The sequence below is a fragment of the Tachyglossus aculeatus genome, chromosome 2, assembly GCF_015852505.1.
Source record: "Tachyglossus aculeatus isolate mTacAcu1 chromosome 2, mTacAcu1.pri, whole genome shotgun sequence".
In the NCBI taxonomy this organism is placed as follows: domain Eukaryota; kingdom Metazoa; phylum Chordata; class Mammalia; order Monotremata; family Tachyglossidae; genus Tachyglossus; species Tachyglossus aculeatus.
The window spans coordinates 79,394,653-79,466,741 of record NC_052067.1 but is presented as its reverse complement, the minus strand read 5'-3'; the positions used below and the strand labels follow the sequence as shown (position 1 = coordinate 79,466,741).

The following is a 72,089-nucleotide window of genomic DNA, read 5'->3' as shown; positions in this document are numbered from 1 at the left end:
TCGCTCCTCTAATGCCATCCTACTCATGGTACCTTGAGCTCATCTATCTCACCCACCTACCTCTCGCCCACAGCCTGCCTCTGGCCTGGAACGCCCTCCCTCTTCCTATCCAACTAGACAATTAGTCTCCTATCTTCAAAGCCTTACTGAAAGCATGTCTCCTTCAAGAGGCCTTCCCTGACTAAGCCCTCATTTCCTTTTCTCCCACTCTCTTCTGCATCTCCCTGACTTGCTGTCTTCATTCACCTCCCCCCGTCAAGCCTTACAGCACTTATGTTCATATCCTAGGGTCAGGCCTGGAGTGCACTGAGAGTTGTGCAGGGGCTGAGGACCAGATGGGGTACCCAAACTCAATATGTCATCCATCCATACAGTCATTCATTCAATTGTATTTATTGAGCGCTTACTGTGTGCAGAGCACTGTACTAAGTGCTTGGGAAGTACAAGTTGGCAACATATAGAGATGGTCCCTACCCAACAATGGGCTCATAGTCTAGAAAGGGGAGACAGACAACAAAACAAAACATGTAGACAGGTGTCAAAATCATCAGAACAAATAGACGTAAAGATATATTCAATCATTCATTCAATCGTATTTATTGAGCGCTTACTGTGTGCAGAGCACTGTACTAAGCGCTTGGGAAGCACAAGTTGGTGACGTATGCTCCTCTCCCCCTCCTCCCCCTCCCCATCCCCCCGCCTTACCTCCTTCCCCTCCCCACAGCACCTGTATATATGTATATATGTTTGTGCGTATTTATTACTCTATTTTATTTGTACATATTTATTCTATTTATTTTATTTTGTTAATATGTTTTGTTTTGTTGTCTGTCCCCCCCTTCTAGACTGTGAGCCCACTGTTGGGTAGGGACCGTCTCTATACTTTGCCAACTTGTACTTCCCAAGCGCTTAGTACAGTGCTCTGCACACAGTAAGCGCTCAATAAATACGATTGAATGAATGAAGGAATGAATACGCACTATATGGTAACTATATGCACATCATTAACAAAATAAATAGAATCGTAAATATGTACAAGCAAAATAGAGTAATGAATCTGTACAAATATATATACAAGTGCTGTGGGGAGGAGGTACGGTGGTGGGGTGGGGAGGAGGAGAGGAAAAAGGGGGCTCAGTCTGGGAAGGCCTTTTGGAGGAGGTGAGCTCTCAGTAGGGCTTTGAAGGGAGGAAGAGAGCTAGCTTGGCGGATGTGCGGAGGGATATATGGATACATCACCACCTGAGCATGTCTGGAATATGTGAGTTGGGCACCTGCACATGAATAGGAGTGAAACTGAGATAATTTTCTTAATTTTTTTTCCCTGGGCTTCTCTATTTTTACCTCGACTCACCATATCCTCCCCAGGCTTTAGCGCCACCTGCCGGACCTGAAAGATACAGCCTCTCAAGAACCCTTCTCCTTTAACCGCAAGTAGGCCTTGTTTGACCTCGTTGCCTGTAAGTAATGCCAAGGGAGTGATTCACGAGCAATTGTGAGAAATTCCCAAATAACACAACAAGACTCACTGGGGCGGAGGGGTGGCTTTATCTATATTTGGATTAATGCTCGTGTTCCTTTTCCTAATATAAGGAAATAGCGTGGCCTAGTGGAGAGAGCACCGGCCTGGGATCTAGAGAACATGTCCGATGTGTGACTTTGGGCAATCAATTTAGTTCTCTGTATCTCGGTTTTCTCATCTTTAAAACCAATCAATCAATCACCGGTATTTATTGAGCTCTTACTATGTGCGGAGCTTTAATGGGCATTAATTTCCTCTTGTCCCTTCTACTGCTGGGGAAGCAGCGTGGCTCAGTGGAAAGAGCGCGGGCTTTGGAGTCAGAGGCCGTGGGTTCAAATCCCGGCTCTGCCACTTGTCAGCTGTGTGACTTTGGGCAAGTCACTTCACTTCTCTGGGCCTCAGTTCTCTCATCTGTAAAATGGGGATGAAGACTGTGAGCCCCTCGTGGGACAACCTGATTATCTTGTTTCTACCCCAGTGCTTAGAACAGTGCTTTGCACATAGTAAGCGCTTAACAAATACCAACATTATTATTATTACTTAGATTTTGAGTCCTTGGTGAGGCAGGGATCATTTCTGATCTAATTATCCTGTACCTACCCAATGTAAGGTCAGTTCTTTGCATGAGGTGAGTGATTATTCACCTAAGTTGGATTCTATCCAGGCAGATGCACCCTGTTGGAATAACATTCTCCAGTTTGCCAATAAGGCTTTATCCAAAACGTGTAGTGAAGAATGTGTGTTATGGGAGTAGTAATTATAAAGAAATAGTGATATCACTGTGGGCAGGGAACATATCTCCAACCCTTTTACATTGTACTCTCCCAAGAGCTTTGTACATTGCTCTGTACGCCATCTGTGCTCAATAAATACTACTGACTGGTTGATATTTTTCTTCCATTCCTTCTTTTAAAGGGATTGGTGTGCCTCTTTATCCAATGGAGCTGGTATAGGGGTGTATGGAAGAGAAAGAGAGAGGGAGAGAAGGGAGAGAGGGGAAGTGTTGCATGTATCTCATTAAGAACCCGCAGACTGGCTATTCTTCTACTACATTTGTGAAAATGAATGGACATTTCAAGTTGATAAGCTGTAAGAAGCATGAAAAGAATTATGCAAAACACCTAATATATTATCAAATGTGAGGCCAGCAAAATAAGCAAGAAGACATCTTAGACTTCAGCATTAGCCATTCAGGATCCAGAACATTCTCTTCAAATAAACATGCAGAATTTGGGGGGCTGGGGAAGAGAATGCTGGAGAAGAGGCTACACACATACACACACACCACTCAAAGCCCTAGAGCTGCTCTCCACACAGTCTTGCAAATCTGGGCAGTGCCATATTTTTCCTTTCAGAAAAGACTTCCCCAAGAGGCTTCTCCACCAAACCATCTAGTACAATATATTTTTTATGGTATTACTTACTATATGCCAGGCATTGTATTAAGCACTGAGGTAGATACAAGTGAATCAAGTTGTCCCACATGGGGCTCACAGTCTTAATCCCCAGTATACAGATTAGTTAATGGAGGCATAGTGAAGCAAAGTGACTTTCTCAAGGTCACAGAGAAGACAAGTGGCAAAGCCAGGGTTAGAACCCAGATCCCTGGTCTTCTCACTGCCTGGACATTTAAAGACTTTTAGACTGTGAGCCCACTGTTGGGTAGGGACTGTCTCCATATGTTGCCTACTTGTACTTCCCAAGTGCTTAGTACAGTGCTCTGCACACAGTAAGTGCTCAATAAATATGATTGATTGATTGACTGATTAAAGACCAGTAGCGTGAAAATCCTTGAGACACCCTAAGGGTACTTCATAGTCCAGACTTTAGTAGGAAAAGAAGAGATACCAATTTCCCTCTCCCTCCTTATCAGCCAAAGCCACCCATACCATACCAAAACTGTTTCTAGGTCTGATCCAGACTATATTATTAGATTATCATTACCATCATCATCATCATTATGATTGAGTGCAAACTCCTTGTGGGCAGGCAACATGCCTACCAACTCTGTTATATTGTACTCTTCCAAGCACATAGTACAGTGCTCTGCACCCAGTAGGTGCTCAAATAATATCATTGATTAATTGATTACTCTGTGCCAAGTACTGTTCTAAGTAATCAATCAGTGGTATTTATTTAGCACTTGCCTTGTGCACAGCACTGTACTAGCTCTTGAGCGAGTACAATACAAGAGAATTAGGAGACACATTCCCTGCTTATAACGAGGTAAACGCTGGGGTAGATAAAAGTAAATTAGGTTGGACACAGTCTGTGTCCTGCCTGGAGCTCACAGTCTAAGTAGGAGGGAGAACAGGTATTTAATCCCCATTTTACAGATGATGAACTGAGGCCCAGAGAAGTTAAGTGACTTGCCCAGGGTCACACAGCAAGGTATTGGAAGACCTGGGATTAGAAGCCAAATCCTCTGATTCCAAGGCCCCCGCTCCTTGGCATCAGAAGACATCACCACTATTAGTTCACTTTAGGTGTCTATGTCTGCGTTTTGGGTGGAGGAGGAGTGAGTGATAAGAGCAGGAGGGGCCTTGAGAGAGGGGAATGTTAAAAAAGGCCAAGGTAGGACTGTTGTGGAAACACAAATATTGTCCTGTGTTGTGCTTGTTTTTAGCCCTAACCTCTCTCCTCCGTAGTCTCACATTTCCTCCTGCCTTCAGGACATTTCTGCTTGAATGTCCCTCCGACAGAAACTTAACCTATCCATTACAGAACTCTTCATCTTTTCCCTGAAAACCTGTCTTCCCCCATCTCTCCTGTCACTGTAGACAACAGTACTATTATCCCTGCCTCACAAGCCCATAACCTTGGTATTATCTCAACTCATCTTTCTGATTCAACCCATATATTCAATCCAAATTCAAATATATTCAACCAAATCCTTTTGCCTCTACCTTCACAACATTGCTTAAAACCTGCCCTTTTCTGTCCATCCAAACTGCTACTACATTGATCCAAGCATTTATATCTTGCCTTGGCTACTACATTATTCTCCCTCACTGACCTCCTTCTTGTTTCTTCCCACTCCAATCCTTACTTCACTCTGGTGCTAGGATCATTTTCTAAATGACTCTTGAATCCATGTCTCTCCACTCCTCAAGACTGTAAGTTCATTGTGGGCGGGGAATGTGTCTGTTTATTGTTATATGGTACTCTCCCAAGTGCTTAATACAGTGCTCTGCATGCAGAAAGTGCTCAGTAAATACAACTAACTCAAGAATCTCCATTGGTTGCTCATCCACCTGGGGCATTAAACAGATGCTCCTTACCATCGGCTTAAAGCACTCAGCTCACTCTCTCCTTCCTAACCTTGAATGTGTCCAGCAACTCTGTTGCATTATACTCTTCCAAGCACTTGGTGCAATGTTCTGCACAAAGGACCTGGGTTCTAATCCCAGCTCCCCCACTTGTCTGTTGGGTGACCTTGGGCTAGTCACTTCACTTCTCTTTGCCTCAGTTACCTCAGCTGTAAAATGGGGATTAAGAGCGGGATCCCCATGTAGGACAAGAACTGTGTCCAACCTATCTTGTATAATAATAATAATGATGGTATTTGTTAAGCGCTTACTGTGTGCCAAGCACTGTTCTAAGTGCTGTGATATATACAATAATAATAATAATAATGATGATGGCATTTATTAAGCACTTACTATGTGCAAAGCACTGTTCTAAGCTCTGGGGAGAAGATTACAAGGTGATCAGGTTGTCCCGGGTGGGGCTCACAGTTTTATCCCCATTTTACAGATGAGGTAACTGAGGCACAGAGAAGGTAAGCTGACTGAGCCCCTTCCTTCCTCTCCCCCTCACCCCCCTCTCCATCCCCCCCATCCTACCTCCTTCCCTTCCCCACAGCACCAGTATATATGTATATATGTTTGTACATATTTATTACTCTATCTTGTACATATCTATTCTATTTATTTTACTGTGTTAGTATGTTTGGTTTTGTTCTCTGTCTCCCCCTTCTAGACTGTGAGCCCGTTGTTGGATAGGGACTGTCTCTATATGTTGCCAACTTGTACTTCCCAAGCGCTTAGTACAGTGCTCTGCACACAGTAAGGGCTCAATAAATATGATTGATTTATTGATTAAGTGACTTGCCCAAAGTCACACAGCTGACAGTTGGCAGAGCCGGGATTTGAACCCAAGACCTCTGACTCCAAAGCCCGTGCTCTTTCCACTGAGCCACACTGCTTCTCACACCATGCTGATCTATCCCAGTGATTAGTACAGTGCCTGGCACATAGTAAGTGCTTAACAAATACCATTTAAAAAACTACTACTGTTGAATGCTTATCCCAGTGTTTAGCACAGTGACTGCTGCTTGTTAAGCACATGAGTAAATGCCATTGCAAACTATCTGAAGGTCCAGCTTTCTATATGATTGTGAGAGCTGGGATCTACTCTCCTCTGCCTTCCCTGACTGAGCCCCTTCCTTCCTCTCCCCCTCGTCCCCCTCTCCATCCCCCCAATCTTACCTCCTTCTCTTCCCCACAGCACCTGTATATATGTATATATGTTTGTACATATTTATTACTCTATTTATTCAGTTCACTTGTACATATCTATTCTATTTATTTTATTTTGTTAGTATGTTTGGTTTTGTTCTCTGTCTCCCCCTTTTAGACTGTGAGCCCACTGTTGGGTAGGGACTGTCTCTATATGTTGCCAACTTGTACTTCCCAAGCGCTTATTACTGTGCTCTGCACACAGTAAGCGCTCAATAAATACGATTGATTGATTGATTGATTGATTGATTGATTCCCCAGTAGACAGTGGGGCCTGGAGAGGGCAATGTAGCCTTGTGGAAAGAGCATCTGATTAGGAGCAAGGAGACCTAGGTTTTAACCCTGACTCCATCACATGCCTATCGTGACACGTTGGACAAAGCACTTAACATCTCTGCGCCTCAGTTTCATCATCTGTAAAATGGGAAGATAAGGCCTGTTCTCCCTCCTACTTAGACTGTGAGCCTCATGTGTGACAGGGACTGTGTCTGACTCTATTGACTTGCATCTTCCCCACCACTTAGAACAGAACCCAACACATAGTAAGTGCTTAAGAAATACAATAATAATAACAAACACAATCATACTAATATTATGCACCAGACAACCACTCTCCCCACCTTCAAAGTCTTACTAAAATAATATCTCCTCCAAGAGTTCTTCCCTGACTAAGCCCTCATTTACCCTTCTTCCTCTTCCTTCCGCATCACCTATGCACTTGGATCTATACTTGATATTCACCCCACCCTCAGCTATACATGGTTTATAGAAGGAGCTTGGCCTAGTGAAGCAGCTTGGTTTAGTGGAAAGAGCACAGGCTTGTGAGTCAGAGGTCATGGGTTCTAATCCTGCCTCTGCCACTCGTCTGCTGTGTGACTTTGGGCAAGCCACTTAACTTCTCTGTGCCTCAGTTACCTCATCTGTAAAATGGGGATTAAGACTGTCAGCCCCACGTGGGACAACCTGATTACCTTGTATCTACCCCAGGGCTTAGAACAGTGCTTGGCACATGGTAAGCACTTAACAAATACCATCCTCATTATTATTATTATTACTAGTGGATAGAGCTTGGGCCTGATAGAAGGACCTGGGTTCTAATCCTGACTCCACCACTTGTCTGCTGCGTGATTTTAGGCAAGTCTCTTCACTTCTCTGGATCTCAGTTACTGCATCTGTAAAATGAAGATTAAGACTGTGAGCCCCACATGGGACAGGGACTGTGTCCAACCTGATTCTTGTATCTACCCCAGCACTTAGAACAGTGCTGGGCACATAGTAAGTGCTTAACAAATACCATTATCATTATTATTATTATTATTACTTTACACATCTGCAATCAATTTTAATGTCTGTCTCCCCCTCTAGACAGTAAGCTCGTTGTGGGCAGGAAACATGTCTACCAACCCTTGTACTCTCCCAAGCACTGAGTAAAGTGCTCTACACACAGTAAGGACTCAGTAAATACCATTTGATCCATAATGTCTAATGCTGCCAAAAAATAAAGTGGACACTGCCAAGGGCAAGGGCAGAAAGAGTATGGTGTAGTAACTAGAGCATGGGGCTAGGAGTCAGAAGGTCATGGGTTCTAATCCTGGCTCTGCCACTTGTCTCCTGTGTTACCTTGGACATGTCACTTCACTTCTCTGGGCCTCAGTTCCCTCTTCTGTAAAATGGTGAGCCCACGTGGAAAAGTAAGCGCCCAATAAATATAATTGAATGAATGAATGACAGGGACTGTGTCCAACCCAAGTTGCTTGTATCCACCCCAGCACTTAGTACAGTGCCTGGCACAAACTAGGCACTTAACAAATAATAATAATTATGGTATTTGTTAAGAGCTTTCTAGGTGCCAAGAGCTGTTCTAAGCACTGGGGTAAATACAAGGTAATCAGATTGTCCCACATGGGACTCAATATCTCAATCCCCACTTTACAGATGAGGTAACTGAGGCATAGAGAAGTTAAGTGACTTGTCCAAGGTCACACAGCAGACAGGTGGAGAAACGGGGATTAGAACCCACGACCTCTGACTCCCAAGCCCGTGCTCTTGCCAATTGGCCATAATTATTATTAAATTGCAACTTTAGAAAGTGCTGGTCAGATCTTTGACCAACTGCAAAACCTTTTTCTCCACAGAGTAGTTAGAAAGAATCTCATTTCAGGAAAAAAGCCGGGGAACTCCTTAATAGCTTAGCCTAGAAGGAGCAAGCGGAACGAGTGAGCCTCAGTGACACCTGGACCCCAGAAAAGGAGTTGGTAGTTTCGGTTCAAGTGTAAAAGTCCTTTCTGTAGTGGTGGCAGATGGATAAACCAAGCTGTGGCTTCAGTCAATCAACCAATCGCATTTATTGAGCACTTCCCCTATGCAGAACACTGCACTGAGCGCTTGGGAGAGTACAGTAATACAACAGGGAGTTGGTAGACACATTCCCTGCCCACAACTAATTCATTCATTCGTTCAGTCACATTTATTGAGCACTTACTGTGTGTAGAGCACTGTAGCAAGCACTTGGGAAAGCACAATATAGCAATAAACGGACACGTTGCCTGCTCGAAGAGCTGACAGCCTAAAGGATTCATTCATTCATTTAACCATATTTATTGCGTGTTTACTGTGTTCAAAGCACTGTACTAAGCACTTGGGAGAGTACAATATTACAACAGACATATTCCCTGCCCACAGCGAGCGAGAATGCAATTGGAAAATCAAAATTCCTCCCTCCCCTCTTTTTCCGTAGAATCTCTTCCCCTGCTGGGCCACCTTTCTAACAGGGTTTGGATTTAGACGTTTTGTTTTGGGTTGTTGTTTTTTTTTTCCCATTCGTTGCATCAGTGTCTTTATTAGAAACCACAGTCAGAGGGGAATACCTCAGAGTTCCCATTAGTCTTCTAGTACTGAGCCAGCAAGGAGGGTTCCTGGTAGTCACTTTAACAAGACGAAGCCTTATTAAAACCAAAAATCCAGTCGTGCATGGGAAAGGCTTTGGGGCACTCAAGCAGAACTCCTCGTTTGTGTCAGCCAGTTGCTCTGACTTCGGCCTCATTGACGTTTCATCTCCTTCCTCCCCCCGCCCGCCCGCCCAAAAGCATCATGTCACTACCAGTTTCACACTCTAAACCCTGAAAGAGGCTTTCTCCTTTTACTTAATATAGAAAGACTGAGATTCAGCCCAAAGTGTGATTTAAAATGTGAGCTGGAGCTAGTCTCGCACACCCTCAGCTGGACTTGTTTAATTTTGAATGATTTGCCCTTAATTCTCCCCTGCCCCATCCAACTCTCACTCCCGTCTCATTTAAGGCCAGTGTTCAGTCAAAAGATTTCCCCTTGCCTCTGACATGGGGCAAGATTGAATTTAGCCCAAACTGTTGAATTGTATTAGCCCTTTATCTAAGGTGGTGAGGGGAAATAAAGTGTAAACAGTAGTGTCTCCAAAATATACCATTTTTCCAAAATGCATGACAATCTCTTCTGGTTAGTTCTCCCAAATGTTTTCCTTGTAGCTCGCTGTGGGCAGGGAACATGTCTACCAAGTCTGGCGTACTCTCCCAAGCGCTTAGTACAGTGTTCGGCAAATGGTAAGGGCTTAACAAATACAATTGAATGCTAGCCTGCATGTCCAGTAAAAAATGATTTCCTATTCCGCAGCATGGCATAGTGGATTGAACACGGGCCTGGGAATCGGAAGGTCATGAGTTCTAATCCTGACTCCACCACTTGTCTGCTGTATGACCATGGGCAAGTCACTTAACTTCTCTGTTACTCAGGTTAAGAGAAGCAGCATGGCTCAGTGGAAAGAGCCTGGGCTTGGGAGCCAGAGGTCAAGTGTTCTAATCCCGGCTCCGCCACTTGTCAGCTGTGTGACTTTGGGCAAGTCACTTAACTTCTTTGGGCCTCAGTTACCTCATCTGTACAATGGGGATTAAGATTGTGAGCCCCACGTGGGACAACCTGGTCACCTTGTATCTCCCCCCCCCCCCAGCATTTAGAACAGTGCTTTGCACATAGTAAGCACTTAACAAATGCCATTATTATTATTATTATTATTATTATTATTATTATTATTACCTACTCTGAAAAATGGGGATCTAGACTGTGAGCCCCACGTGGGACAGGGACTGTGTCCGACCCAATTTGCTTGTATCCACCCCCAGCGCTTTGTACAGTGCCTGGCACATAGCGAGTGCTTAACAAATACCATTATCATTATTATCACTGGTCGTGGGTTCTAATCCCGGCTCTGCCACTTGTCAGCTGTGTGACTTTGGGCAAGTCACTTAACTTCTCTGTGCCTCAGTTCCCTCATCTGTAAAATGGGGATTGACTGTGAGCCCCACGTGGGACAACCTGATTACCTTGTATCTACCCCAGCACTTAGAACAGTGCTTGGCACATAGTAAGTGGTTAACAGTTACCATTATTATTATTATCGTTATTTAGACACGTGGTACCTTCCAGTGCCTACCAGCATGCCTCTCTGTGTTCAATTTAGGAATGCTGCCTCAAGAACTTAGTGAGATTGCTAACATGGCTGTCCATCCCACATTCAGTTAGATCGTCATGTATTTCACTGTTCATCTAACCAGAAAGGCACTGTCCATGTCAGTGGTGGTGGAACTCCTGGAGCCAGAATATCTGAGGGGTCAGAGAGTCAGGTGCACTCCAGAGAGGCCTCTTTTACTTCCTGACTTTGCCAGCTAGATGGCTTTCACATTGCAACCCCACCTCTTGACTACCCTTCTCCCCCTAACCTGCTGTCTCACAGATAAGCCTTTTATTAGTGGATGGAGTGTGGCCTTGGGAGTCAGAAGGTCATCAGTTCTAATCCTGGCTCTGCCACTTGTCTGGCTCCTTGTGGAAGTCACTTAACTTCTCTGGGCCGCAGTTACTTCATCTATAGAATGGATTGAGACCGTGAGCTCCACATGGGACAGGGATTGTGTTCAACTTGATTTGCGTATATCCACCCCAGCACTTAGTACAGTACCTGGCACATAGTAAGCACTTAAAAAATACCATCATTATTATTATTCATATTTTTAACCTGCCCCACCCTCCTCATGGCTATTTTTAAACCCTATGACCTCCCACTTCAACCCCATATTCCGTAGCCGGTTGTTCCCCCAATCAATCAAGTGTACTGAGTGCTTACAATGTGCAAAGCACTGTACTAAGCGCTTGGGAGAGTACAGTATAACCGAGTTGGTAGACATGCTTGTCGCCCGCAGCCAGTCCCTGTCTTATTCCCCTGAGTAACGCTCCCTTCCCATGGAGTCCCTGCAGCCTCACCCCCTAATCACCCCACAAATGCCCTGGGCCTGGTGGGGATGCCGCTGGATATAGGGCAGCAGCGAGATCCAGTGGAAAGAGCACAAGCCTGGGAGTCTGAGGACCTGGGTTCTGATCCCAGCTCCTTCACTTATCTGCTGAGTGACCTTGGGCAAGGCACTTAACTTCCCTGTGCCTCTGTTTCCTCATCTGTACATTAGGGATTCATTCATTCATTCAGTCATATTTATTGAGCGCTTACTGTGTGCAGAGCACTGTAAGAGTGTGAGCCCCATGTGAGACAGGAACTGTGTCCAACCCGATAATCTGATGTCTACCCCAGTGCTTAGTACAGTGCTTGACACATAGTAAGCATTTAACAAGTACCATCATTATTATTATTATTAAGACAGGTTAGCGGTTGTTCCTAAGGCTTAGGGGGCTCAGGGCCTCAAGAGATTTGTGCAGCAGGGAGGAGAAGAGAAAGGTCACCGAGGGACAAGGTTTAAAATCACCAGGCAGGTCACCCGGGGACAGACCACTTTGGGGCCGACTACTAGAGGGAGAGTTCACCCATCCCTCACCATTCCGAAACTGAACACAGCTAGACTGAGTAGAGACAGCCAGTGAGAGCAGGCCCTGAACATAGCCCATTCAATATGCCTTCAGGGTCTGAGAGACTCTTATTTTTTCAAATGTACAGAAAGTTGCAAACGTATAAATTGAGTTAAAAAGAAATCGAAAGAGTGGTTATTAATCTCACCCTCCCTCCGCTCTGGTCCAAAGACGAAGAAGTCTTGACTGAGTAAAAGTATTCAGTTCAATGAGCGACCTCAAAGACATTTCAAGAACAATTGGTAAAGTTGCTGGAAATACTTTCACCTTCACTGTCAGCTCATTAAAGGGGAACTGGGGAAGGTGTACCTCTGCCGGGAAGCATTTTTTTTTTCATATTTGTTAAGCAATCAATCAATAATATTTACTGAGCACTTATTGTGTGCAGATCACTGTACTAAGCACTTGGGAGAGCATAACAGAGTTGGTGTACACATTCCCTACCCACAGTGAGCTCACAGTCCAGAAGATGAGGCAGACAATAATATAAATAAATAAACTAGAGATATGTACACAAGTATTATGGGGCTGGAAGGGGGAGATGAATAAAGGTAGTAAGTCAGGGTGATGTAGAAGGGAGTGTGAAAAGAGGAAAGGAGGGCTTAGCCAGGCATGGCCTCTTCAGTAAGGCTTTGAAAGTGGGGATAGTAATTGTCTGTTGGATATGAAGAGGGAGGGTGTTTCAGGCCAAAGGCAGGATGTGGGCGAGAGGTCAGTGGTGAGATAGATATGATCAAGGTACAGGGAGAAGGTTGGCATTAGAGGAATGAAGTGTGCGGTCTGGGTTATAATAGGAGAGATGCGGTAGGAAGGGGCAAGATGATTGCTTTAAAGCTGATGGTAAGGAGTTTTGCTTTGATGCAGAGGTGGAGGATTTTGAGGAGTGGGGAAACATGGACTGAGCATTTTTGTAGAAAAATGATCCCGGCAACTGAGTAAAGTATGGCCTCGAATGGGGAAAGACAGGAGGCAGGGAGGTCAGCAAGGAGGCTGATACAGTCATTAAAGCAGGATAGAATACGTGCTCGGGGTACATTAACATGGAAACAGTTTGAATGGATAGGAAAGAGAGGAATTTAGCAATGTTCATTCATTCATTCAATTGTATTTATTGAGTGCTTACTGTATGCAGAGCACTGTACCTAGCGCTTGGGAAGTACAAGTTGGCAACATATAGAGACGGTCCCTACCCAACAGTGGGCTCACAGTCTAGAAGGGGGCTCACAGTTGTGAAAGTTGAACCAACAGGATTTAGTGAAAGATTGAATATATGAGTTGAATGAGATGGATAACGCCGGAGTTACCAGCTTGCAAGACAGGATGGATGGTAGTGCTATTGTCTACAGTGATGGGAAAATCAAGGTGAGGACAGGGTTTGGGTAGGAAGATAAGGAGGTCTGTTTTGTTCAAGTTAAGCTTGAGGTATCAGCAGGACATCCAAGTACAGAGATGTCTTGAAGCCAGGAGGAAATATGAGGCTGCAAAGAGGGAGAGAGATCAGAGCTGGGGATGCAGATTTGGGAATCATCTGCATAAAGGTCGTAGTTGAAGCCTTGGGAGTGAATGAGATCTCAAAGGACGTGGGTGTAGATGAAGAATAGAAGTTGGCCAAGAACTGAGCCTTGAGGGACACCCGCAATTAGTGGATGGAAGGCAGAGGAGGAGCCCTCAAAAGATACTGAGAATGAGTGGCCAGAGAGATAGGAGGAGAACCAGGAGAAGACGGTGTCAGTAAAGCCGAGGTTGGATAATATTTCCAGGGGAAGGGGGTGGTTGACAGTGTCAAAGGCAGCTGAGAGGTTGAGGAGTATTAGGATGGAGTAGAGGCTGTTGGACTCAGCAAGAAGGATATCATTTATGACCTTTGAGAGAGGGCTTTCTGTGGAGGGAAGGGGATGGAAGCCAGATTGAAGGGGGCCAAGGAGACAATTGAAGGAGAGGAACTTGAGACAGCTGGTGTAGACAACTGTGTCAAGCACTGCTCCAAGTGATGGAGTAGGTACAAGTTAATGAGATCGGAAACAATTCCTGTCCCACATAATAATAATGATAGCATTTATTAAGCGCTTACTATGTGCAAAACACTGTTCTAAGCAGTTGGGAGGGTACAAGGTGATCAGGTTGTCCCATGGGGGGCTCACAGTCTTAATCCCCACTTTACAGATGAGGTAACTGAGGCACAGAGAAGTAAAGTGACTTGCCCAAAGTCACACAGCTGACAATTGGCAGAGCCAGGATTTGAACCCATGACCTCTGACTCCAAAGCCCGGGCTCTTTCCACTGAGCCACGCTGCTTCTCACATGGGGCTCCCAGACTAAGTAGGAGGGAGAACAGGTACTGAATCCCCATTTTCCCCATTTAGGAAATTGCGCACAGAGAAGTGAAGTGACTTGCCCAAAGTCACACAGCAGACAAGTGGCAGAGCCGAGATTAGAACCCAGGTCCTTCTGTCTCCCAGGCCCATGGTCTACCCACTAGGCCACACTGCTTCTCCATCTTTTGATTTCCTAGTCTGACATCCCAAGAGTGGACCTCTGTACAACAGCATTTCTCAAGTACATTGAGGAGTAAGCAGGAGTGGATTTTTCACTGGATCTGAGTGAAAACTTCTCTCCACACCCACCCAAAGCAAAACATGTTAAAAGAGCTTGATCCAGGCAACAGAATTACAAAGGTTCACTTCTTGAACAACAACATCTTCATGATTTTCATTTTTGAGCCTGGACAATCTTGGGTTCACAGGTCATTGGTTAGGAAAGTTTTTGATCAATCAATCATATTTATTGAGTGCTTACTGTGTGCAGAGTGCTGTACTAAGCACTTGGGAAAGTGCAAGATAACTAGTGTAATTGCAGATGGCAGCCACACTGTAAGCTTGTTGTAGACAGTGGACTTGTCTATCAATTTTGTTATATTGTACTCTCCCAAGTTATTAGTACAGTGCCCTGCACACAATAAGCAAGCATTAAACACTGCCTTCACCCCACTTGTGACTGGCTGAATCCAAGATCAATTTCTCCTTGTTGACAAAAATAAAATTGTGGTACTTGTTAAGAGCTCACTATGTGCTTAGAACGGTTTTTTTTTGATGGCATTTATTAAGCCCTTACTATGTGTGAAGCACCGTTCTAAGCACTGGGGAGGTTGCAAGGTGATCAGGTTGTCCCACGGGGTGCTCACAGTCTTCATCCCCATTATACAGATGAGGCAACTGAGGCACAGAGAGGTGAAGTGACTTGCCCAAAGTCACACAGCTGACAATTGGCAGAGCCGGGATTTGAACCAGTTAATCAGGTAGGACAGAGTCCCTTTCCCACCTGGGGCTTATGTTCTTACCCCATTTTACATATGAGGTAACTGAGACCCAGAGAAGTTAAGTAACTTGCCCAAGGTCACAAAGTAGACACATGTCAGATCGGGGATTAGAACCCAGGTCAGAACAAAAACTGTGTCTTTTGATGACCTTCAAAATCTACAAAATCTCCATCAATTCTGACTCCTGGTCAGAGATGCCATTAGCTGCACAAACGTAACTGTTCCTTAGCCCACCTTAGCTGAGCATTGCATGCAGACCTGATGCATTTTCATGCCACTTAAATACTCACACTCTCGCATTTCCCCTTCTCTGTGATTTTATTCATTCATTCACTCATATTTATTGAGCCCTTACTGTGCGCAAAGCACTGTACAAAGTGCTTGGGAGAGTACAGTATAACAACAGACACATTCCTGCCGACAACGAGCTCACAGTCTAGAGGGGAAGATAGACGTTAATATAAATAAATAAATAAATTACAGATATATACAGATATATATATGCTGTGGGGATTGGAGAAGGGTGAATGAAGGAGCAAGTAAAAGTGGCGTGGAAGGGAGTGAGAGAAGAGGAGAGTAGAGCTTAGTCAGGGAAGGCTTTTTGAAGTAGATGTGCCTTCAATAAGGTTTTGAAGTGGGGGAGAGCAATTATCTGTCAGATATGAGGAGGGGTGGGTGGTGTTCCAGGCCAGAGGTAAAATGTGGGCTTTTGTGGACTTTAGTATCTGTCTCCCCTGCTAGATTGAAAGTTCCTTGCAGGCAGGAATCATGTCTACTAATTCTGTTGTACTTTTCCCAGCGTTTAATGCAGTGCTGGGTGCTTAATTAATATTATCAACTGGAATGTTCATGGGTGTCTGATGATCCAGAGAAATGCAGTGATTATGTTCTTGGAGCTTCTGGATTTCTGATACGTGGACAAGGTCTAAGGTGGTATGACCAGGGTTCACTTAGCCGGGGAAGTGAGGTAAGCCAGTGACTGGGGTGAATAAAAGTAACAAATAAAAAGAGAACATGTTAAAATTGCAGGAAATTTGAAAGCACCCAACTTGGGGAATTTCTATCTTGGTCTGGTGGAGCAGCACGCCACAGGAGAAGCCTCCCTGTAAAATTCTAAAAACTCCTTGTTATAACAAGCGCTCATTATATTCAGTGAAAATCCTGTGGCCATATGTTGTAATAGTGCTTTTGTTTCCTTTTGGTTTAATGAGATTCTCCCTGGAGGCCATACTTGCTATCTTGCCCCGGTAGAGAAGCAGGGTGGCTCAGTGGAAAGAGCCTGGGCTTTGGAGTCAGAGGTCATGGGTTCAAACCCTGGCTCCATCAGTTGTCAGCTATGTGACTTTGAGCAAGTCACCTAACCTCTCTGTGCCTCAGTTACCTCATCTGTAAAATGCGGATTAAGACCGTGAGCCCCCCGAAGGACAACCTGATCACCTTGCAACCTCCCCAGTGCTTAGAACAGTGCTTTGCACATAGTAAGCGCTTAATAAATGCCATTATTATTATTGAACCTAGAGTAGGCTGTAACTCCTCCCTGGTGTTATTTAGGCTGCTTTGTTTTTTAAGTTTCTCTGGGATCAAAATGATCCCTCCCCATGGTTGTAATAATAATAATAATGTTGGTATTTATTAAGCGCTTACTATGTGCCAAGCACTGTTCTAAGTGCTGGGGTAGATACAAGGTGATCAAGTTGTCCCATGTGGGGCTCACAGTCTTCATCCCCATTTTACTGATGAGGTAACTGAGGCCCAGAGAAGTTAAGTGACTTGCCCAAAGTTACACATTAGAACCCATGACCCCTGACTCCCAAGCTCATGCTCTGTAATACTGACAGGTTCTAGGACCAAGTGCCAGATAATTCACCAGATGAAGTGATCAATGCTTTTATTGACTGAGTGCTTACAGTGTGCAGAGCACTTCCTCAGTGGTAGTTCCTGAGCTCTTACGGTATGCAAGCACTATACTAATGTTTGGGAAAGTACAGTATGACAGAGTTGGTATATGAGATCCCTGCCCACAAGGAGCTTATAGTCTATGTGGGAGGCAGACATTAAAATAGATTACAGATAGGACAAATAGTGGAGTATAAGAATATTTACATAAATGCTGTAGGACTGGGGTGAGTATCAGACAATTACGGCTATATCCTATTATCTGACAGGCAATTACTCTCCCCACCCTTCAAAGCCTTTTGGAAGGCACCTCTCCTTCAAGAGGCCTTCCTTGACTAAGCTCTCCTTTCCCATTCTCCTACTCCCTTCTGCGTCACCCTGACTTGCTCCCTTTATAATAATAATGATGGCATTTATCCCCCCTCCCAGCCCCACAGCACTTATGTACATATCTGTAATGTATTTATTTATATTAATGTCTGTCTCCCGCTCTAGACTGTAAGCTCGTTGTTGGCAGGGAATGTGTTGGTTTATTGTTATATTGTACTCTCCCAAGCACTTAGTACAGTGTTCTGCACAGGGTAAGCACTCAGTATAAATATGATTGAGTGAATGACTCAAAATGCTTAAGAGGTGCACAGCTAAGTGCTGCAGAGGAGAGGGTGGTTAGAAGAAATGAAAGGCTTAATGAGGGAAGGCCTCTTGGAGGAAATGGGATTTTATGAGGGTTTTGAAGGTGGGGAGAGGGGTGGATGCTTGTTTATGAAGCGGGAGGGACTTTCAGGACACAGGGCATGGGCAAGTGCTTAACTGCAGCGTGGATCAGTGGAAAAAGCATGGGCTTGGGAGTCAGAGGTCATGGGTTCTAATCCCCACTCTGCTGTCAGCTGTGTGACTTTGGGCAAGTCACTAAACTTCTCTGTGCCCCAGTTCCTTCATCTGTAAAATGGGGATTAAGGCTGTGAGCCCCACGTGGGACAACCTGAATACCTTGTATTTAGCCCAGCACTTAGAACAGTGCTTGGCACAGAGTAAGTGCTTAACAAATACCATTATTATTATTATTATTATTAACAGAGGAAATAACTTGAACCGTGCAAGTATGACAAAAACGGATTTGGGGTTATGGTAGGCCTTGGTAAATACAAGAGTTAGAGTGATGCTATTGTAAAAGGAGACCCATTTTACTATGATACATGATCTGGGGTAGACCTTTCAGGATCACAAAATCAACATTCTTGGGTTAGTTTGGGGGAAACTTGGAAAGAGTTGAAAAATAGATGATGAGGTAACACTAAACTGGAGTTATTTAAATGGGAGATGTCAAAGTCGAGAAGAAATTCAATCCTATTCCTTGAATATCAAAAGGGATACTGTACAGACAGCAGTAGAAAGTCCCTGTTTTCACTGAAGCCAGAACATGAGGCTGGGCTTAATTCGCAGGAGATGGGATTTAGCTCAGAAGTAAGGAAAATCTTCCCAACCAGTACTGCTTCTAAGGAATCTTGCCTGAGGGCCAGAGGTTGGACTAAATGAGCTCTCAGGGTCTCTTCCTGCCCCATGATTAGAGACATCCTGTTAGCTCTTAGAGAGTGGGCAGAGACTAACAGCCCGCATAGCCGGGCCCTCAGCTCACCCCCTCCCAGCCCTCCCTTGAAGATGTGCCAGAATGGAGGGAATGAGGAAGCCAAGTGGGAGAGAGGAGGAGAGGGCAGACACTAAATGCAGAATAGGCAGCCACTGGGAAACCAGAAAGCCACCCACACAACTCAACTGTGGGGTGTTTGATCTCCTGCTTGCCCTCTGGGCCACAATTAGCAGCTTTTCTAAGTCAGCCACCTAGACCTCTCTCCCCACTCTCCCAGCCCCTGCAGATCTGATCTGCCCATGACATCCTGTGATTCCAGAGGGCTGGTGTCTGGTATTTGGGTGGCATTCTTTTGATTGAAATGGTTTGCTTTCATCTAAGCCCGCATAATTACAAATGGAAAACCTCCACTCCTCCTGGAGCGATCCTGAAATGGAAATTCTTACTTATTGGGTTTATTTATTAAGGACTCCTTATGTGCAATCAATCAATCAATCAATTGTATTTATTGAGCGCTTACTGTGTGCAGAGCACTGTACTAAGCACTTGGGAAGTACAAGTTGGCAACATACAGAGACAGTCCCTACCCAACAGTGGGATCACAGTCTAAAAGGAGAGACAGAGAACAAAACCAAACATACTAACAAAATAAATAGAATAGATATGTACAAGTAAAATAAATAAATAAATGAATAGAGTAATAAATATGTACAAACATATATACATATACACAGGTGCAAAGCAATCAATCGTATTTATTGAGCACTTACTCTGTGCAGAGCGCTGTACTAAGCACTTGAGAGAGTACAATACAACAATAGACACATTCCCTGCCCACAATGAGCTTACAGTCTTGGGGGGGGGGGGAGCGGGTAGACAGGAATTAATACTGTGCTAAACGCTGGGTTCAATACAACCTCAACAATTCAGATACTTTTTTTATTTTTATTTATTTTGTATGGTGCTTGTTAAGTACTTACCAAGTGCTGGGCACTGTACTAAGCGCTGAGGTAGATGCAAGCTAATCAGGTTGGACAGTCCCTATTCCACATGGGGTTCACAGCCTTAATCCCCATTTTAAAGGTGAGGGAACTGAGGCACAGAGAAGTTAAGTGACTTGCCAAAGGTCATAAAGGAGACAGGTGGCAGAGCAGGATTAGAACCCAAACCCTTCTGTCTCCCAGGCTCCTGCCCTATCCTCTTGGCCATGCTGCTTCTCAACCAATCAACTGTATTTATTGAGCACTTACTGCATGCAGACCATTGTCCTAATTGCTTTGGAAAAATATAACAGAGTTGGTAGACATATTCCCTGCCCACAGTGAGTTTACAGTCTCAAGATGCTTCCTTACAGAACATAATTCTGCTTCATTTTCACCATTCCTTAATCACTTTGGAGCAGTTTCTATTCAAGGACCTTCAGTTTCTATGGTCCATTCTCTCTGTTTCCCCTATAAAGATCGTTATTTTTCAGGTGAAGAAACTGAAATGTCCAAAAGTTAAAAGGCCCACCTTGTCACCTAATAAAGAGAGTGCAGAATAGGGTTAGAACCCTCTCTCCCTCAGAACTCTCCTTTGTTTAGTGAAAGGAAGAACAGGATTTATAAATCGATACTTCTCAGCTCGTAACAGGGTCATATCTTTGCTTCATCCTCCTTTAAATACTCTATCTTGAAGAAACATGGCCTAGTGGAAAGAGCTCAGGCCTGGGAATCAGGGGGCATGGGTTCTAATCATCATCAATCGTATTTATTGAGCGCTTACTATGTGCAGAGCACTGTACTAAGCGCTTGGGAAGTACAAATTGGCAACATATAGAGACAGTCCCTACCCAACAGTGGGCTCACAGTCTAAAAGAGTGGGCTCACACTCTAAAAGGGATCACAGACCACAGTCTAGATCTAATCCCAGATCTACCACTTCCTTGCTGTGTGACCTTGGGCAAGTCACTTAAGTTCTCTGTGTCTCAGTTCCCTTATCTGAAAATGAGGATTCGATACCCATCTTCCCTCCTACTGAGAATGTGAGCCCCTTGTAGGACTTGATTATCTTGCATCTATCCAAGGCCTTAGTAATAATAATAATAATAATAATAATGGCATTTTTTAGTGCTTACTATGTGCAAAGCACTGTTTTAAGCGCTGGGGAGGTTACGAGGTGATGAGGTTGTCCCACGGGGGGCTCACAGTCTTGTTCCTCATTTTATTCATTCATTCATTCAATCATATTTATTGAGCGCTTACTGTGTGCAGAGCACTGTACTAAGCGCTTGGGAAGTACAACTTAGCAACAGTTGGCATTTCACAGATAAGGGAACTGAGGCACAGAGAAGTGAAGTGACTTACCCAAAGTCACACAGCTGACAATTGGCGGATCTGGGATTTGAACCCATGACCTCTGACTCCAAACCCCGGGCTCTTTCCACTGAGCCACGCTGCTTAGTACAATGCTTGACACATAGCACGAAACAAATACCTCAATCGTTATTATTATTATTGATATCATCATCAACAATCATTACTCTTTAAAGGCAATTTCATTTTCTAGTAAAATCAACTCACTTCCTTTCATAATAAGATACTGTCGTCTTTAGGAGCCTTTAAGATAGTCACCGAACAAATAGCGTGGCATGATACTTCCCCCTTCTGGATAAAAGTTGAACAAACAGTATTTACCTCTACATGTTCCTACTCCAGCCTCACCAATCCAAAAACCTAGGTTTGATGAGATCCTGTTGCTTGGATCCTGGAGTAAAGAGAAAGACTTTCCCCTCTTGACTTGATAATAGGACACATGAAAAATCTTGGGATGAGCCTCCTTTGAAAGACTAGAGGTGTGTCTAGAATATATACATATATATATATATATATATATATATATATATATATATATATATATATATATCTCATATATATCATATATTATATTTATATTATATTAAAAAATAAAATATAGATAAATATAGAGAAGCAGCGTGGCTCTGTGGAAAAGAGCACGGGCTTTGGAGTCAGAGGTCATGGGTTCAAATCCCAACTCTGCCAATTGTCAGCTGTGTGACTTTGGGCAAGTCACTTAACTTCTCTGGGCCTCGGTTACCTCATCTGTAAAATGGGGATTAAGACTGTGAGCCCCCGAGGGACAACCTGATCACCTTGTAACCTCCCCTGCACTTAGAACAGTGCTTTGCACATAGTAAGCATTTAATAAATGCCATCATTATTATTATTATTATAAATCGTCTAGGCTGCTAACTCCTTGTGGGCAGGTAACGTGTTGACCACCTCTGTTATATTATGTTCTCCCAAGCTCTTAGTACAGTGCTTGGAAGCAGCATGGCCTCGAGGATAGAGCATGGGCCTGGGATTCAGAAGGACCTGGGTTTTATTTCTGGCTCTGCCACTCATCTGTTGTGTGACCTTGGGCAAGTTATTTCATTTCTCTATGCTTCGGTTACCTCACCTGTAAAATGGGGGTTAAGATGGTGAGTCCCTTGTGGGACAGAAACTGTATCCAGTCTGATTAACATATCTATTCCATTGCTTAGTACAATGCCTGGCACATAGTAAGCACTTAACAAAGACCATAAGCAAATAAGTGCTCAATAAATACAATTGATTGATTGATTGTGGGCAGGGAATGTTTCTGTTTATTGTTGTATTTTACTCTCCCAAGTGCTAAGTACAGTGGTCTGCACATAGTAAGTGCTAAATAAATATGATTCAATGAATGAATGATTGATTGAAAAGTATACTAGGCTCCACCCCAACCTCCCATGCCCAAGCTAAAAGCAACAGAAAGCAGGGAACCCAAGGCTCTTGATCAATCAAACAATCCATCAATAGAATTTGTTCAATGCTTATTCTGTGCAGAGCACTGTACTAAGCACTTGGAAGAGTACAGTAGATTTGGCAGATCCCTCCCCTTGGGGATCATACACTCTAATAGGGGAGACAGACAATAAGAAAGCAGCATGGCTCAATGGAAAGAGTCTGGGCTTGGGAGCCAGAGGTCATGGGTTCTAATCCTGACTCCACCACTTGTCAGCTGTGTGAATTTGGTCAAGGCAATTAACTTCTCTGTGTCTCAGTTCCCTCATCTGTAAAATGGGGATTAAGACTGTGAGCCCCCCGTAGGACAGCCTGATCACATTGTAACCTCCCCAGCATTTAGAAGAGTGCTTTGCACATAGTAAGTGCTTAATAAATGTCATTATTATTATTATTATTATTATCATTATTATTGTTATTATTATTAGAGATGGGAGGGAGAATAGGGTAGAGAAATGAGGTTAGTCATGGAAGACCTCCTGGAGGAGATACAGTTTTAGCAGGGCTTTCAAGATGGGGAGAGTGGTGACCTATCAGGTATAAAGGGGAAAGAAGCTCAAGTTTTTTACTCTCCATGGTACCTTTGAGCCAAGACCCTTTGTATAAACAAGACTCACTCTATTTCCTTAAGTCAGTTTTCCTCCTGAGTATTTCTTTTTTGTTATTATTTCAATTGAAATTATTTGTGGACACCTTTCTCTGCCCAACACAAGGAGTGATAACTGCCACAATGACTATGTCATTATTGCTTAGAAAAAAAACATAATTAACTCCCCAAATGAGCTAAATTCAGTTAAAACGTCCTTTTAGATCAACCATTTGGTCTTTCAGGAAGGAGGAACTTTTCAGCCATTCCAAACAAAGCCAGGTTTTATCTCAGGGATCAGAAAGGGCAGATAAGGATAACTGTCCAGGACTCCATGCTTTGTGGTTGGGAATAGGGGGCTGAAAGAGGGAGGATTGGAGAAAAATGGGTCCTGCACTAGGAAACTGGTCCAGTGATCTCAGTTGGCTACTTAATCCTTGCAGGTTTTCCCGTCAGCCTTGTGGAATTACTCCGAGAGAGCTGGGAGAGAATGTGGCCAGTGTAGCTGAAGTTCTGCTCTTCCACATGTCTAACCCTTTACTATTCAGAATCAATCAATCAATCACTAGTATTTATTGAGTGCTTACTGGGTGCAGAGCACTCTACTAAGCATTTGGAAGAGCAGTCCAACCGAGTTGGTAGATGTGATACCTGCCCACAAGGAGCTTACAATCATAGGGGGGGATTCTCTTGTCTAGAACCTCTCCAGATCACATTACACTTAATTCCAAAGGAAGAATTCAATATGATCATTTTTCTTCTCACCAGATCCCATCCCCTTAATCAACCAATCATGTGTTTGATCAGGTTTTGCCCTGTATATTTGCCCTATTTATTTCCCTTCTAGACTGTGAGCCCACTGTTGGATAGGGACCGTCTCTATATGTTGCCAACTTGGACTTCCCAAGCACTTAGTACAGTGCTCTGCACACAGTAAGTGCTCAATAAATACGATTGAATGAATTGATATTTATTGAGTGCCTACCGTGTGCAGAGCACTATACTAAACGCTTGGGAAAGTGCAATGCAATAGTGTTGGTAGACGTGATTTCTGTCCATAGAGAGATTATTATTAATAATAATAATAATAATAATAATGGTATTTGCTAACTCTTATTATGTGCCAAGCACTGTTCTAAACCCTGGGGTAGATACAAGGTAATCAGGTTGTCTCACATGGGGCTCACAGTCTTAATCTCCATTTTACAGATGAGGTGACTAAGGCACAGAGAAGTTAAGTGGCTTGCCCAAGGTAACACAGCAAACAAGTGGTGGTGCTAGGATTAGAACCCACATCCTCCGGCCCCCAAGCCCATCCTCTTTCCACTAAACCACACTGCTTCTAATAAATTACACTGTAAAGGGCAGGGCAGACATTAAAATAAATTACAGATATGGAAATAAATTACAGATAGGGAATAAATTAATATCTCAGCATTTTCGCACCACTGTAGCCCCTTTGCACTTACTACTTCTCATTATACTTTTGTGCAACGAGAAACAGCGTGGCCTTGTGATAAAGCTCAGTCTTGGGATTCAGAAGGACCTGGGTTCTAATCCTAGCTCCACCGCCTATCTGCTGGGTAACTTTGGGCAAGTCACTTCACTCCTCTGAGCCTCAGTTACCACATCTGTAAAATGGGATTAAAACTGTGAGCCCCATAAAGGACAAGGATTGGGCCCAACCTAATTCACTTGTATCTACCCCAGCACTTAGAACAGTGTTTGAAACATAATAACTGCTTAAGAAATACTATACATACACACACATTTTCCCCCAACTATACTATTTGAGCACATCTTCCTCATTTTTGTAAATGATTTTATATCTGCCTCTGCTCCCACTCTCCACATGGATTGTAAAGTCCACATACCTGCATAGGGATCCTGTCAGCTTCAGTTGTAGTTTTAGTCATTCATTCATTCAATCATATTTATTGAGTGCATACTGTGTACAGAGCACTGTACTAAGCACTTGGGAAGTACAAGTCAGCAACGTAAAGAGACGGTCCCTACCTAACAACAGGCTTATAGTCTAGAAGGGGGAGACAGACAACAAAACAAAACATGTAGAACATGTAGATAGCTGTCAAAACCATCAGAATAAATAGAATTATAGCTATATGCACATCATTAATGAAATAGAGTAGTAAATATGTACAAGTAAAATAAATAGAGTAATAAATATGTTCAAATATATACAAGTGCTATAGGGCTGGGGGGGGGTCAAGGAGAGGGGAGGAGGTGAGGAAAAAGGGGGCTCAGTCTGGGAAGGCCTCCTGGAGGAGGGGAGCTCTCAGTAGGGCTTTGAAGGGAGGAAGAGAGCTAGCTTGGCAGATGTGTGGAGGGAGGCCATTCCAGTCCAGAAGTACGACGTGGGCCAGGGGTCGATGGTGGGACAGGCAAGAACGAGGCACAGTGAGGAGGTTAGTGGCAGAGGAATGGAGGGTGCGGGCTGGTCTGGAGAAGGAAAGAAGGGAGGTGAGGTAGGAGGGGGCGAGGTGATAGAGAGCCTTGAAGCCTGGAGTGAGGAGTTTTCGCTTGATTCATAGATTGACAGGCAACCACTGGAGATTTTAGTTCAGGGTTCTGCATACAGTGGGTATTCATTAAATACTATTGATTGATCTGTTAATGAGCTAAGAGCTCTTCCTTCCCTCGTCTTCTGGAACCCGTTTTAATATGCTGAAAGTCTATGGGAGAGAAACAAAAATCTGGGCAAAAACGATTACATGTGATATGCCCAGTGATAAGCATGACCTTCCCCCCCATGGAGATCTTAAGGGGCTTTTAGCAAACTCCTTCACTTTCCCATCCCTGGGATTCCTCTTTTTAAAATGGGAGCCTTAAACCAATTACTGCAAGGGTGCAAATTTAAGTCTGGAGGTATTGGGAATAATAGAAATGTCACACTACAACAGGGAAGAGAATCTGTCTACCAGCTCTGCTCTGTTGCAGTCTCCAAGTGCACAGTATAGTGCTGTGCTCATATAAAGTGCTTAATAAGTGCAATTGAGGGAGTTCAACCCAGGTTCAATTCAAGCAGCATGGCCTAGGAGAAAGAGCACAGTATTAGAAATTAGGACACCTATGTTCTTATCCTGGCTCTGCCTCTTAGATTCCCTCTCTTCCCACTTCAATCCATATTCACCTGTATATATGTATATATGTTTGTACATATTTGTTACTCTATTTATTTTACTTGAACATATCTATTCTATTCATTTTATTTTGTTAGTATGTTTGGTTTTGTTCTCTGCCTCCCCCTTTTAGACTGTGAGCCCACTGTTGGGTAGGGACTGTCTCTATATGTTGCCAACTTGTACTTCCCAAGCGCTTAGTACAGTGCTCTGCATATAGTAAGCGCTCAATAAATACGATTGATGATGATACTTCACTCTTATTGCTCAGATCATTTTTCTAAAACATCATTCAGTCTACATCTTCCTGCTCCTCAAGAATCTCCAGTGAATGCCCATCCACCTCTGCATCAAACACAATCTCCTTACCATTACTTTATATTAATTTCTGTCTCCCCCTCCAGACTGAAAGCTCACTGTGGGCAGGGAAGGTTTCTACCAATTCTGTTGTGTTGTACTGTCCCGAGTGCTTAATGCAGTGCTTTGGACACAGTAAATGTTCAATAAATACCATTGATTGATGGATTGATTTAAAGCACTCAGTCAGCTGTTCCCCACTTATCTTGCTAATCTTCTTTAACCCAGTCTGCTCACTTCACTCCTCTACCGCCAACCTACTCCATCTCATTTATCTCACTGGTGACCCCTTGCCCACATCCACCCTCTGGCCTGAAACATCCTCCCACTTCATATCTGACAGATGACAACTCTCCTGACCTTCAAAGACCTACTTAAAATCAAAAGGTCTTCCCTGACTAAGCCCTCATTTCCCCTGTTTGCCCTTCCTTCTGTCTCACCATATGCACTTGGATCTGTTATCCTTAAGAACTTTGATATTACCCCCCACCCCAGCCCCACAGCACTTATACCTTGAATCCTTACCATAGCTTTTAAACAGTCAATCAGCTTGCCCCATCCTACCTCACCTCACTCATCTCTTACTACAGCCCAGACTACACACTCTGCTCCTCTGCCAGCTTACTCACTGTATCCTCTGATCTTGTCTATCTTGCCACCAACCCCTTTCCTACATCCTCCCCCTAACCAGGAATTCCTTCCCCATCAATATGCCAGACCACCACTCTCTCCACCTTCAAAGCATTATTAAGGTCACGTCTTCTCCAGGAGCCTTTCCCATTTCAGCCCTCTTTTCCTTGGGTCACTCTCCCTTCTGTGTGATCTGTGCACTTCAGTCTGTGACCTTGGGCATTTTGATATTCTCCCCACCTCGTAGCCCCACAGCACTTATGTACAGATCTTTACATTATATATTATAAATTACTTATAAGAATGTCTGTATCCTCTAGACTGGGCTCATTATGGGCAGGAAATGTTGTATTGTACTCACCTATAAGTGCCTAGTAAAGAGCTCTGCTTATAGTAAGTGCTCAATAAATGTCATTGATTGGTTGACTTTCCTTTATCTGTAATTTATTCCAATGTTTGCCTTCCTGTCTAGACTGTAAGCTTTTTGTTTATATTTAAGTATTTACAATGTGTCAGGCACTGTACTAAGCACTGGGGTAGATTCAAGATAATTAGGCTGGACACAGTCCATTTCTCACATGGGGCTCACAGTTTAATCCGCATTTTACAGATGAGGCCACCGAGGCACAGAGAAGTTAAGCGACTTGCCCAAGGTCACACAGCAGGTAAATGTTTTGTTTTGTTGTCTGTCTCCCCCTTCTAGACTGTGAGCCCATTGTTGGGTAGGGACCATCCCTATATGTTGCCGACTTGTACTTTCCAAGTGCTTAGTACAGTGCTCTGCACACAGTAAGCACTCAGTAAATATGATTGAATGAATGAATAAATAAATGGGGGAGCTGGGATTAGAATCCAGGTCCTTCTAACTCCCAGGCCCATGCTCTATCCACTAGGCCACACTACTTCCTTGAAGGTAGGGATCATGTCCACTTACTCTATTGTGCTGTACTCTCCTGAGTTCACTCATTCATTCGTTTGTTGGAAAATATCCCAAGTAATGAGTCAGGTTAGGTCAGCCTTTTATTCATTTCCTTCATCAAAAGGTCAGTGACTGTTTGGTAGCCAAAGACAAAGACCTGAGGATGAGCCCATCCTTATATTTCCCGCTGGTCCCGCATCTCTGGGTGACACAACACCGAGTCCCTCAAGTCCTATTTGTTCGTGCGCTGGATTGGCACATCACGTGCCGCTCCGCACCTGTTTGTCTTCTTTAGCCTCTCATTATACACCAAGCGGCTTCATTATTGGCTTTGGGTCATCCAGAGGACACTCTGTGGCTGAAGAAGTCTTCAGCAAAGAGTCTTCAGCAAGCGCATGTGTTGGGTTTCAAGGCTAGAGGCTGCAGCCAGTAATTCACTGCTGTCAAGTTTGCTGATAATTTGGGGTCTCAATGCTGTGGGCAGCAGCCAGTTGCCAGGGGTTGCTGATAACTTGGGTCCCCAGGACTACGGGTGGTGGTCGGTGATTGATTGTTACTAAGGTTGCTGATAAGGTGGATCCTGGCCTTGCCAGTTGCCCTTGTCCTGGGTGGAACTCAACACAGATAATCAGTATACATATTCAGTGACAATAATGCATATACATGAGCTAATCAGTACACATATTTAGTGACAGTCATACTACTGCTAATAATAATAATAATGACGGAGTTTGCTAAGCACTTATATACGTGAGCCGGCTTAAGGCTTGACCACACATTCAATCGTATTTACTGGGCACTTACCATGTGCAGAGCACTGTACGAAGCGCTTGGAAAGTACAATTCAGCAACAGATGGAGACAATACCTACCCAACGGGCTCTCAGAGTAGGAGGGGGAGACAGACAACAAAACAAAACAAGTAGACAGGCATCGAAATAGATAAATTGAATTATAGATATATACACACCATTAATAAAATAAATAGAATAATAAATATGTACAAATCTACACAAGTGCTGTGGGGGAGGGAAGGGGGTAGAGCAGAGGGAGGCAATAGGGGCTTGGGGGAGGTGAGAAGGAGGAGAGAAAAAGGGAAGACCTCCTGGAGGAGGTGAGCTCTCAATAGGGCTTTGAAGGGAGGAAGAGAGCTAGTTTGGCGGATGTCAGGAGGGAGGGCATTCCAGGTCAGAGGTAGGACGTGGTCCAGGGGTCGACGGTGGGACAGGCAAGAATGAGGCCTAGTGAGGAGGTTAGTGGCAGAGGAGTGGAGGGTGTGGGCTGGGCTGTAGAAGGAGAGAAGGGAGGTGAGGTAGGAGGGGGTAAGGTGATGGACAGCCTTGAAGCAGAGGGTAAGGAGTTTCTGCCTGATGTGCAGGTTTGTTGGTAGCCACTGGAGATTTTTGAGGAGGCGGGTGACATGCCCAGAGCGTTTCTGTAGAAAGATGATCTGGGCAGCAGAGTGAAGTATAGACTGAAGTGGGGAGAGACAGGAGGTTGGGAGATCAGAAAGGATGCTGAAGTACTCTCCTCGCAATAAGTGCTCAAAAAACACCATCAATTGATTGATTAGCTGCTGTGTGACCTCAGATGAGCCACTTGACTCCTCTGCACCTTAGTGTCCTCATCTGTAAAATGGGAATTTAATACTTGTTCTCCCCTTCCCCTTGGACTCTGAGTCCTATATATGCCAGAGACCGTGTCTGATCTGAATGTTTTGTATCTATCCCAGCATTTAACACATATTACACATAGTAATCACTTAACAAATACCTAGATTTTTATTATTGTTATTGTTATTATTATCATTATGCTCAAGTCTGTTGAGGAATTAATGAAAGCTCGTTAGTTTGGGTTAACTGATTTAGACTAGTGCTCTCTGGAGCACCCCTATTGGCAGTAATAACCATTATTATTATTATTACTATTATTATTATTGAGCACTTTGTGCCAAGCACTGTAATAAGTGGTGATGCAGATACAAGATAATCATGTCCCACATGGGGTTCACGGTCTAAACAGGAGGGAGAACAGGTATCGAATCCCCATTTTGCAGATGAGGGAACCGAGGCACAGAGAAGTGAAGTGACTTGCCCAAGGTCACACAGCAGACAAGTGGCAGAGTCAGAATTAGACATGAGGTCCTTTAACTCCCAGGTGTGTGCTTTTTCCACTAGGCCACGCTGCTTCCTTGACTTGAAAAGACTAGTTCAGTCCCAGGCTCCCCCTGGCCTGGATGTGCCTGAGAAACTCTAGGCTGATTCCTAGGAGCTACTGGATGGTGACCCAAGTCCTAGTGGGTGGGGAGGAGGAAGGGCTGAGACTAGAATGGAGCTGGCTTCCAAAAGGTCTTTGGGGCTTAGACTAATCCAAACTCCCAGTGTGGCTCTTGGTTGATGGGTGAAGCAGTAATAATAATAATAATAATAATAATAATAATAATAATAATAATAATAATAATAACTGTGGTATTTAAGTGCTTGCTATGTGCCAGGCACTGTATTCATTCATTCATTCAATCATATTTATTGAGCACTTACTGTGTGCAGAGAACTGTATTAAACACTTGGGTAATACAAGTTGGCAACATATAGAGATGGTCCCTACAAAACAACGGGCTCATAGTCTAGAACGGGGAGACAGACAACAAAACAGAACATATGGACAGGTGTCAAGTCATCAGAATAAATAGAGATAAAGCTAGATGCACATCATTAACAAAATAAATAGAATAGTAATAATAATAGTAATGATGGTATTAAGTGCTTCTATGTGCAAAGCACTGTTCTGTGTACAAGTAAAATAAATAGAGAAATAAATCTGTACAAACGTATATACAGGTGCTGTGGGGAGGGGAAGGAGGTAGGGCGGGGGGGATTCATTCATTCAATCATATTTATTGAGTGCTTTCTGTGTGCAGAGCACTGTACTAAGCACTTGGGAAGTACAAGTTGGCAACATATAGAGACGGTTCCTACCCAACAACAGGCTCACAGTCTAGCAGAGGGGAGACAGACAACAAAACAAAACAAGTTAAGAGGTGTCAATACCATCAGAATAAATGGAATTATAGCTATATATACATCATTAATAAAACAGAGTAATAAATATGTACAAATGTACACAACCGTGGGGCTCACAGTATCCATCCCCATTTTACAGATGAGGTAAGTGAGACACAGAGAAGTGAAGGGATTTGCCCAAGGTCACAAAGGAGACAAGTGGCAGGGCTGGGATTAGAACCCATGACCTTGTGATTCCCAGGCCCGTGCTCTATTGACTAGGCCCCACTGCTTCTCCCATTGTGGCCTAGGGGAAAGAGTATGAGCCCGGAAGTCAGTGGACCTGGCTTCTAAACTTGACTCCACCACTTGTCTGCTATGAGGCTCTGGGCAAGTCATTTACTTTTCTGTGGCTCAGTTCCCTCAATCTGCGAATCAATCAGTCAATCAATCAATCATATTTATTGAGCGCTTACTGTGTGCAGAGCACTGTACTAAGCGCTTGGGAAGTACAAGTTGGCAACATATAGAGACAGTCCCTACACAACAGGGGGCTCACAGTCTAAAAGGGGGAGACAGAACAAAACCAAACGTACTAACAAAATAAAATAAATAGAATAGATATGTACAAGTAAATAAATAAATTGAGTAATAAATATGTACAAACCTATATATACATATATACAGGTGCTGTGGGGAAGGGAAGGAGGTAAGATGGGGGGATGGAGAGGGGGATGAGGGGGAGAGGAAGGAAGGGGCTCAGTCTGGGAAGACCTCCTGGAGGAGGTGAGCCCTCAGTAGGGCCTGGAAGGGAGGAAGAGAGCTAGCCTGGCGGATGGGCAGAGGGAGGGCATTTCAGGCCCGGGGGATGACGTGGGCCAGGGGTCGAATGAGGGGAGCCAAGGGAGTGCGTGTAGATCGAGAACAGAAGGGGACCAAGCACTGAACCTTGGGGATTCAGTACCTGTTCTCCCTCCTATTTAGACTGTGATGATGATGATGATGGTATTTGTTAAGCGCTTACTATGTGCAAAGCACTGTTCTAAGCGCTGGAGGGATACAAAGCGATCAGGTTGTCCCACATGGGGCTCACAGTCCCAATCCCCACTTTACAGATGAGGGAACTGAGACACAGAGAAGTCAAGTGACTTGCCCAAAGTCACACAGCTGATAATTGGTGGAGCTGGGATTTGAACCCATGACATCTGACTCCAAAGCCTGGGCTTTTTCTACTGAGCCATGCTGCTTCTCTAATGGAAATGGCCTTTTAGACTCTTTTAGACAGTGCTCTGCACACAGTAAGTGCTCAATAAATACGATTGATTGATTGATTGATTGATAGTCTTTTTGGGGACATTAAGATTCAAGCACTTAGTACAGTGAGCCCCATGTAGGACCTGAATATTTTGTATCTACTCCAAGGCTTAGTGCAGACCTGGGCAAATAGTAAGTGCTTAAAAAATGCCCTATTATTATTATTATTATCATTATTATTAGCGCACCCCAAGTCAGACCTGACTGAACCCAAGAGATTTGTCTAGAGACTGACCAGGGTGGAAATACACAAGCAGTCCAAATTAACAGGCTTTAAACAGTGAATAATATCTGCATTGCTAGTGAAAGTTTTTTCTGCCTAATATGCCATAACACAATGGTGAAGCTGATCAATCAATCATATTTATTAAGCATTTACTATGCACCGAGCACAGCATAACATGGCTTGGGTGAATGGGTAAAACTGACTAAATTGATGACAGATAAATCTTAAAATTCCAGAATCTTTCCTGACCTCTAAACTCGTGGAATCTTTTTGAACTGAAAATCTAGACTGATAGTCTCTTCACAGGTGGGTCCATAGTTAGAGTTCTGATAGGGCTTCTTCAGGCAGCTTAAATGGATGTTTCCTTAGGGCAGTAGTGTGTATGAAAGGAACTCTCAATTTTACAATTTTGCAAGGGAAGAAATTAATTTTTTTTTCTATAAAGGCATTTGGAGTTTCTAATAGCCAAATAGCAGTGGCTGACTTTTTGGCAAACCATAGAACTCTTCTGTCTGGGATAGGTTAGGGAGGAATGAGAAATATTTTTTTTAATGGTATTTGTTAAATGCTTACTCTGAACTGTACCGAATGCTGGGGCCACTTGTCAGCTGTGTGACTTTGGGCAAGTCATTTAACTTCTCTGGGCCTCAGTTCCCTCATCTGTAAAATGGGGATGAAGCCTGTGAGCCCTATGTGGGACAGTCTGATTACCTTGCATCTACTCCAGCACTTAGAACAGTGATTTGCTCATAGTAAGTGCTTAACAAATGCCATCATCATCATACAAGCTAATGATGTGTCCATACTGTGTCCAATCAGTTTGGACACAGTCCCTGTTCTATGTGAGGCCCACAGTCTTAATCCCTATTTTATAGATAAGGTAACTGAGGCACAGAAAAGTGAAGTAATTTGCCCAAAGTCACAAAGCAGAGAAGTAGCAGAGCCAGAATTAGAAGCCAGATCCATCTGACTGCCAGGCCTGTGCTGTAATCACTAGGCCATGCTGCTCATGTCACTTCAAATTGGCATTTGGTGAAAGAGCAACTACTGCAGACAACAGCTACTGTGGACTGAGAACGACCTCGTGACTTTCATAGGGCAGCTCAGTTCCCAGACATTTATTGTTGATCAGGTTGACAGGCGGCAGCCCGCCCTCCTCCAGAGAGTACCAAATTTAGCAATACTAAAACTCTCATTAATAATAATGATAGTAATAGCATTTTTAAGTGATTACTATGTGCGAAGCACTGTTCTATGCGCTGGGGGATACAAGGTGATCAGGTTGTCCCACGTGGGGCTCACAGTCTTAATCCCCATCTTACAGATGAGGTAACTGAGGCACAGAGAATAATAATAATAATAAAAATGATGGCATTTGTTAAGCGCTTACTATGTGCAAAGCACTGTTCTAAGCGCTGAAGTGAAGTGACTTGCCCAAAGTCACACAACTGTCAAGTGGCAGAGCCAGGATTAGAACCCATGACTCCCCCATATCACTGCCCTCCCCCCATCCCCAGGAAGTCCAGTTTCCTAGGTGGTTGCTGAAGCTGAACGGAAACCTGTTTTGCTAGGGGCTGTGGAGGCTGCTGGCTCCAGGAGAACAGATTATTCCCCACAAGCAATGTGATGCTTGGGGGTTTCAGATGTGCAGGACAAAATACCACTCCCAAAGCCCCACCCAAAACAAACACATCTGCAGAACCTTTCTCCCCTCTGTAATAATAATAATAATAATGATAATAATAATAATAATAATAATGTTGGTATTTGTTAAGCGCTTACTATGTGCAAAGCACTGTTCTAAGCGCTGGGGTAGATACAAGGTAATCAGGTTGTCCCACGAGGGGCTCACAGTCTTCATCCCCATTTTACAGATGAGGGAACTGAGGCCCAGAGAAGTGAAGTGACTTGCCCAAAGTCACACAGCTGACAAGTGGCGGAGCCGGGATTTGAACCCTCGGCCTCTGACTCCAAAGCCCGTGCTCTTTCCACTGAACCACGCTGCTTCCCCTCTGTACCACACATACACACATTCACACATACAAACACACACCTGCAGGACCTCTGCCCCCCCTTCTTTTCCTCCCCCCCACCATACACCTGCAGGACCTCTGGACCACCCCCCCCCCCCCCCCAACACACACTGTCATACACAAATGCAAACACACATCTGCAGGACCTCACACCTTGTTCTGCACCACGCATCTGCATCACCTCTGCCCCTTCTGCACCACATACCTATACATACACAAACACACACACACACACACACACACACACATATCTGCAGGACCTTTCCTCCCTCTGGTGACCCCCACACATGCTTTCACAAACACACACACACACACACACACACACACACACACATAATCTGCGGGACTTCTCCCTTCTATGCACCCCTTCTCTCTCTCTCTCTCTCTCTCTCTCTCTCTCTCTCTCTCTCTCTCTCACACACACACACACACACACACACACACACACATACACATGTCTTCCCCTTCCTTCACCCCCCCACCTCCCCACAGGCACTCACACCTGCAGGGCCCCTCCATCACCACCACCCCACTCCCCCAGACACCCTGTCCCATCTGCAGGACCTCTCCTTGCTCTCCTCCTCCTCCTCCCCACCGCTCAGTTCCCTCTAGCTTGAATCCACCCATTCTTTTTTCCTTTCCCCAAACCTTATCCAATAGTCACCAGGTGGCGTAGGAGACCAACACAATCTTAAACTCAAATGTAGATCACGCAGTACCCACACAATTAGTACAGTGCTTTGCTCACAGTGGGCGCTTAGTGAATACGATTACTACTGCTATTACTACAGTAAAATTGGCTAACCTAAGCTGCAGGGGATTGAATTCTACATTTTTCATATCTCATATCGAAAGCCTAAGGAAGAGAGGATCCTAAAGTGTTCAAGCATTTCATTTCAGATCACCATTTTGGAGTGCTTCTTGCTGCCACCTTCGCTCCCGATGCCTCCCCTGGCTCCTTTGCGATGTGGCAGTGTGGTCTAGTGGAAAATACCTGGAGTTGGGAGTCAGAAGACTTGGGCTTTAGTTCCTGCTTCCCCTGGTTTGAGGTGTGATCTCAAGCAAGTCACAAAGCCTCTTTGGGTCTTGGTTTCCTTATCTGTAAAATGGGAATAATCAGAGGGTGGTGTAAGGACAAATTGAGATAAGTAAATGTAAAAGCAGGATGACTTTTGTTGCCAACTTGTACTTCCCAAGCGCTTAGTACAGTGCTCTGCACACAGTAAGCGCTCAATAAATACAACTGATGATGATAAAAGCAGGATGACCTCATGGATAGAGCACCGGCCTGAGAGTCAGAAGGACCTGGGTTCTAATCCCACTCTGCCACTTGTCTGCTGTGTGACTTTGAGGAAGTCACTTAACTTCTCTGTGCCTCAGTTACCACATCTGCAAAATGGAGATTAAGACTGTGAGCCCCATCTAGGATGTGGACAGTGTCCAACCTATTTATCCTCTAGACTGTAACCTTGTTGTGGGCAGAGAATGTGTCCGTTATATTGTAAAATGTACTCTCCCGAGAGCTTAGTTACACTGCCCGGCACACAGTAAGCACTCCATAAATATGACTGATTGATCTTGTATTTATCCCAGTTCTTAGTACAGTGCCTGCCTGGCACCCAGTAAATGTTTAACAGATACTTTAAAAAAACACTACACATAAATCAAGGTATTATTTTTATGCTTAGGGTGGAGTCAACATTGATAATGATTTTTTTCTGTCTACTTAAAAACAATATGAAGAAATTTTGAAACTCTAATTTGTCATTATCATCAATGATCTTAATTGAGGCTTACTATGTGTAGAGCACTGTATTAAGTTCTTGGGAGACTACAATACTACAGAGTTGGCAGACATGTTCCCTATTAATCATTGTAGTTGAATCCCCTCTGTGCAGTGAAAACTGTACTGGTTTCTGAGAAGGTACAAACTGAACAGGAAGCACACAAAAATTCCTCTTGTCTCTCCCCACTCCAGTCCATACTTCACTCTGCCTCCTGGACCATTTTTCTACAAAAACATTCAGGCCACATTTCCCTTCTCCTCAAAATCCTCCAGTGGTTGCCCATCCACTTCCACATCAAACAGAAACTCCTCATGATTCAATCACCTTGCTTTCCCACTTCACCTTGTCACTCTCCTACTACAACCCAGCCTGCACACTTCTCTCTTCTAATGCTAACCTTCTCACTGTACTTCAAACTCGTCTATCTTGCAGCTGATCTCTTGCCCATGTCCTGCTTCTGGCCTAGAACGCCCTCCCTCTTCATATCCGAACAGACACTCTCCCCTAACCTCAAAACCTTATTGAAGGCACATCTCCTCCAAGAGGCCTTCCCTGACTAAACCCCTCTTTTCCTCTTCTCCCACTCCCTTCTGAATCACCTTGGCTTGTTCCCTTTATTCATTTATTGTTGTATCATACTCGCCCAAGCTCTTAGTAAAGTGCTCTGCACACAGTAAGTGCTCAATAAGTATGACTGACTGACTGATTGAGGAGAAAAGCTGAACTAAGACAACTCATTATACACCTGCAGTAGTAGAAGCAATGTATTTCCTATTGTCATTTGTAATGTCAGACATTTGTCTTACATGTTGGGGAATGGGGCAGGGCGGGGAAGTAGTTAACATTACTAAATACTTCCACACTGAAGTCAGATCCCAGAGAAATTGTGCAGCGCAGAGTTAAAAAGGCTAATTCAGAGGGACTCAGGAAAGGTGACAAAGGGGCTCCTGGTGGCCAATAAGGCCGAAAGGAGCCCCAGAATGTCCAAAAAAGAAGACCGAGGAGCCTCCGTAGTGAGATTTCCCCAAGCAGTACTGTCCAGCGACCAAGCAGACAAGACAGAGGGTACAAAAGGGAGAGGAGAGAAAATCAGGATCCTGAGGTCCATAAAAACTCTTTGCATGTTTCAGTTCTGAGGTACAGAGCCTGTGCCAGGACCCAGGCCTAGCCACAAATAGCTTAGTGATTCCTGGAATGCCTGCTGTGATTGTAGCCAGGGAGAGTGGGTTAAGCCTGGAGGGAGGAGGTGGTTCATGAACAGAGTTCTAACAGGGGAGAGCTTTACTCCGGTAGAATGGAGAGGGGAGGGTATTAAGGCAATCAATCCATCATTGGTAGAGTGCTTACTGTGTGCAGACCACTGTATTGAGCCCTTGGGAGAGTACAACACAACCCAGAAGGTAGACATGTTCCCTGCTCATCATCAATCGTATTTATTGAGCACTTACTATGTGCAGAGCACTGTACTAAGCGCTTGGGAAGTACAAATTGGCAACATATAGAGACAGTCCCTACCCAACAGTGGGCTCACAGTCTAAAAGAGGATTAGCTCATGAGGAGCTTACAGTCTAAGGGAGAGGGAAGGGCAAGTGCAATGCCTTAGTCAGGAGAAAGGAGTTTTGTGCTGGGAGGAATAAGCAGGTCTGCTTGTGGGGAGTAAAGGGTTTAAGCCAAATATGGAGACTGATGAGAACTGTAGTAGTAATGATATTTATTAAGTGCTTACTGCGTTCAAAGCCCTATACTAAGGTAGCTATTATAGGTATTGGCTAGAGGCCCTTGAAGTCCTGCATCAAAAGTTGATTTGAGAAAACACTAAAGAAGGGGAATGATGGGAATAAAATGATGCTTAAGATCAAAATGACATTTGATATTGTCATTAATGCTATTGATTGAACGCTTATCATATGTAGAGCGCTGTACTGAGTGCTTGGGAGAGTACAACAGAGTTGGCAGACATGTTCCTTGCCTACAGCGAGTTTCCAGTCTAGAAGCTGTGCTATTTCTGAGGCCCTTTGATTTACCCAACACAAAGTAAAGTGGAGAATTGGAGATTATCCAGTGAATGAACACAGACCGTCAAAGTCAGTGATTTTGGACCCAAAAGATTGCCTTTGATTTTGAATCGATATTCACTGCTCCTGCTAATCCAATCTGGTTGTTCAGTGGTAGAGCTGATACAGACAGAAAGTCTAAAATAATGATGATTTGAAACCCTTGAGCAAAACTAGCATGTTTTTGGGACCTCCATGGCCCAGATTTTCCAGCCAGCTGTATTATCCAAGTTGCACTCATTACAATACAAACTCCCCCAAATGACTCCACAAGCTCCCCACAAATCTTTTGTTTTAGGTTGTCAATCCAGTCATAAACAATATTGTCTAGGAAAATTAACCAAGCAAACTTTAAACAGACTTTTAACTCCCCCTTCCTCATTAGAAAAGGCTCTCACATGTCCAGAACACCTCTCACATGACAAATTACAAACTTTTTTTTCAATAGTACTTACTATGTATGAAGCACTGTATGAAGCACTGGGGTAAATTCAAACAAATCAGGTTGGAAACAGTCCATGCCCCACATGGGCTCACAGTCTTAGTCCCCAGTTTTCAGGTGAGGTAACTGAGGCACAGAGAAGTTAAGTGATTTGCCCCAAATCTACAGAAGACAAGTGGTGCATCTGGGATTTGAACACAGGTCCTTATGACTTCCAGGTTTGTGCTCTATCCACTAGGCCACGCTGCTTCTCATGAACTTCACAAAGTCCATTTTTGCAGTATAAATGGATAGTATTTGAGTCCATATTTGAAACTGAATTTGAGCACCACATTCATTACTACTACTAATTATTAATAATTCTGATATTTTTAAGCGCTTTATTTATTTATATTGTCTGTCTCCTCTCTAGACTGTGAGCTCGTTGTAAGCAGGAATGTGTCTGTTATTATATTGTACTCTCCCAAGAGCTTAGTTCAGTGCCCTGCACACCGTAAGCACTCAATAAATACAACTGAATGAATGAATGAATTTGTGTTAAGCACTGTACTAAGCACTGGGGTAGACACAATTAATCCGGTTAAATACAGTCCCTGTCCCACACAAGGTTCACATTCTAAGTAGGAGGGAAAACAGATATTGAACCCCCATTTTACAATGAGGAAACCGAGGCACAGAGAAGTGAAGCAAGTTTTCCGAGGTCACACAGCAGGCAAGTGGCAGACCCAGCATTGGAACCCAGGTCTCCTAACTCCTAGGCCCATCCTCTTTCCATTAGGCCATGCTGCTTCACCTTACTTTAACAAGAATAAAATGTGTTCTTTTCATTCCACATACCTCCCCTTCTCTTGCAATGATTTATTCCCGCATGGGTGTGGAAAGGCGGGGTGCTAATTATTTCCAAAATCATGTATCATGATTCAGGGTTTGTATTACCTTGAGCTGTCCTCCTCTGTTCCAAGAGAATTCTCAAAATTCTGCTGTGCTGAGCAAAAAACCAAACAAACCCCAGAATGAATATAGGTTCCTCCAAAAGGCTGGGAAGATATTTAGAAGATCTCTGGGAAGAGACCTTGAGAGTAACTGGTGACACACTTCTACATCATAGAAACCAATGCATTTTTCAATAAATGAGTAAATCAAGCCTGAAACTGGTAAAAGGTGCTGGGAAATCCAGATATTAGCATCTCAATGGACTGATTAATAGGTGTTGGATGTTGGTAAATTTACATCATGAGAGAAAAAAATGAAGTTACTGTCCATGTGGGCTGTTTCTCTTTAAATAATACAAATCCTCCCTAGGGCAGCAGAAATGTCAGTAGTTCCATGAAAGGAGAGGTACAATATAAGTAGAATTTCATGCCAAGATCCACAGAAAAATCTCTACCTCCCGAGCCTTCCTGTCTCCCTGCCCCAGTTTTATATTTTATATCTTTGGTGAAATGTCAAAAGCATGTCCAAATTCAGAGAATTTTGATTTTTCCCTCCCAAGTTTTGAAGAAGTAATAAATCCACTTTTGCTGGTTCCACTTGGACTTTCTGTTAGAAAACCCAGATTTTTCAGAAAATCAAGTTGCTTAGAAAACACTGTAAAAGCAGAAAATTTAGTTGGCTTCTCCTTTTAGTTACTGAAACTAAACGTGTTGTAAAAATAAGAATGAGGAAGTAGCCGGGCCTACTGGAAAGATCACAGATCTGAGCTTTGGGAGTCTGAAGTCCTAGTCACAGCTCAGTTCCAGTCCCCCAGGTTAAGTGTACTGTGCAATCTCTTCTAGACTTTAAGCTCACTGTGGGAAGGAAATGTGTCTGTTATAATTGTTATATTTGTACTCTCCCATGCACTTAGTACAGTGTTTTGCAAACAGTAAAGTGCTCAATAAATATGATTGACAGACTGGCTGAGACCCCACCATAAAAAGCTCAAGAGGTCCATGGGACCTGTTCAACTTGCTTTTTCTAGACCCTCTCATATCCTGCCCCTCCAGATCCAGGGAATATAACCCATCCCATTATATATTGGACATATATCCCACACTTACACCACCTGGATTTTTAAGCCCCGTTTGGCCCATAGTTCTCCATTCCCTGTAAACAGATTTCCCTGTTATTGAAGCTGTTAGTAGCTGGCCCCTTTAAAAAAAGGTATCATTATTAAAGGCATTTATTGAGCACTTTGCTATGTACAGACTACTGTACTAAGCGCTTGGGAGAGAACGATACAGAAGAGTCCATAGACATGTGCCCTGACCAGATTGAGTTTAGAATCTAGAGTGAAAAGGCTTTTATTTAGTGTTCTTCACCTTTTCAGCTCTGGTTCTGGGCCGGTCCCGCTTTCACTGAGTTGAGATTCATGCCATTTCTTTTACTTCTGTGAAATGTATATTACTGCCCAGTTATGTTCCACCCAGAGACCCAGGGCCTGCTCACTCTGCTCTGAACTCAAGCGAAGCTTATGTGGGCTTTGGGGACTGATGGTTTGCCAACCGCGATTTTGCCCTTCCAAAGGCTGTTTGGTACTCTGACACTCCCGAGGGCACAAGGAGGCTCCCTGGGTTACTTCCTCTCATGGCCAGTGTGTTTCAGAAACATGGCTCCAGTCCTCCATGCCTGGGACTCAGGGACCCTCTTGCTTCAGCTAAAGAAAGAGCAACGTGATGAGCCATTTTATAAATGAATTCTTTTTAGAGTCTTTCTCGATAGAAAAACCTGTTGGGCAGGTTTTGTTCTGGTGAGAATAGCCCAGGATGGGTGGGGCTCTGTTTTTCTCAAATCTGATGGAGACAGGTGAGTTCATCCTGAGTCTGAGGAGTGTTGGTAGAAGCCAATTATCCAGGTGACAGCACTACGACCAGGGAAGAAACTGTGATGTCTTTCCTCCGTGGTTAATGCTCCTAATTTCATGGCATTATTCAAATGATAGCCCTCTTTGGCCAGCAAATTAGCAGGCATTCACAGGCATGGGGCCTGAAAGAAAATAAATTGAAAAGGCATGAGATTCTGGGAAAATAGACACTTTCACGAAGGCTGAAAATGCATCCCAGGGACTTTTTTTAATGGTGTTCGTTGAGCACTTACTAAGTGCTGGGGTAGATAAAGCTAATCAGGTTGGACGCAGTCCTTGTCCCATGTGGGACTCACAGCCTTAATCCCCATTTTACATACGAGATAACTGAGCCACAGAGAAGTAAAGTGACTTTGCCCAAGGTCCCACAGCAGATAAGTGGTGGAGTCGGAATTAGAACCCAAGTCTGAATTAGAACCCAAGTCCTTTTGACACCCAGACCCAGGCTGTATCCACCAGGTCACACTGCTCCTCACTTCGTAGTGACATCTTTGTTCAAAGATATCTCTCCCTAGCCACCAGATGCATCAACCCCAAAATGTGGGATGTGGCTGATTAAAATTTTACAGGCTGGTAAAAGTTTTTATGGGCTGATCTTTCTAAGCAATCTGCAACGTTGACTCTTATCTATAAATCTGCTTTAAAAAAAGTATTTCCACCAGAACGGAGGAGAAAGTGACTGGAGGTGATGGGCACCTCCGCCTAGCTCTTTAACTGTCTAAGTAGCTGAGGTACTGCCTTATCTGGGTTGGGCCAGCTGTTTTTACAAACACTGTACCTTCCCTTCCAGGAGACACAGCACAACCAAAACACTGCTTGGTCATTCATTCATTCAATCAATTGTATTTATTGAGTGCTTACTGTGTGCAGAGCACGGTATTAAGCGCCTGAGAAGTACAGGTTGGCAACATAGAGACGGTCCCTACCCAACAGCGGGCTCACAAGTGATCTCTGCCCTTGAGTGCTATTGAGCATACAGGCCTGACTTCAGGAAATGAAATCAGCATAGGTACCAAAACCAGCTCATGTCAGAATGAGAACTCCTACTAAGTCTGAAGGGAGTGTCTCCTAGGAGAGATGTCTTAGCGTCCCTGTAGGGTCTTTCCTGTCCAAAACCACAGACAATCCATCAATCAGTGGTATTTATAGAGCACATACTGTGTGCAGAACACTATACTAAGTGCTTGGGAGAAGACAATAAAACAGAGTTGGTAGTCATCATCCCTGCCCACTAGGAACTGACAGTCCAAGGGAGAGACAAACATTACAATAAATTGCAGGTAGGGAAAAAAGTAGAGTCTAAGGACATGTTCATAAATGCTGTGGGAATTGGGGTGAGTTTCCAAGTGCTCAAGGGTACACAGCCAAGTGCAAAGGTGTTGCAGAGGGAAGGGCAAGGAAAGAAAATGAGGGTTTAGTCAGGGAAGGCCTCTGGAAGGGAATGTGATTTTTTGAGGGTCTGTGGGCCTCTCACACCAGCCTCCCTTGCCTGTGTGTTACTGAAAAACCAACCTGCATTTTACACTCTCAGTCCCAAGTTCTAGCTAGCAGTCAGGATGCTGATTCTTTGCTCTCTGGATGAAAGTTCGGTTTTCTTAGTGTGAATTTGGCACCAGAGAGAAAAGTGTCTAATTAAAGGAAAAAGGTATCGAGGAGCTCCATTGCACCACCAAACAGGTAAAACCTGTAAAGTGGAAACACAAGAGTCCCTGCACCGTCCTATCAATTGGTCCAGCCCAGCCCTGCCCTGCCCAGCCCAAGAAAGTTCCACTTGAGAAAATGAGGGCACAATTCAGACTCCCAGGCTACTCCCTTACTCCCTTAGGCAATGGGAGAGAGAGAGACAGAAGGGGGAGAAAGAAAGAGTGTGTTTTCACTCCATTGATTCCAGTGATTCATATGCTGTGGATCCAGTAAGAATAGTTTGTATTCACAAATGCCTCATTGCCTGGCCTTGTCTTGTCTTATGTGGTCGTTTCTGATCCATTGAAATTCCACATCTCTCCCAGAACGCCCCTCCTCCATCTGCAATCTTTCTTGTAGTGTATCCATAGAGCTTTCTTGGTAAAAATGTGGAAACGGGTTTCCATTGTCTTCTTCTGTGCAGTAAACTTGAGTATCTGCCCTCGACTCTCTCCCATGCTGCTGCTGCCCAGCACAGGTGAGTCTTGACTTGTAGCAGATTGCCTTCCACTCGCTAGCCACTGCCCAATTTAGGAATGGAATGGGAATGCCTCTGCTTGACTTTCCCTCCCTTAGATGAGACTGGTAGAGTATTTGAAACTCTCCCGATGGGATCCTGAGAGGAGGTGGCCTGTCCTGGCCTACTTCAAATGGATTCTTGAGTCCTTTGGCTTCCCAGCCAGTGTTCATTCATTCATTCAATAGTATTTATTGAGTGCTTACTGTGTGTAGAGCACTGTACTAAGCACTTGGGAAATACAAGTTGTCAACATATAGAGAGAGGGTCCCTACCAAACAACAGGCTCACAGTCTAGAAGGGGGAGACAGACAACAAAACAAAATGTAGACAGGTGTCAAAACCGTTAGGATAAATAGAATTATAGCTACATGCACCTCATTAATAAAATAGAGTAGTATATATGTATAAGTAAAATAAATAGAATAATAAATATGTACAAATATATACAAGTGCTGTGGGGAGGGGAAGGAGGTAGGGTGAGGGGGCGATGAGGAGGAGGAGAGGAAAAAGGGGGCTCAGTTTGGGAAGGCCTCCTAGAGGAGGTGAGCTCTCAGTAGGGCTTTGAAAGGAGGAAGAGAGCTGGTTTGGTGGATGTGTGGAGGGAGGGCATTCCAGCCGAAGAGAAGGACGTGGGCTGGGGGTCGATGGGGGTCGATGAGAACAAGGCACAGTGGGGAGGTTAGCGGCAAAGGAGCAGAGTATGTGGGCTCGGCTGTAGAAGGAGAGAAGGTAAGTGAGATAGGAGGGGCGAAGTGATGGAGGGCCTTGAAGCCAAGAGTGAGGAGTTTTTGCTTGACTCGTAGGTTGACAGGCAACCACTGGAGATTTTTGAGGAGGGAAGTGACATGCCCAGAGCGTTTCTGGACAAAGATAATCCGGGCAGCAGAGTGAAGTATAGACTGAAGCAGGGAGAGACAGGAGGATGGGAGATCAAAGAGGAGGCTGATGTGGTAATCCAGTCGGGATAGGATGAGAGATTGAACCAGCAAGGTAGTGGTTTGGATGGAGTGGAAAGGGCGAATCTTGGCGATGTTGTGGAGGTGAGACTGGTGATGGATTGGATGTGTGGGGTGAATGAGAGAGCGGGGTTGAGGATGACACCAAGGTTGAGGGCTTGTGAGACGGGAAGGATGGTAGTGCCATCTGCAGTGAAGGGAAAGTCAGGGAGAGGACCCAGTTTGGGAGGGAAGATAAGGAGCTCAGTCTTGTCCAAATTGAGTTTTAGATGGCGGGCAGACATCCAGATGGATATGTCCTGAAAGCAGGAGGAGTTACGAGCCTGGAGGGAGGGAGAGAGAACAGGGGCGGAGATGTAGATTTGGGTGTCATCAGCAAAGAGATGGTAGTTGAAGCTGTGGAAGTGAATGAGTTCACACAGGAAGTGAGTATAGGTAGAGAACAGAAGGGGACCAAGAACTGACCCTTGAGGAACCCCTACAGTAAGGGGATGAGAGGGGGAGGAGGAGCCCACAAAGGAGACTGAGAATGAATGGCAGGAGAGATAAGAGGAGAACCAGGAGAGGGCAGAGTCTGTGTGTTGAGGAAAAGGGGGTGGTCCACAGTGTCGAAGGCAGCAGAGAGGTTGAGGAGGATTAGGATAGAGTAGGAGCCATTGGATTTGGCAAGAAGGAGGTCATTGGTGACCTTTGAGAGGGCAGTTTTGGTGGAATGTAGGGGACTGAAGCCAGATTGGAGGGAGTCTAGGAGAGAGTTGGCGTTGAGGAATTCAAGGCAGCAAATCTGCCTCCTACCCTTCCTTTCCAAACTCCTAGAATGAGTTGTCTACTTGTTCTAGGAGTTTGGTAAGGAAGGGTAGGAGGGAGATAGGACGATAACTAGAAGGGGCCATGGGGTCAAGAGACGGTTTTTTTAGGATGGGGAGACATGAGCATGTTTGAAGGCAAAGGGGAAGGAACCAGTGGAGAGTGAGTGGTTGAAGATGGAAGTTAAGGAGGGGAAGAGGAAAGGGGCGAGAGTTTTCATAAGATGAGAGTTCTTGATTTTCAGTAGTGGAAAAAAAAGCCCAAGGAAGGAAAAATCTCAACTTGGGTGAGTCACTTAACTTCTCTGTGCTTCAGTTTCCTCAGCTGTAGAATGTGGATTAAATTCCTGTTCTCCCTCCCCTGCAACAGGGACTCCGTCTGATCTGATTATCTTGGATCTACTTGGCACATACTAAAGATTTAATAAATACCATCATTAATATAATTATATTTTATAGCATTTGTTAAGTGCTTGCTATGTGCCCAGCACTGTATTAAGTGCTGGAGTAGACACAAGCTGATCAAGTTGGACACAGTCCATGTCCCACAATGGGGCTCACACTCTTAATTCCCATTTTGCAGATGAGGTAATTGAGGCCCAGAGAAGTGAAGTGACTTGACCCAGGTCACATAGAAGATAGGACTGGACTTCGAACCCAGATCCTTCTGACTCCTAGGCCTGTGCTCTATCCACTAGGCCATGCTGCTTCTCTTGGTTCTTATCTCTTATCTTGGCTTTTTGAAAAAGGAAAAAAATGTATAGGCTAAAGAGTGGTTTATAAGCTCCTCTCAATGCAACAGTGCAAACTCCATCGCCAAAGAGAGTATTCTCACAACAGGACACCAACGAGCTGCTTTTCGTCTTGTAAGAGATCACAGAAAGAGGCAATGGGCTTCAATATACCAAGACAGTTCAGTTAAGAAACCCAGAAACATTCCTTGGCCTTCAGAATAATGAAGCAGTGGGACAGACACCTAAAACAAATGGTGTAACCCAGCCATCATTCAATCAATCAGTGGCATTTATTGAGCACTTATTGTGTGCAGAGAATTGTACTTGAGTGAGCACTTGGGAGAGCACAATATAACAGAGTTGGTAGATACATTCCCATCGCTCTTTAGGAGTAATGAATTTTTGTCTTGGTTCGCTTCGGGCCCGACCAACCTAAGCAGGGACTGGTCTTGGTCCTTCTCTCCAAACTCTCTGAATCAGTGATGCAACACACTTCACCTGATGTCTCTAGACCTTCAGTTAGGTCTAAGTGAATGAAAATTGAAAGGAAAAATTCTGTAATCTTGAGGTCTTGAGCAATACGGTTCCAATTAGCTCTCGACTTTTTGTTTAGTTCATTTTGGACAGGATCCAGATTATTGCTAGTGGTATTAATTCCAAAGTAGCAGAGACCTGAAAGATTAATGGGTTTTAAAACAGATGATCTGGCTTTCTCTTCCTTTTTCATCCCCTTACCACTTCTTTTTTTCTTTCACATTTCTTTCCTTACTTATTTTTCTCCTATGAATTCTCTATGTTGTACTCTCCCAAACACTTAGTACAGTGCTCTGCACACAGAAAGCACTCAATAAATATGATTTATTGATTGAATTGTCTACTTGTAACTCCTATTTCCTCATGGTCTGTTACTTGTTACAAACTCTGTTACAAACCCATCTGTTTCAAATGCAGAGGTCCATACCCATTTATATTCAGTGCACACACACACACACACACACACAAAAAAAAAAAGACAAGCATAGATACATGCAGAGACAGTCTCATATGCTGTATGTAAAGACAAACTTAAGCACACACGAACATACTCGCATATATGCATAAATCCAGGATGTGATCAAAGCCTTATTGAGGGCTTGTCCCCTCCAAGAGGCCTTACCAGACTAAGCCCCTCCTTTCCTCTTCTCCTACTCTCTTCTGCATTGCCCTGACTTGTTCCTTGTGTTCTTCCCCCCTCCCAGCCCCACAGCACTTATGAATATATCTGTAATGTACTTATTTGTATTGATGCCTGTCTTTCCCCCTCTAGACTGTAAGCTGTGGGCAAGGAATGTGTTGGTTTATTGTTGTATTGTACTTTCCCAAATGTTTGGGTATAGTGCTCTTCACACAAAAAGTGCTCAATGAATGTGATTGAATGAATGAATCTCAGAGTATTATTGACCAAAGTAGCCCTGGATTTTCTACCAGCATCCCGATATACCAATTTCGTCCAGCAACACTGCTTTTCTCTGCGGCTTTACACTTCCTTCCATACCCTTTAGACTACAGCAGATCTCACTAATGTCCTACTAAATGCCAGCCTACACACTTCGCTCCTCTAGCGCCTGTTTGCTCAATGTGCCCCGCTCTCATCTATAATAATAGTAATGGTATTTGGTAAGTGCTTACTATGTGCCAAGCACTGTTCTAAATGCTGGGATAGATACAAAGAAGTCAGGTTGTCCCACGTGGGGCTCACACAGTCTTAATCCCCATTTTACAGATGAGGTACAGAGAAGTGAAGTGACTTGCCCAAGGTCACACAGCAGACAAGTGGTGGAGTAAGGATTAGAACCCATGACCTCCTGGCTCCCAGGCCCATGGTCTATCCACTTCACCATGCTGCTTCAACCCCTTTCTCATGTCCTCTTTCTGTCCTGGAACTCCCTCCCCCTCCATATAAGCCAGACCACCACTTTTCCCACATTCAAAGCCTTACTGAGGTCACATCTCCACCGGGGCCTTCCCTGACTAAGCCCTCTTTTCCCCTGCTCTCTCTTTCTTCTTTTTCATCCATGCACTTAGATCTGGGACATTTGGGCATTTGATATTTGTCCCACAGCACTTATGTACATATCTATAAATTATATATTAAAGATTATTTATTTATATTAGTCCCCCGCTCAAGGTCATACCTGGAGAGTTTCCAGTACTCTACCAGTCTCGGCTAGGGAAGGAGAGTCAAGCAGAGGCATAACCATTCCATTCCTAGCTTGGCCAGTGGCTAGCAAGTGGAAGGCAATCTGCTACAAGGCAAAACTCACCAATGCTGGGCAGCAGCGGCATGGAAGAGAGTAGAGGGTGGAGACTGGAGTTTACTGCGCGGAAGGCGGCAATGGTAAACCACTTCCATATTTTTACCAAGAAAACTCTATGGATACACTACCAGAATGATTGTAGATGGAGAGTGGGGCGTTCTGGGAGAGATGCGTCCGTGGTGTCGCTATGGGTCGTAAATGACTAGATGGCATAAAACAAATTTATATTAGTGTCTGCCTCTCCCTCTAAACTGTAAGCTTATTGTGGGCAGAGAATGTGTATACCAACCAACTCTCCCAAGTATTTAGTACAATGCTCTGCACACAGTAAGCATTCAATAAATACCATTGATGATGATGAAACAGAGGTGAGGGATGTCTGAGATGGAGTCAGAGGAGTACTACCATTTCATGGGTGAGATGGTGGATTGCGGGCAAAATCTTGAGGCTCCAGTGTGAGACTCAGAGATTTGGAGTTGCGCAGCAATTTTCTCCACACAGGCTCAGCAGAAAAGTCACAGATGCATTTCAGGAATAGATGCCCCGACTTTTATTCCATAAGATTCAGTCCACCTTCTTAGAAGGAATTTATATATTGTTTCCCACACTTTGGGTCCAACTTTCCCTTTGTATTCAGGCCAGCACTAGCAATTCACCATCTGGCATTTAGATGGTGGAAAATATCTTCTCTCATCCTCATACCAGACTTTCCTGTTTATTTCTCCCTCTTCCTCCCTCTACTCCCCTTTTTGGGGGATGTACAAACAATCCATCAAGGATGTTTACTGAACACTAACTGTGTGCAGAGTGTTGTACCAAGAGCTTAGAAGAGTACAATACAAATAGAATTGGTAGACAGGATCCCTGCCCACAAGGAGTTTACAATCTAGAGGGGAGACTGACATTAAAGTAAATTACAGGTAGGAGAAATGGGAAAGTGTAGGGCTATGTACTTAAGTCCTGGGGATGGGATGAATATCAAGTGCTTAAAGGGTACAGATCCAAGTGTGTAGACAATGCAGAAGGAAGGGCAAATAGGGGAAATAAAGGTTTAGTCAGGGAAGGCCCCAAGTCATTACTACCACAGCTCACAGGTTAGCAACATGTGTTAGCATTTTTATGTGGGGATAGTGGGCTAGGAGCCAGAGTTGCCTGGCCTGCGTTTTGTTAAGAATGGCAGTTCCATAGAGAAGCAGCTTGGTATAGTGGATAGAGCATGGACCTGGGAATCCAAAGGTCTTAGGTTCTAATCCTGGCTCCACCACTTATCTGCTGTGTGACCTTGGTCAAGTCACTTCTCTGTGCCTCAGTTAACGCATCTATAAAATGGGGATTGAGACTGTGAGCCCCACAGGGGACAGGGACTGTGCCCAACTCGATGTGCTTGATTCCTCCCCAAGGAAGCAGCGTGGCTTAGTGGAAAGAGCACAGGCTTGGGAGTCAGAGGTTGTGGGTTCTAATCTTGGCCCCGCCACTTGTCAGAAGCGTGACTTTGGGCAAGTCACTTACCTTCTCTGTGCCTCAATTACCTCATCTGTAAAATGGCGATTAATGATAATAATAATAATGACATTTATTAAGCGCTTACTATGTGCAAAGCACTGTTCTAAGCACTGGGGAGGTTACAAGGTGGTCAGGTTGTCCCACGGGGGGCTCACAGTCTTTATCCCCATTTTACAGATGAGGTAACTGAGGCCCAGAGAAGTGAAGTGACTTGCCCAAAGTCACACAGCTGACAAGTGGCGGAACGGGGATTTGAACCCATGACCTCTGACTCCAAAGCCCGTGCTCTTTCCACTGAGCCATGCTGCTTCTCTAAGAAGACTGTGAGACTGTAAGACTGAGATTAAGACTGTGAGCCCCATGTGGGACAACCTAATTGCCTTGTATCTACGCCAGTGCTTAGAACAGTGCTTGGCACATAGTAAGTGCTTAACAAAATACCAACATTATTATTATTTTAGAGTCCGGCACATAGAAAGTGTTTAACAAATACCATCACTATTATTATTATTATTATTATAGTTAGTTCCCATTCACCAGCATTGGGCAGTAGCAGCCTGGTAAGACTCCTAGGGATGGGAGTGAATTGGAAAACCAGTGGGAAGAATAAATGATGAATGGTGAGGATGGGCAGTACTGGTGGAGGTGGAAGGGCTGAGAGGTAGATGTCAAGGTTTGTTGGGAGTGTTGTGGGCATGGAGGATAGGTGGGTTCCAGATGAATGGGAAAGGTGAGTGTGCAGGGGGAGAGGAAGCACAGGTGTGGTGTATTGAGAAGCAGCATGGCTCAGTGGAAAGAGCCCAGGCTTTGAAGTCAGAGGTCATGGGTTCAAATCCAGACTCCACCAATTGTCAGCTGTGTGACTTTGGGCAAGTCCTTCACTAATCTGGGCCTCAGTGACCTCATCTGTCAAATGGGGATAAAGACTGTGATCCCCCCATGGGACAACCTGATCACCTTGTAGATACCCCAAGGTGCTTAGAACAGTGCTTGGCACATAGTAGGCACTGGCAGATGCAATTATAGAGAAGCAGCATGGCTCAGTGGAAAGAGCCTGGGCTTCGGAGTCAGAGGTCATGGGTTCAAATCCCAGCTCCCACTTGTCAGCTGAGTGACTTTGGGCAAGTCACTTCACTTCTCTGTGCCTCAGTTACCTCATCTGTAAAATAGGGATTAAGATTGTGAGCCCCACATGGGACAACCTGATCACTTTGTATCCTCCCCAGAGCTTAGAGCAGTGCTTTGCACATAGTAAGTGCTTAATAAATACCAAAATTATTATTATTATTATTATCTCCAGAACCATAAAGCCTGTAAATTGTCACTGCACAATCTCTCCCTGGATGGTTGTGGGCAGGGAATGAATCTGTTTATTGTTATATTTTACTCTTCTAAGTACTTAGTACAGGGCTTTGCACTCAGTAAGTGCTCATTAAATACAACTGAATGAATGAATGAATGATCAGTTCCCGGAACCTGCTCCAGCTAGGCTATAGTTTGGGTCTCCATTTGCTTTGCACATGCTTTGAATTTCCAGAGCCAGTGATTTTTTTTTTTTTTTGTGACAGAAGGGTTCGCCTCCTTCTGAATCTGTTGGCTTCTCTCTACCTTTGGTTGTTCTCCAGAGCGTTCCACCCACACACACCCTCACAATCCCATAGCATCAGCAACTCAGAGTGATTTTGAAAATGGCCCTTTGTGGAGAACTTTTCTGGATGGAACAAAATTCTACTGGCTTTCTGATCCTGGAGCTTTCTCCCTTAGGACACGTGGATCGACATTTAGTGTTTGGCCTGGTGCTTGCCAACACTGAGGATCACAATTTGATGCATTTCACGTGCTGGTTGAATCCCTGAGGGATGGAGTAGATACCATCCCTCTGCCAGACCTAGGCACGGAGAACAAGGCTGGGCAAGTTCATTAATGAGGATACTCAACTTACAAGTCAGAACAGACGGTTCCCAGGAAACGGGATCAAGGCTAGTAGGAAGCTTAGTCCCAGGAAATCATTCCAAGGAAAGGACTATTTTTGTTTTTTCATGGCATATATTAAGCGCTTACTATGTGCCCGGCACTGTTCTGAACACTGGGTAGAGAGAAGCTAATCAGGTTGGATGCAATCCTTGTCCCATATGGGGCCCACAGTCTTAATCTTCATTTTACAGATGAGGTAACTGAGGCACAGAGAAGTGAAGTCACTTTCCCAAGGTCACACAGCTAAGTGGTGGAGCAGGATTAGAACCCAGATCCCATGCCCCATCCACTAGGCTGCTCTATCCACTAGGGCATGCTGCTTCTTTTGAAAGCTGCATATGGCTTTGCCCAGAACTGTAGGATTTTATAGAGCATTTGGCTCCTGAGACATAGGAACAGTTTTCATGGAAAGGGTGGAATTAATCCTGTTTCTCTGGGTCCTTTCCAAACCAGCTGCACAGTTAAATAAACAGGTTGCACTTTAAAACCCTAAACGTGCCAAAAAAGAACCAAAACCCAGCTGAAAATTCCATTTAAAAAATTCTTTCTGAAGGAAAAGACAGATAACCTTAGCATGAAAGTATTTGTTGATTTAAGTACCCTACACATCTATTCATCCTTCCACATTCCTGCTATTACCAGTTGTCTCTGTGTTCTCATTCCCACTCCCATTCTTTGTAAATCATTTCAGTGTCCCTTTCCCCTCTTAGTAATTTAACTCCTTGAGATCTGAGATCGTTCCTTTCCTTGTATTGTAGTCTCCCTACTGCTCGATACAGTGCTCTTCCCACTCTTAAGTGCCAGGTGAATTCTGTTGACAGTTTGAAAACTATTCTTTAGATCATATCTCTAACTCTAAAGAAGAAACAGAAAAGTACAGTCAATATGCTTACAGATATTTTGTAATTCTTTCAGATCCCCAGGATTCTGATTTATTTGCATGACTACCTGCTATGGCTTTGCCCTTCCTCCTGTTACCACTATTTGTAAATATTTTTTGCCCATCTGTCTGCCTCCCCCATTATGTTGTAAGCACCTTAAGGGCAGAGAAAATTCTATCAAGTGATTATTAGATAGGTGCTCAGTCAATATCACTGATTGTTTAGGCACCGCCTGCCAGTCTGCTATAGCAACTTTTTGTGAATCAGTCAATAATATTTATTGAAGCATATATTCTGCACTCAGCACTGTACTAAGTACTTGGAGAACACAAGAGAATAATTAGACACAATCGCTGTTCCAGAAGGGCTTTTCATTCATTCATTCATTCAATTGTATTTATTGAGTGCTTACTGTGTGCAGAGCACTGTACTAAGCGCTTGGGAAGTACAAGTTGGCAACATATTGAGACGGTCCCTACCCAACAGTCGGCTCACAGTCTAGAAGAGGGAGACAGACAACAAAACAAAACATATTAACAAAATAAAATAAATAGAATAAATATGTACAAATAAAATAAACGAATAGAGTAATAAATACATACAAACATATATACATATATACAGGTGCTGTGGGGAGGGGAAGGAGGTAAGGCGGGAGGATGGGGAGGGGGAGAAGGAGGAGAGGAAGGAGGGGGCTCAGTCTGGGAAGGCCTCCTGGAAGATGTGAGCTCTCAGTAGGGCCTTGAAGGGAGGAAGAGAGTTAGCTTGGCAGATGGGCAGAGGGAGGGCATTCCAGGCCAGGGGGATGACGTGGGCCAGGGGTTGACGGCGGGACAGGCGAGAATGAGGCACGGTGAGGAGATTAGCGGCAGAGGAGCGGAGGGTGCGTGCTGGATTGTAGAAGGAGAGAAGGGAGGTGAAGTAGAAGAGGGCGAGGTGATGGACAGCCTTGAAGCCGAGGGTGAGGAGTTTTTGCCTCATGCGTAGGTTGGTTGGTAGCCACTGGAGATTTTTGAGGAGGGGAGTAACATGCCCAGAGTGTTTCTGGACAAAGACAATCCGGGCAGCAGCGTGAGGTATGGATTGGAGTGGGGAGAAACAGGAGGATGGGAGATTGGAGAGGAGGCTGATGCAGTAATCCAGATGGATAGGATGAGAGCTTGAACGAGCAGGGTAGTGGTTTGGATGGAGAGGAAAGGGCTAATCTTGGCAATGTTGCAGAGCTGAGACCAGCAGATTTTGGTGACGGATTGGATGTGAGGGGTGAACGAGAGAGTGGAATCGAGGATGACACCAAGGTTGTGGGCTTGTGAGACAGGAAGGATGGTAGTGCTGTCAACAGTGATGAGAATGTCAGGGAGAGGGCAGGGTTTGGGAGGGAAGACAAGGAGTTCAGTCTTAGACATGTTGAGTTTTAGGTGGTGGGCAGACATCCAGATGGAGATGTCCTGAAGGCAGGAGGAGGTGGGAGCCTGGAGGGAGGGAGAGAGAGCAGGAGTAGGGATGTAGATTTGGGTGTCATCAGCAAAGAGATGATAGTTGAAGCCGTGGGAGCGAATGAGTTCACCAAGAGAGTGAGTGTAGATAGAGAACAGAAGGGGACCAAGAACTGACCCTTGAGGAACCCCTACAGTAAGGGGATGGGAGGGGGAGGAGGAGCCTGCAAAAGAGACTGAGAATGAACAGCCAGAGAGATAAGAGGAGAACCAGGAGAGGACAGAGTCTGTGAAGCCAAGGTTGGATAATGTGTTGAGGAGAAGGGAGTGGTCCACAGTGTCGAAAGCAGCTGAGAGGTCGAGGAGGATTAGGATAAAGTATGAGCTGTTGGATTTGGCAAGCAGGAGGTCATTGGTGACCTATGAGAGGGCAATTTCCATGGAATGTAGGGGACAGAAGCCAGATTGGACGGGGTCGAGGAGAGAGTTGGCGTTGAGGAATTCGAGGCAGCGCGTGTAGACTCATTCAAGGAGTTTGGAAAGGGATGGTAGGAGGGAGATAGGGCGATAACTAGAAGGTGAGGTCGGGTCAAGAGAGGGTTTTTTTAGGATGGGAGAGACGTGGGCATGTTTGAAGGCAGAGGGGAAGGAACCAGTGGAGAGTGAGCAGTTGAAGATGGAAGTTAAGGAGGGGAGAATCAATCAATCAATCAATCAATTGTATTTATTGAGTGCTTACTGTGTGCAGAGCACTGTACTAGGCGCTTGGGAAGTACAAGTTGGCAACATATAGAGACGGTCCCTATCCAACAGTGGGCTCACAGTCTAGAAGGGACGGAACGAGAGATTTCATAAGATGAGAGGGAATGGGGTCAGAAGCACAGGTGGCCGGAGTAGCACTTGAGAGGAGGGAGGAGATCCTCTGAGAATACTGCTGGGAAGGATGGGAGAGTAGCGGAGAGTGTTGAGAGCCGGGGGTTGGAGAAGGAGGGGGGAGTGACTTTGGGAAGCTCAGACCTGATGGATTTAATTTTATTAATGAAGTAGGAGGCCAGATCATTGGGAGTGAGGGAAGGAGGAGGGGGAGGAACTGGGGGCCTGAGAAGGGAATTGAATGTACGGAAGAGGGTGTTGAATGTATGGCTTACAATATAGTGGGATATAAAGACATTAAAACAAACTGCAGGTAGAGGGAAGCAACAAAGTTTAAGAAAATGTACACAAGGCTACCAAGGAAGTTGGTGAGAACCAAGATCAAAGGTGACATGGAAGTGCTGAAGCAAGGAAATAAGATGGGATATGAGAGAATAATTAGGGAAGGCCTCCTAGAGGAGATGTGATTTAAAAAGGGCTTTGAAGATAGGAGGAATACAGGTCTGCCAAATATGAAAGAGGCAGGAGAGAGGTGTGTCAAGCACTATTCTTCTAAGCGCTGGGGGGGGGGGATAAAATAATAATAATAATAATAATAATCAATCAATCAATCGTATTTATTGAGCGCTTACTATGTGCAGAGCACTGTACTAAGCGCTTGGGAAGTACAAATTGGCAACACATAGAGACAGTCCCTACCCAACAGTGGGCTCACAGTCTAAAAGGGGGAGACAGAGAACAGAACCAAACATACCAACAAAATAAAATAAATAGGATAGAAATGTACAAGTAAAATAAATAAATAAATAAATAAATAGAGTAATAAATATGTACAACCATATATACATATATACAGGTGCTGTGGGGAAGGGAAGGAGGTAAGATGGGGGGATGGAGAGAGGGACGAGGGGGAGAGGAAGGAAGGGGCTCAGTCTGGGAAGGCCTCCTGGAGGAGGTGAGCTCTCAGCAGGGCCTTGAAGGGAGGAAGAGAGCTAGCTTGGCGGAGGGGCAGAGGGAGGGCATTCCAGGCCCGGGGGATGACGTGGGCCGGGGGTCGACGGCGGGACAGGCGAGAACGAGGTACAGTGAGGAGATTAGCAGTGGAGGAGCGGAGGTTGCGGGCTGGGCAGTAGAAGGAGAGAAGGGAGGTGAGGTAGGAGGGGGCGAGGTGATGGACAGCCTTGAAGCCCAGGGTGAGGAGTTTCTGCCTGATGTGCAGATTGATTGGTAGCCACTGGAGATTTTTGAGGAGGGGAGTGATATGCCCAGAGCGTTTCTGGACAAAGATAATCCGGGCAGCAGCATGAAGTATGGATTGAAGTGGAGAGAGACACGAGGATGGGAGATCAGAGAGAAGGCTGGTGCAGTAGTCCAGACGGGATAGGATGAGAGCTTGAATGAGCAGGGTAGCGGTTTGGATGGAGAGGAAAGGGCGGATCTTGGCAATGTTGCGGAGCTGAGACCAGCAGGTTTTGGTGACGGCTTGGATGTGAGGGGTGAATGAGAGAGCGGAGTCGAGGATGACACCAAGGTTGCGGGCCTGTGAGACGGGAAGGATGGTAGTGCCGTCAACAGAGATGGGAAAGTCAGGGAGAGGACAAGGTTTGGGAGGGAAGACAAGGAGCTCAGTCTTCGACATGTTGAGCTTTAGGTGGCGGGCGGACATCCAGATGGAGATGTCCTGAAGGCAGGAGGAGATGCGAGCCTGGAGGGAGGGGGAGAGAGCAGGGGCAGAGATGTAGATCTGGGTGTCATCAGCGTAGAGATGATAGTTGAAGCCGTGGGAGCGAATGAGGTCACCAAGGGAGTGAGTGTAGATCGAGAACAGAAGGGGACCAAGCACTGAACCTTGGGGAACCCCCACAGTAAGAGGATGGGAGGGGGAGGAGGAGCCTGCAAAAGAGACTGAGAAAGAACGACCGGAGAGATAAGAGGAGAACCAGGAGAGGACGGAGTCTGTGAAGCCAAGGTCAGATAGCGTGTTGAGGAGAAGGAGGTGGTCCACGGTGTCGAAGGCAGCTGAGAGGTCGAGGAGGATTAGGACAGAATATGAGCCATTGGATTTGGCAAGCAGGAGGTCATTGGTGACCTAATAATATAATAATATAATAATAATAATAATAATAATAGCATTTATTAAGTGCTTACTATGTTCAAAGCCCTATTCTAAGCGCTGGAATAATAATAATGATGGGATTTATTAAGCGCTTACTCTGTGCCAAGCACTGTTCTAAGCACTGGGGAGGTTACAAGGTGATCAGGTCATCCCACGGGGGGCTCACAGTCTTCATCCCCATTTTACAGATGAGGTAACTGAGGCACAGAGAAGTGAAGTGACTTGCCCAGAGTCACACAGCTGACAAGTGGTGGAACCAGGATTTGAACCTACAACCTCTGACTCCAAAGCCCGGACTCTTTCCACTGAGCCACACTGCTTCTGGTAATCAAAGTTGTCCCACGTGGGGCTCACAGTCTTAATCCTCATTTTACAGATGAGGAAACTGAGGCACAGAGAAGTTAAGTGACTTGCCCAAAGTCACACAGCTGACAAGAGGCAGATCTGGGATTAGAACCCATGACTTCTGATTCCCAAGCCCGTGCTTTTTCCACTGAGCCATGCTGCTTCTAGGTTGATTTGAGAGGAGCAAAGCACATGAGTTGCATCAATTTGGGATAACAGTAAAAGCTGATTGAATGCATTAAAGACTATGGCAGGAGCTCTGCTTGACGTGGAGAGGGATGGGCAAACTTTGGAAGATTTTAAGGAGTGAGGAGACACACAAAAGGACATTTTAGAAAAATCACCTGGGTAGAAGAGTGAAATATGAAGTGGAAAGGGGAGAGGCTGGAGGTAAGGAGATCTGCGAGGAGGCTGATGCATTTGTCGAGTTGTGACATGACAAGAGGAAGGGAAGGATTCTAGAGATGCTGTAAAGAGAGATCAGATAGGATTTGCTGACTGACTGAATACACGGGTTGAAAGAAAGAGAGACGATGAGGACCATGCCAAAGTGGCGAGTTTGAGAGGGTGGGACCAAAGGGCATGATGGAGGAGGTGGTTACCAAAGCAATGTCTGGAAGTTGGGGGTAAAAGATGGTATGGGTAAGTTTGGAGTCTTTGGCAATAAATACAAAAGGGGGAGTGACCGGATAAGGAAGCAGCATGGCCTAGTGGAAAGAACACAGACCTGAGAGTTAGAGAACCTGGGTTCTAATTCCTGCTCTGTCACTTGCCTGCTATGTGACCTTGGGCAAGTCATTTAACTTTTCTGTGCATCAGTTTCCTCATCTGTAAACTAGGGATTCAATTACTGTTTTTCCTCCTTTTTACATCGTGAGTCTGCTGTGGGACAGGGACAGAGTCCAATCTGATTAACTTGTGTCTATGTACTTAGAGCAGTGCTCGACGCACAGCAAGCGCTTAACAAATACCATGATAATAATAATAATAATAAAAGCTAGAGTAAGGCTAAAATATATGTGTCTAGAGAAAGGCTAAAATATATGTGTACCTCATTTTACTGGCAAGGAGCACAGTTTGGGAATTATTCTTGTACTACCAATAGCTCCTAAGGGAAGTGCAGTTCTGGTTTCTGAAGGTTGTCCTGAAGAAGGGAAAGTTTACTGCCCCTTCCCATTCCGGGGACAGGTAACATCCCATTGTGTAACGTTATGACATCTCTTACCTTATTTTGCAGCAATCAGACCAATTTCACCTGAACCTAGAGCATTTCTCCAGGGGGCCTCTCCACCCAGAGCCATATGTTCTCTTCCCAGGTGTGCCTCTTCTGATAGGTCCAGGGAGGAAGGGCGAGGACAGGCGCTCTCTTGCCCATGTATCCACCCACCCAGCCACCTTCTCCAGTGATGTACCTTACCCAAGTGACTCACTCACATACCACCTGAAACGGGCCCTTCCTGAGGACTTTAGAAATTCATTCATTCATTCATCATTCAGTTGTATTTATAGAATGCTTACTGTATGTGAAGCACTGTACTAAGCACGTGGAATTGCACAATACAACAACAAATTCCCTGCCCATAATAATAGTTACAGCATTTGTTAAGCATTTACCATGTACAAAGCACTGTTCTAAGCACGCTCACAGTCTAGAGGGGGAAACAGACATTAATATAAATAATTAAATAAATTACAGATATACGTGTATATGCTGTGGGGATGAAATGACATGAAATGACAACCACAGTAAACCAATAATCACAAAGAATCAAAATGTTTATTGAAGGCACATCTCCTCCATGAGGCCTTCCCTCACTAAGCCCTCCTTTCCTCTTCTCCCACACCTTTCGGCATCATCCTGACTTGCTCCCATTATTCATGCCCATTCCAGCCCTTCAGCACTTATGTATATATCTGTAACTTATTTATTTATTTATATTAATGTCTGTTTCCCCCTCTAGACTGTAAACTCATTGCGGGCAGTGAATATATCTTTATTGTTATACTATACTCTCCCAAGCGCTTAGTACAGTGTATGCATGCAGTAAACACTCAATAAATACGATTGAATTAATGAATCAATCAATCAATCGTATTTATTGAGCGCTTACTGTGTGCAGAGCACTGTACTAAGTGCTTGGGAAGTACAAGTTGGCAACATGTAGAGACAGTCCCTACCAAACAGTGGGAATGAGACTCATTAATTACCTTGAAACATAAGAGACCAGCAGGTTGGGTTAGCTGAGACTTTCATTGATTAATCAATCAATCAGTTTTACTTATTGACACTAGGACACTAAAGACACTAGGACACCCAGTTGTTAGGGAACAGCAGTTGCTTTGGTCATCCATTATTTTGAGAAAAGGAATGTTGGAGACTATTTTAAAGAGTACATTTGATATCCTGCATGGTTTTTGTCTTGCAAGAAACAGTCTACAGGGGAATAGTGAAGCTGTTCGGTGTTGTTTGAATTAGTCCCTTAAAGGCTGGAGGGGGAAGAATGGGCAGAGCCCACAAATGTACCAATGGGCTGGCTACCAGGGCCCTTCAGTTTGGTTTCTTTCTTTGCCCTTGGCTCCTAGAGTGATCTGAGCAAAGTATTTCACCTCCCTGTGTCTCTGTAATTTGGGGTAGAGGGGCTGCGGATGAATAAAATAATTAAGGATTACAAAGTAGCATATAAGCATGGTGTATTATGGTCTTTTCTGGACTAACCAGGCACCCACATCTGCTCTTGTGTCTGGTGATTAGGCATCCTTTAATTCCCCTAAGTCATCTGTGTTGCACATGACCTGACCCCTTTAGCAGCCAGTACTGATGGCAGTCAAATCTTGCAGCATCCCCTGGACCACTCATCACCATGGCAACTACCATTTTCCCAGAACACAGCCACGCATAGTCTCAGCATGACAGAATAACAGGCATTCCAGGATCTGAAAGTTTCTTTTGACCAGCCCTACTGGGGTCTTCTGATCATCTCCTACTACTCACTAGCAGGATGAGTGAATAGAAATTTCTTCATTTTGTCTCTGTAGTCTCATTTGGGTAGTAAGTATCTTAAGGGCAGGAACAGTGACCTATTTTGATTTTGTTTCACACTGTATAATGCTTAGGGATAGCCCTGGGTGTAAATAGTAGCTTAATAAAAGCTCCTCTGTTTCTGAAAATGTATGTTGAAAGTGATTCAGTCTTTCTCATTCTTTGACTGAATTTACTTCATCTTAGGCATCAAACTTCCTGGTCCAGTAAAACCTAGTGGTCAGAGAGTCATAATGCAATTTAATACCTGAATACAGTCCACAATTAACTTTGCTTAGAAAACCTCCAGTGGTCGCCCATCTACCACCACATCAAACATGGAAGCTCCTTACCCATTTTAAGGGACTCAATCGGCATGCCCCTCCTGTCTTACTGCACTGATCTACTACAATCCAGTCTGCACACTTTGCTCCTTTAATGCCAACCTACTCTCTGAACAGTGGTCTCATCAATCCCACTGCCAATCCCTTATCCACATCCTCCCTCTGGTCTGGATCTCCCTCTCCCTTCATATGCAACAGTCCCACACTTCCCACACTCAAAAACCCTCCTAAAATCACATCTCCTCCAAGAGGCCTTCCCTGACTAAGCCATCATTTCCCCTATCCACCCTCTCCTCTGCACCACCTAAGTGCTTGGCAATATACCCCTTAATCACTTTAATGCTCTCCCAAGCCCCATAGCACTTACGTACATATCCTTATACTCTACTGTTCCCCTTATCTGCAATTAATTTCAGTGTCCGTCTCCCCCTTTAGACTGCAAGCTTCTTATGGACAGGGATCATGTCTATCAACTCTCTTGTATCGTACTTTTGCAAGTGCTTAGTACTGTGCTCTGCACACGGTAAGTATTCAATAGGTGCCAATGATTGATTGATTGGTTAATAGTCATTTATTTTCCTAATAGCTGGCTAGGGGTGGCCATACTCCATGGTTTTGGTATTCCAAATCCAAGACTGCAGGTAAGTTGGAGAGAAATAGAATGGGATGGGGGATAGATAAAGCTCAAACAGAAACTCCTCACCATTGGCTTTAAAGCAATCACCTTGCCCCCCTGCCCACCCAGCTTACCTCATTACTCTGCTACTACAACCCAGACTGCACACTTCACTCCTCTAAAGTTAACCTTCTCACTGTACCTCAACCTCATCTATCTCACTGTCAACCTCTCGGCCATGTCCTGCCTCTGGCCAGGAACACCTTCCCTCTTCGTATCCTATAGACAATGACCCTCCCCCAATTTCAAAGTCTTATTTAAAGGCGCATCTCCTCCAAGAGGTCTTCCCTGGCTAACCCTCCTTTCCTCATCTCCCAATCCCTTCTGCATCACCCTGACTTGCTCCCTTTATTCATCCCCCCTCCCAGTCTCACAGCACTTGTGTATATATCAGTAGTTTATTTATAGTAATGTCTGCCCTTCTAGACTGTAAACTTGTTGTGGGCAGGGAGTGATTCTGTTTATTGTTGTATTGTACTCTCCCAAGCACTTAGTATGGGGCTCTGCACACAAGTAAGCACTCAGTAAATATGATTGGCTGACTGACTGACAATTACTCCCCTCTCCTTCGAAGTCTTATTGAAAGCCTTCAAAGCCATCTTCTCCAAGAGGCCTTCCCTAAGTCCTCCGTTCCTCTTTTCTCACTTCTGTCTGCGTAGCTCTGACTTGCTCACTTTATTCATCCCCCTCTCCCAGCCCCACAGCACTTACGAACACATCTGTAATTTATTTATTTATTTATATTGCCGTCTATCTCCCCCTCTGGACTGTGGGTTCATTATGGGTGTGAAGAGTACTATATTAAGCACTTGGGATAGTTTAATATAACAGAATTGGTAAGCACGTTCCCTGCCCACAAGGAATTTACAGTCTAGGGGGGAGAGAGGCATTAATATAAATAGATATATTTACAGAACAAGGATAATCTTTAAATGATCCCATTAGTTGCTAAGCAGCATGCCTTTGTGGAAAAAGCAGGGGCTTGGGAGTCAGAGGTTGTGGGTTCTAATCCCAGCTTTGCCACTTGTCAGCTGTGTGACTTTGAGCAAGTCACTTAACTTCTCTGTGCCTCAGTTACCTCATCTGTAAAATGGGGATAAAAACTGTAAGCCCCACGTGGGATAACCTAATTACCTTGTATCTACCCCAGTGCTTAGAACAGTGCTTGGCATATAATAAGTGCTGAACAAATACCATCATTATTATTATTATTATTTAACTGGAAACAGTATTTATCCCAAAGCAAATTACAGTGGTTTATTAAAATGCCTCTGGTTAAGAAGAATATTATATATGATCCTCTAGAAAACCCACATTAAGTAATTGTAGATATTTTCTTTTATCTCAGTTTTGGGGTTTAGGCAGCAGTCAAATATCTTCCAGTCATCACTCCTTCCTGAGATGAAAAATGGGCACAGATACATTTTCATTAGTGGTCATGAGGCATTGATTCTATAATTGTTAGCACGGGAATAATGGATTCAGGTATATAACAGCATATAAACCCGAGCATCATGCTTTATGACTGCACACACAAATGATCACTGGTGTAAATTTGTTTCTATGTCACAACTGAAAGAATTAACGTCAACTAATCAAGTGATAGGGAAGCGGCTCTTTAAATAGGAAGAAGTCTTCTTACTGGGCAGGTGGAACTGAAAAACTGGGACTAACCCTGGATCACAGCCCCATTGAGGATCCAGTACCAATCAATCAGTCATAATTATTGAACACTTGCTGTGTGCAGAGAAATATACTGAGCACTTGGGAGAGTACACTATAACAAAGTTGCTAGATAAGTCCCCTGTCCACATCAAGCTGACAGTCCAGAGGGGAATATAGATGTTAATATAAATTTATAAATTACAGATACATACATAAATGCTGTGGGACTGAGGGCGGGGTGAGTAAAGGATGCAAATCCAAGTGCAAAGATGATGCAGAAGAAAGTGGGATTAAAGGAAATGAGGGTTTGGTCGGGAAAGAGAAGCAGCATGGTTCAGTGGAAAGAGCCGGGCTTTGGAGTCAGAGGTCATGGATTCAAATCCATTCAAATCCCAGCTCCGCCAATTGCCAGCTGTGTGACTTTGGACAAGTCACTTAACTTCTCTGTGCCTCAGTTACCTCACCTGTAAAATGGGGATGAAGACTTTGAGACCCTGAGGACAACCTGATCACCTTGTAACCTCCCCAGCACTTAGAACAGTGCTTTGCTCATAGTAAGCGCTTAATAAATGCTATCCAAAAAAAAGAAAAGAAAGGGAAGACCTCTTGGAAGAGATGTGTCTTTAATAAGGCTTTGGAGGTGGGAGGAGTGAACATCTCTTGGATATGTACCGTATATGTTGGCCATTGAAGGTCCTCAGATACTGGAAAAGGAGATGTACGTGAAGTCACATGTGTTATACTGGACATGCCACATAATATAATGACATTATATGGGCCATTTGGCAGATGTGTGCCTAAGGCTACCCAAACCTAGATTCCCCACTTGCTCCAGTGCCATTGTATTCCCACCCCAGGTCCCTCTGAACCTGGCACTGTTTCCCCACCACAAAGCCCGGAGCTAGAAACTGAAACAGAGGAAGACTGGAATAAAAATCCTGGACATAAAGGTGTCCAGGGTTGTGTTCATATAGGAAAGGGAGCAGGCCAGCTGATAAATAGACAATCTGTATAAAATGACTGCCCTAGTGCCAGTTCTCTTCTTTATTTTACTTACTGGGACTTGTCAAAGGCAGAAAATTATCTAAAATCATCTGTCCCTAAGTCGCTCACACAGGTTTGGGCTGTCCATGTGTGTGAGTGTTTGCTGCAGTGGTCCACAGCCATTGACAACTCACACCCACCCATCTCCCCTCACCCAACAATCGACCCTCTTCACGTCACCCACCATCTGGCCCAGCTCCCTTCATTCACCACTTGACCTTCCAATAATCCCAGCCAGAATCCCTACTCCCACCAGAGTCAAAGGGGTAGGGGTCTGTAATACTAATAATTATAATAATAATTACGGTATTTATTAAGTGCTTACTGTGTGCCAAGCACTGTTCTAAGTGTTGGGGTAGGCACAGACCCTGTCCCACATGGGGCCCACAGTTTCAATCCTGATTTTACAGATGACACATCCCTAAGCCACCTGAGTCTCACCATCATTTTTTTAATGGTATTTGTTAAGTGCTTATTATATGCCAGGCATTCTATGAACCCTGGACCATTGGGAAGGCTAAGTATTTTAGCCTTCTGTCTCTCCTCCACCAAAATTACAGTGCGTATGTGCCTTTGTCTAGAGATAAGAATGTCAGTATGACTGCAGATGAGCATTTGTAGCTGTCCTATTGAGACCGTATCTGAACTTGAAGTGTCTCTAAGATTATGTCCCAATGTGTGAATAACATGTCTCTATGAACATGTCTGTGCATGTTCAGCATCTTCATGTTCATAGGTATCTTTGAAACCGTATCTGAAATAATGTCGGTGGGCTTGTGAGTTTATGGGAGGCAGGATGTGTGTGTGTGTTTGTGTGTGTGTTCGTGTGTTTCAAGAGCAACTTGAACAACTTGGCAACTTGCCAACTTCATTTGAAGTATGGAATGTAAGGGAGCTGAGTTTTGGAGCTGAGTATAGGGACAACAAGCAGGATGAGGATTAGGTGTGCCAAGAAGGCAAGTTTAGGGGCATCAACACTCCAGAAAGACTTGATATGGGGGTCTTTTCAACCTTGTTCAGAAACTCTTAGCTTTTGTTGAAGAGACTGTAAGCCCGGTGTGGGCAGGGATTGTCTCTATTGCTGAATTGTACTTTCCAAGCACTTAGTACACTGCTCTGCACTCAGTAAGCACTCAATAAATATGATTGAATGAATGAATGAATGAATGAATGAATCGAGGGAAAAGCAAAGCATCCCAGCCCGCAAATCTGGGGTTGTGGAAATAATAACTTTGCCTCACAGCTTTGTAAATAACAGCTCCTATTCCCCACATAGGGATGGTATCTGTTGTTCAAGTATGTGGGACTCAGCCTGCCTTTCTGTCTGTCTATGTACTTGTACGCATGTCTATGTGAATCAATAAGTCAATAGTATTTATGCCTACTCTGTGCAGAGCTTTTTACTAAGCATTTGAGTATAGTAGAGGTAGTAGACATGATCCCTGCCCTTGAGGACTTTAAAATCTAGCAAGAATTTGTAAGTCTGTGTGTGACAGTCCATGTATATCTTGTATCTAACCCAGCGCTTAGAATAGTCTTTGACACATAGTGAGTGCTTAATAAATAAGCACTTAATAAATACCATTGTTATTATTATATAAGAAAAAGTGAGAAACAGAAAAGATGAACTAGACAAAATGATTAAGTTAAAATGGCAGAAGAAAAATTAGTGAAAAAGGAAAATGGTGAGGATGTAAAAAGGAAATGGAAGTCATGAATATTTGACGAGGGTCAGCAAGTATGACTAATAAGTTGCCTCCAACTGATTTAATAATAGACATATGTTTATTATTCCATAAAATGCACATTTTTATGAAGAAAAAGTGAAATTTTCTGAAACTTCCAGACATCTTGGAATCCAATACTCCTGTTCCCTGTTAAAAAGTTAATCACTAGGGTTGACACTTTACCATCTCCTGAGATGCCAAAAAGTAGAAAAACTGGTCCTGAAATCTTCCTATAATTGCAGTCCAAGTGTACTATTTGTGTCAGAATGATCCCAATTGTGTGTGTGTGTGTGTGTGTGTGTGTGTGTGTGTGTGTGTGTGTGTGTACCTTCTCTAGTGGCAGGTTGTCATTTTGTGCTCAGACTCAGTACTGCCTCTATTAGAAGGTTTTCTTTTGGAAAACAGTGTATGGCATTTATAGTATCAAAAGGAAAATAGAATTAGGGCCAGATTCCATAGGCCAGTAAGCCACTCTCTGAATGTAAACTAGGCAGCAGTTTCCCTTCAAAGCCCTACTGAGAGCTCACCTCCTCCAGGAGGCCTTCCCAGATGGAGCCCCCTTCTTCCTCTCCCTCCTCCCCCTCCCATCCCCCCCACCTTATGTCCTTCCCCTCCCCACAGCACCTGTATATATGTTTGTACATATTTATTATTCTATTTATTTTACTTGTACATATTTACTATTCTATTTATTTTATTTTGTTAATATGTTTCGTTTTGTTGTCTGTCTTCCCCTTCTAGACTGTGAGCCTGCTGTTGGGTAGGGATCGTCTCTATATGTTGCCAACTTGTACTTCCCAAGCACTTAGTACAGTGCTCTGCACACAGTAAGCGCTCAATAAATACAATTGAATGAATGAGTGAATTTAGGATTCCCACTTTGGGAGATTAAAGCCTTTTTCCCTGCCCCTCCTCCTCCCACGGTAGAAATCTCATCCAAGATAGTATAAAGTATCTGGAGAAGGAAAGTGTTACATTGTCAAACAGCACAAACCTTTATGTGCCAGGCCCACCAGGTATATTATTGACTCACTCTTCCCTGCTTTGTTGGGTTGCTCAGTTACCAAAGTAAACAGATGATCTAAGTGAGGTATTCTCCTCCTAAACAGCAAAAAACAGGAATTGCTTCTTGGTAGAGAAGTGAACCGTACCTACACTTAACATATCCAAATGCCCTCATCAAGGAAACAAGACAAATATATAAAGTTCCAAAATCAGGTCATGAATAGCTACACACTTCTGCAAATAAATATTGCTCCGGCCTCTGCCTAGGAGAAGGATCACTGGTCCAAAGAAGGCGGCTCACACAGGTTTCCTACTTGGCACACCCTAAACACCAACGAGTTTGCATTCCGGTGGTTCAGAGAGACCAAATAAATGCAAAGTCTCTTCCAAAGGCTCTTCCTCTAGCAAAGCCACATCACTGACCAGGCAGAAAGAGGGAAGCGGTAGATCCTGAAATAATCAGGGGAGAGGCCGAGCAGAGCTTTAGGGAAAATACTCAGCCAATTGCAGCTAGACGCCGAATGTCAGCTAGCCCCAGGCAGGGAGCCCAGGGAAAGCATTCCCTCCTGCATATTGTTGACATTACATTTCTTATTTAGCAGGCTTGGGATTGCAACAATCTTACTTTGTTGCGTTAAGAATGCAGCAGGTACAAATTGAGAAAAGGGACTACTACTTGACCCAACTCTAATACCCAAGGTTTTCGTTTAGGCCATTAGCCTAAAATGAACATGAGTAATAATAATAATGATGGTATTTGTTAAGCGCTTACTATGTGCCAAGCAATGCTGTAAGCACTGGAGTAGATGCAAAGTTGTCAGGTTGGATATAGTACCTTTCCCCCATGAGGCTCACAGTCCTAATACCCATTTGACAGATAAGGGAACTGAGACACAGAGAAGTGAAGTGACTTTGTCCAAGGTCACCCAGCAGACAAGTTGCGGAGCCGGGATTAGAACCCAGGTCCTTCTGGCTCCCAGGCCCATGGTTTATCCACTATCCATGGATGGGGGAGTAAGTGTGGAAGCTCTAGCTAGTACTGCGTTGTTAAGTGTGAAAGCTCTAGTTCTGACCTGAGTTAGTTATGGCATTTATTAAGTGTTTACTCTTAGTGCCCCACAGCTCTTATGAACATACCCATAACCTATATATTTATATTAATGTCTCTCTCCCCACCTAGACAATAAGCTAGTTGAGGGCAGGGAACATGTCTACCAACTTTCTTGTACTGTACTCTCCCGAGCGCTTAGTGCAGTGCTCTGCACACAATAAGCACTCAATAAATACCACTGATGGACTGATTTCATTATGTGCTTAGTGCTGGGACCTCAACTTGGTAAGGAAAACAGTTGTGGAGGGTCCAGCACTAGAAGTTACTTAAATAGGTAAAAGTGGCTTCTGGCTTCAGAGGTAAATTCCCTTCTTCCTCCCTTCTCCTTGCAGTGGTTCCTTTAAAGTGGTTTCTTCAAGTATTTATTGGTGCTACTGCTGGAAACAGAACACTGGGATGGACAGTGTGTTGATCTGACCCAGTATGGTATGTTTTATGAACATATTCTAAAGCTCATTTCTTTTCTCTGTTAAACAAATTGATCAGAGACATGTAGCTACAGCAAAGACTTTCAGGAAATGTGTTGGGTCTCCCCTTATAGATTGTAAGTTTCTTGTGAGCAGAGAACATGTCTTCCAACTCTGTTATACTGTATGCTCCCAAGTGATTAGTACAGTGCTCTGCACATAGGTAGCACTCAATAAATATGATTAATTGATTGATTGAACATTCCATTCACTGGAAGCCCAAGTGTCTGGTGAGCACAGTACTGAACAAAGGACAACTTGGGACAATTTCCTTCATTATGATCTTCATTACAATATTTTTTTTTTTTTGGACTGGATTTCTCTTTGTACTCAAGAAGGGTTCCTATCTGTAGTTCATCATTGCCTAGGTCTAATTCTGGTCTAATTTACCTAAAAGTTACCTCCGTTGTAGAAGGGGCAATATGCCTTGTTTGCTAGCTCTCTGGAGGAAGGGTCATGAATCAATCAATCGATCGTATTTATTGAGCGCTTACTATGTACAGGACACTGTACTAAGCAGTTGGGAGAGTACAACATAATGATATAACAGAGTTGGTAGGCACATCCCTGCCCACAATGAGCTTACTATCTAGATCAACAGCCCAAGATCCTGCTATCTCCTTGCTTCCTTATCCCGCTCTCTTCTCCTAGTACACCCCAGTTTGAACTCTTCATTCCTCTCAAACTAACCACTGATTAGTTTGTTTTCATCATTCCCTCCTCCGATCCCTTGCTCTGCTCCCTGGAACTCCCTCTCCCTTCATTTCTGTCTGGCCCCAGTTCTCCTCTCTCCAGAGCTTTTCTGAAATCACATCTCCAGGAGATCTTCCCCGGTTAATTTTTCCATTCTCCTGGTTTCACCCCCACAGCTACTACGCCAGCCTTTGGCTCCCACCAACCTAAATATCTGCTTTCCTTCTGCTGCCTATCTATCAATTATTTCAGTGTCTGTCTCCCCTCTAGATTGTAAACTCCTCAAGGTGAGGGATTGTGTCTACTAAGCAGTGTGGCTTATTGGAAAAAGCACAGGCCTAGAAGTCAGATGACCTGGGTTCTAATCCCAGATTTGCCAATTGCCTGCTGGGTGACTTTGGGCAAGTCACTTACCTTTTCTGTGCCTCAGTGTCCTTACCTGCAAAATGGGGATTCAATACCTGTTCTCAGTCCTACTTAGATGGTGAGCCCCCTGTGAGGCAGGGGCTGTGTTCAAGGTGATTAAGTTGTATGTACCCCAGTGCTTAGAACAGTGCTTGATACCTTCATTCATTCATTCATTCATTCAACCGTATTTATTGAGCGCTTACTGTGTGCAGAGCACTGTACTAAGCACTTGGGAAGTACAAGTTGGCAACATATAGAGACGGTCCCTACCCAACAGTGGGCTCACAGTCTAGAAGAGGGAGACAGAGAACAAAACAAAACATTAACAAAATAAAATAAGTAGAATAAATATGTACAAGTAATACGTACAAACAAATATATACATATATACAGGTGTTGTGGGGAAGGGAAGGAGGTAAGGCAGGCGGGATGGAGGGGGGAGGGGGAGAGGAAGGAGGGGGCTTAGTCTGGGAAGGCCGCCTAGTAAGCGCTTAACATATACCATCAGTATTGTTACTATTGTTGCTCTCTCAAGTGCTTACTAGAGTGCTCAGCCCTCAATTGGTAGTCAGTTAAATCCTAGTGATTGATATCCTCTTTTACCAAACAAGGATACTAATTCTTGCCAGCCAACTATAACATCATCTACCAACATAGAAGAATTTGCAATTGTGATTCCCAACTCTATTGCTGAAAAAATAGATGTAGTATAGGCACGCAGTCTCTCTAGACTGTGAGCTCATTGTGGGCAGGGAATATCACTGTTTACTGTTTTATTGTACTTTCCCAAGCCCTTAGTACAGTGCTCTGCACAGAGTAAGCACTTGATAAATAAGATTGAATGAATGAATCAATGAATGCAGTCGATCCCCTTTATCTGAAATCTGAACTTCCATCCACAACCTTCTCCATTTCCTGTTGATCACTTTCTTGAGAAAGGTTTGAGCACTGGGGTGCTGTCTTGACTTCAGAAAGTGGATAGGTTGGCAATTTAAAGAACAGTGTTACTGAAACATCAACTTGAGGCAACTGTCAGTGAAGGTACATTGTTGGTACTAGGTGAGGTCAAGCCCACAGAAAGACTTTCATCACCTGCTGCTCGAACGTCTAGCTCTTCTTAAATTGCTAATCTGCCATTTCTGTTTCAACATCTAAACAATTCCCTCTCAAAATTAGACTTAAAGCCAGTTGATAATAGCAAGTTAATTACTTCATGTCTTTGCACTGGTAAAACCTGCTGGGCAAATCATTATACAACATGTCTATTACGATAAAATAATGACTCAGAATCATTCAGACTAGCTCATTTGCTCAGAGTCTTCACATGTATAGAACACGATCTTTCCTTTTTGTGGGGGGCGTTTTACAGTTAAAAAAGGAACAATTTTTGAGATGAATAGTGAGCCACAGAAATATGAAAAGGAAAAAAAAATGAGACTGGCTAAGGATCATTCTTTTCTTTTCCTTTCTTGTTCTGAGTCCTTTTTCATACCTGAAGTTTGACACGCCCTTCCCTGCCACTCCCTGGGAATGAGCACAAAAAGACTTCTTGCTAACGTTGCAAAATAAAGCGTGCTTACTAATCTAAATTTACCAGATTCTTCACTGGCAAACATTTTCATAGGGCAGTACACTGTTCGCTTGCCCAAGTCAGACTACTTGTCAAATTTATGCACAGCAATTCATTCATTCATTCAATCATATTTATTCAGCACTTACTGTGTGCAGAGCACTGTACTAAGCGCTTGGGAAGTACAAGTTGACAACATATAGAGACGGTTCCTACCCAACAACGGGAGCACAGTCTCTAAAATGAGACAAAAGCCTCAGCTAGGTCTTGAGGTCTAGATTTTCCTTTCTTATAGGCATTGGACACCTTTAACCCCAGATCATCTACTTTTTTGGATTTTTTAGAACTAGAATCCA

The 72,089-nt window shown here is 44.1% G+C and overlaps 1 non-coding gene across 1 annotated transcript; it reads left to right on the top strand.

Annotated features, from left to right (window-relative positions):
• Nucleotides 1–48,735: 48,735 nt before the first annotated feature.
• LOC119924603 lies at nucleotides 48,736–48,872 on the top strand. Its single transcript, XR_005449307.1, has one exon. It is a non-coding gene; the product is annotated as a small nucleolar RNA SNORA7 (small nucleolar RNA).
• Nucleotides 48,873–72,089: the final 23,217 nt, after the last annotated feature.